Here is a 72,089-nt window from a genome sequence, read left to right as displayed (position 1 = left end):
ATCCATATATCCTTATTTCTGTGTGGCTCTGGTACAGATACCAGTCTCCCACTTTATTGTTCTTTGCCAACTATAAAACTATTTTGATCTCTTGACTGATTCTGGGCTGAGGGCTACTAGTTAGCATATTCATAACTGGATGGGAAAATGAATCAATGAAGTCCTTGTAAGTGAATACAATGGAGTACTTTTAGATCAAGTGTGTCTAATATATGACTGATCTTGGATTGCCTTTGGTGTCCAATTTCTAAATGCTAATAGGAAATTTGGTTGACTGATAATATAAAAACACGTGGAACAATACATATGAGTACTTGAAGACTCTCTCAGTAGGTAGTCTGATGAATTGCTCATGCATTATGTTTGCTATGAACTGAGCATAGTTATACATTGTAGCAGGAGGCTTGCCCAGGAAAAATATGGAAAGGAATGTTGGCATTATGGCACAGGTTTGGCGTTATGACACAGGTGTTTTCCTTGATGGCAACTCTCTCTAGTGACAGATCTTAGTTCAGGCTCTTAGAATGAAGGAAATGTATATATACGCAGGTTCACCATGATGAAGACGTGTATACATGCGGGTTAGTCGTTCAAAAGTCGCATATAGTATACATGCACTTTCATGCAAGGAAAAGCGCGTACATGTGGGAGAACTTATTTTTGGTCCGTGGTATTTAGTCCCCGGTAATTGAACCTATGGTTTTGGGCCATGGTATCTCATCAGAAGTGTTGATCCCAGGTATTGGGTCCATGGCATTGTTTTGTTATGGTTTTGGACCGTGGTATTGTGAAAGGCCTAAGACTATAAAATAGGAAGGAGATCATTTGGCAAGGAATCATCTGAATTATTAAATATCTGATAAAGTGCTAGATCTGGTATACTGGTGATTGGGTTATGGTGCAGATTTGGATCTGATTGAAGGAGGAACCTGAGCGCAAGGAGAAGGATAAGTTCTATTGATGGGTCATAATCTTAAGGCTTGAAAATAGCATCTTTGTATGATTTTGATCTGTTATATGTGGCGCATGCTTGATCTATAAATCTGGTAATCCGGGTTAACTAATGTCTGAATATTTGAAAGAGTGAATTATCCTTTATAGATCTGTACGCAGGTTCAGTGAATCGAAGGCGCGTATACACGCTTGTTTTTTGAGTAAAAACAACATATACCCAGGTTAGTCCAAACACAGAAGTGTATGCATGCAGGTTTCTGGTTATTGAAGTAGCGTACGTCTCTTGAATTGTGTTCTAGCTGCTTCTGTTTATTGCTGCAGTATTCTAGGTTCAGAATTTGGTGTGTGGTTACTATTACTACAGCTGTCAGAGAAGTGTCTATGTGATTCAATTTTAATTGGTGAAAAGGAGATTGTTTGATGATTGATTGATGTTCAAGGATCCAGTTTGAAAATTGATGAAACGTGGTCCTTGGAAGCAAAAGAGAAGGTTGTATCCTTCTGCAGGTAGTAGCGTACGTACTAGTATCCCAGCTAGTACAAGAGCTAAGGGGGTTGTAGCTCCCTTCCAGGAGAAGCTGGAGAACAAGAGACGGTTGTAGCTCTCTGCAGGTAGCAGCCCGCGTGCTGGTAAAGGACTGCACCAGTACAGAAACATTGTAAAAAGAAGTTTCTAATAAAAAGAAGACAGAGACGAATTGTAGCAGGTGGTTTTCACCCACATTGGGTTTCCACCTTATATCTTGTGTTCTTGTGTGTGTGATTGTCTTATTCTCTGTTTCACTGTTTCTGGTTATTGTTTATTTACACAAATTAATGATCAACATCTGTAAGATAAATTAAATTATAAGTCTGCATGGTATATGCTTGTTTCCTTATCTGTAGTTGCGTATATACGCGGCTTTCTCTAACTGAAGTAGCATATATGATCTGGGTGTGAAAAAGAAAATAATTGACTTGATAATACTGATTCAGCCCCCCTCTCAGTATTATTTCCAACAAGGAAGGGAAGAACAAACTCATCCACATGTTCATCAGAGGTGTAGCCTAAAATGCAGGAGAGCTGGTTATGATTTGTCTGCCTCTCTCAGAAAAAATGGTGGCAACATATGGAGGACTTTCTGTAGGAGTATGACACTCCTCTATGATGAAAGTTTGGAAAATATGGGCTATCCTGGGAAGGTCTAACTTGGTGTAGAGGTCCAGCAAGCCTTCAATAGAAAGTGGGGTCTCATTTGGGCTTGGTTGGACTTGCAGTGTTTGGTTAATGGATTCTGCAGCGATGGCGAACAAGACTTGTTGGTCAAGGGTGAAAATTTTTCTTTGATTGGGAATGTAGCAAGCTTGGTAGAAGTGAATGATTTCTGGGAATGGGTGTACTTCTAGGAACAAATACTTAAGTTAGACTCCCAAAGGTGAATATCATCATTTTGGTTTAAAAATTTGTCCTTACTCCAGCAGTGGAGATTTAGAAGGTAGGCAGGGGAAGCAGTGTCCTTAATTTGAAAGTCTCGATCTACTAAGGTAAGGTGGTCAATGTCCAGGTGAGGGGTTTGCTAGGTCTCATGTCTAGAGAGGTTTGAGAAGCCATGATTGGGTTTAAAGATTTCAATGAGGCTTTTAGTGGTTTCAAGCGTGAGGTTTAGAAGTTCTGGTATAGTGGGAGGGTAATTATAGTTTGTAAAAGGGTTTGGGGTGTAGAAATAAGCTTCTCTTCAATTTCACGAAGGTTTCTTTAATTAATTCAATTAATTAACCATTCAATTACACTGTGCATTTTCAAATTCAAGGGTCGTTCTTGTTTCTTCCAAGAATACTTGGAAATTGGCGATTTGGCATGAAAACTAGGTTCTGTGGTAATTGCATAAGGTATTGAGGCTTCAACTGTCAACTAGTTGCTTCAATTGGGTATCTGGAGCATCTTTAGGTGGTAGAAGGTGGTCAAATCGGTCGCAGAGGCTTAGGATGTTGCAAATGGCTAAGCAACAATTTGTAATGAAAAATGAGCGAAAAGAGAAATTTGGGGCTTTTTTGGCCTTTTAATGGGTAATGATCACATTTTGCCACGGAAATTATAAATGAACAGTGGGAAGTTTTCAGTTTAGGTGAGGAGGTGGTTTTCTAGGCCATCACACTGCTTTTGGAAGGCGGGCGATATTTTTCGTGAGCACGTCATCTAACTTGGTGATCATGTAGTAGAATAGTGCCTAGGCAAAACTGCGAATTTTGCATGCTCTCGGGTTGTTATCAGTCGGACGATGAATCCACGTGATATGGATGTACACCGTCAGATTTGGGGGCAGGAGATCAGAGGGATATCACGCAGTTGAGTCGCACGGATGGAATTGGGAAAGTGATTTGGCTGGGCTCGGGATTTAATTACATCAAATTGTAATTAATTAACCAATAACGTTGGGTTTTTTAATATAAGTAATGGGCTAATAAGGTTGGACCATGGGTTATGTTAGTGTCAGTCTTTCCAGCCTTCCTCCAGTGATCAAACATGCTCTTACAAATTTATTTTGAAGTGTCAAGGTCAAATTTTGTCATTTCAGTGAGTCTTCAAGCAAAATTTGGTCACTAGGCATTAGGTCTAGGGTTTGCCCAAATGTCAGTCCATGTCATCATTCAGCTGAGCCTATCATCATTCAGAGGGTTGTCATTATCATGTCAGTGTCGAATGAGTCATTTTACACCTTATTGATGCTTCAGTTGTGCCTTATCCTTAAAATACCTTATTAAACACTTCCCATCCCTTAGATCCGCCAAATTCCTCATTTTTGCACAAACCCTAGTTTCTAGCTACAACCTCGCAATTTTCTAGGTTGGGCCTGTGTTTTGCCCTTTTGGACCCCTTCCCCTCACTCAATCTCTGAGATTCCACTTTCTCCTACTTCCCAACATCTCTCCCTACTCCCAAAAATCTCCTCAAGAATTTAGAAGCCCCCTATCCCCTTCATTGCTCCATTTCGACAGAATTCCTTGTTTCACACATCGGGACAAGTTTCACTCAAATGATGTTTCAGAGCAATAAAAGATGAATTTTGGAAAACTGAGAGAATTTTTGTCCAGAACATGCCAAAGAAGAAAAACCTCCTTCACTTTTTGCACAGGTGTCATTTTTTGAGAGAAATGTCAAGAATACCGTTGCCTCAGGAGAATCAAAGACACCTCTGCAGTGACCTTGGGAAAATCAAGTTTTCTCCTAGCTTGGTTTTCCAAATGATTTTTTTGATGGGTAAAATGATAACTAGACACAAAGAGATTTCCAATGAGCTATCATGAGCTCAATTTGGGGTTGAGGAAGGCATTCAAAAGTTGACTGCAACAGCACTCTTCCTTGAGGCAGCCTCATTTTGCACTTTTTGACCAGTCTTGGAGGATTTGATTTTTGGCAGTTCAAATGAACTCTAAATTGAAAAATTCCAATTGGGTTGGAAAGCAGACTCAAAGACCTTTCCAACACGCTATCGTGCACCCGATTCTGACACCAGGAAGGCCTCCAAAAGCCTCCTGCAAAACGCGACCCGTTGAGCCAGGTGCGCGACCCGTTGGGTGGTGCGCGACCCGTTGAGAGCTCTTCTGCAGTTCAAAAAATCAACGTGCGCGACCCGTTGGGAGGGGCGCGACCCGTTGGGCGTGGTGCGTGACCCGTTGAGCTGTCTCCCTGCAAACTTATTTCAAATTTTCTCAAACACCCTCCAAATCATCAAATCGCTTGAGGTAGGGTCTCCCAACTTGGAAATGGTTGCTGGTCATGTTTATAAGACATCATGAATTTGTTTTGAAGATCAAATTGTGCAAGAAAAGAGACTCCGTATGGCTGCAATGTTTGATTGTTAGAATGTGCTAGGGTTATTGCTGTTTCATATTTTTCCCTTGTAATTATTTCCCTATTTCCCCTTTTCACTTCCCTTGTATTTTCATGCATTTTCCCCTGCTAAATTGTAAAATAAATATAAACCCTACCCCTCTCCCTAAGCACTAAAAACTCAAACCCTAATCCGACTTCTCCATATGCCCATGTAAACACATGAATTTGATAATGTATATACAGTAATTTTTGCAAATGTTTTCCCTATATTCCCTGTTATATACATGTATTCCCATTCTCCTTGTAAAAATGTCCCTTCCCTAACATTCCCTTCATGTTCCCTTGTCCCCTTGAAACAGCAAAGAAATCAACATTTAAAGGCAGAAACAACAATACATTTTGTCCAGTCAGCTCTTTAAAACAATGTCAGAAACCAAAACATATGAGCAGAGTGATGACCAAGCATCAGTTTCCGAGATTGAGGTACAAAGGAGGCTACATAAGGGTGGCAAAGGTGGTCATCACAGCAGTATAGGAGCCTTTACCATTATGGTTTGATTCAGCTTATAGTATTGCATCAGTTGACTCAGCAGGGCATCTCATGGGAGGAGTTCATCTCCCGTGAGTTTTTCACAGTGCCACCTCAGCCACATCAGGAGGTCATTCATGAGGAGGGAGGACCATCTCAGCAGCTTGATGCTCTTGTCACTCGACATGTCAGCTCCACTCCTTTGGTCACTTATCAGAAAGGCCCAAGGGCCTTATTTGCAGCAGCTAGGCGAGTACTATCTCCACAGCAGGTGGAAGGGGTCTCGCCTTCATCTTCAGCTCAGCGAGTGTTATCTCCACATCAGGTGGAAGGGGCCTCGCTTTCTTCACCAGCACAGGTACTACAGAGGGGCAAAGAGTCCATGATTCATGAGGATCCGGTGATTGATCTTGAGGCTAGCTCTCCTAGCCAAGAGGCGAAGGAGACCATTCAGCATCTCAGGGCTTAAAATGATGTTTTACAGAGGAGACTTGAGGGTGCCCAATGGACTATTACTTACCTGGAGTAGCGGAACAAACAGTTAGAGGAGGAGAAGGCACTTGATGAGCTATGGAGGATTCGTAGCGACCGAGTCTTGAACCGTAGAAGACCCGGTGATCCATTGCCTGCTGACCGAGAGTCAATGCTCATTCAGGAGAATGCCCACTTGGAGAGGCTGTTGGCTAAGGCCAACCAAGAGAAAAAGCTGTTGAGAAACATGAAGAATCACTATTGGGCAAGGATGCATGTTTGCAAAGCCAAAATGAAAATGTTCCAAAGGAGGTTGTCCGAGGCTCTTAAGCGGAGGAAGAAGACCAATCCACTCCGTATCTTGGCTGAGGCATCCCTAAAATATCATGGCACTCACTAGCATCAACTACAACACAAATCCCAAAAAATTTTGAGAATTTTGGGTAATTTTGGAATTTTTTGGAAATTTACAGGTTTAGGCTTCTAAACAGGTCTCACCCCCGATGAGACCCTTTGTCATCGTAGCTCCGTTTTGAAAAAACTCAGCATTTCTAGATTTTTCATGCAAAGTTACATATGCCTATGGATGGACTTGAGTTTTTATGGGGTTTTGGGCCTCCAGAAGGTCAAAATACATGCAAAATATGACTTTCTACCCCTTTTTTGAGTTGCAGAAGCAGTCTTGGGAGAATTGACTTTTGACTAGGAAAATGACCTCCAAATCAAAAATATCTAGTTGTGTTAGAAAGTATACTCAGAGACCTTTCCAACGAGCTATCCTGCACCCCATTTTGATACCGGGAAGGCCTCCAAACAGAGCTCCAAAGTGCGCGACCCGTTGAGGAAATTGTGCCAGATTTGACCAGTTCAGCCCAGAAAACGCAGTTTGGCTCCAGTTTGACTTTTTGACGTTGATGGTGGTCCTCTTGGATGTAATTGTGACACTTTTTGGATACTTTTACTCTTGTTTAACTCTTCTAGAAGTTTCTTTCATGTAAAGGGTAAAAATTGAATGTATGAACTGGTTTCCAAGTTTATAGAGGCAAGTTGTTTTGACTGCCTAGATTTTAGTGCTCAGTTTAGAATTAGTTGAAACAGCTCCTAGAAGGATGAGCTCTACCCCTAGAGGCAAGGGAAGAGGTTGGCTTGCCTATATTATGTATTTTCTTAATCATTTTCAGGGGTTGGAAGGTTGGACTCTTGAGGGAGAAGCTATCATTGTATTATTTCACTGTATCTCTGCAATTTTTGGCTAAGGAAGACCAGAGTTTTGCAGTCCTCTTTGGGATTCTTGTGGACTCATGTGTTGATGGTGTGTTTTCTCAATGTTCTTGTAAGCTTTGTTATGTGATTCATTTCCTTTCTTTACTGCTGCACTTTAAACAAATGAAGTGTTAAAGTATGAATTCATGCTAGCCATGCTCTGCTTTTAAATTTGTTTAATTTCAATGTTTTCTACTGTCTAAAGGGAATTCAAAGTCATTGTTTGCTCTCTTTAGCTCCTCATCCTTCATTCCTGATCATCCATCTCAATCTAAGGTATCAATATGGTCTCCTACCTCGCCCCAAGGAACCCCCTGCAGAAACTGTGTCCAATCCCTGCACCCAAAATTGCAATTCCTCAAATTGCCACCAAAAACCCAAAAAACCCCAAATCAACCTTTTTGATTAGTTTACTAGCCTAATATCAGTGTTACCTTGTTGGTCATCTCATCCCATTGAAGATATGCTGAGATTGACCGGAGAGAACCTTCTCCTGCCCCGTAGTGCTAGCTACGAGGCTGAATGGTTTGATGTAGCCTTGAGGTTTACCTTTCTCAGCCTGAGGTGAAATTTCAAAGCGCTAACATACTGGCGACTCCACTTGGGAGAACAAATTGTTTGTGGATTGATGTGTTTGTTTCATAAGTCTTAGACGGAGCCTGAAGTTACGCCAGGTATCCTTCGAAAACGCTCTTGCTTTGCATCAGCGCAAGTAGATAAACGCTGCTTCAGTCAATCTCCATGAGCTTGTGAATACAACACTTCATTTGTATTTTACCCCAGTACATGTATCAAGTTCAGATCTGATTGTTGATGGTGAACAACGATCAGACACTTGAAAGGCTGAAATCATTCACTTGGTGACTCTAAATCAGTTTTGAGATCAGATCCAAAGACTCCACTGGAGGATGATCCCAACCAGCAAAAACATGAAAGGAGAATATGGACAGATCAGGTACTCAAGTTGGAATTTCATCCAAGATATTTTGTTCGTTGTTCTAAATTATTTCTCCTCTTTTCCTGAGAATGTAAAAAGGGCTTTGCAAAGTATACTGTATTTGAGAAGAGATCCTCGACCTACAGTTAATTATTTTCCTTCGAAGATTGTGAATACCAAAGATTTGCATGCCTTTGAGCTTGATCAAGATCCTTTTTCCGAATTTTGTGATGACCATCTTCAAATTGATGAGCCTCAAGAGACCAAGACTGATCCTATACCTTCTGTACATACCCCTACACCTTGTAAAATTCCAAATCGATATAAACCTCTTGTTTTACCTTCTTTTCTTCATCCTTTCCCCAAAAACTATGATCTATACTTGCCGATGTTTGATGGTGAAAGTAAGAATGTCAACGCTGAGCAACATGTCCATAATTTTGAGAATTTTCTATATCTTTTTGAATTTGATGAAGAAGATGTCAGTATTAGGCTTTTTGCTCTTTCTTTGCAAGCCAAAGTGAAGAGTTGGTTCAAAGCCTTGCCTGATGCAAGCATCTTAGATTTCCAGCAGTTCGTCAAAGTTTTTCTCGACAGGTGGATGATCGGGCAGAACCTTTTCTTGATTGTAGAAGAGTATAACCAGCTGAAAAGATTGCCAGGGGAGACAGTACAACAGTTTTCAGCCAGATTTAATCAAGTTTATTATTCAATGCCAATCGATATAAGGCCCACAGCTAGATCAGCTCTCTTGCACTATTCAGGTGCCTTTGATCCGGAGATGGAGTTTCAGCTGAGAGAAAGGGATATTGCAACACTTCACGAGATGCAAAACAGTGCAGTAAATGTAGAAGCTCATCTGCTGATCCGAAGGCAAGGTTGAAAGAAGAAGAGATGAAAAACATAGATCCGGAAAAATCAACATCTCTAGAGGTAAAGCTTGACGTTTTGGTAAGTGCAGTGGAAAGGATGATGGACAAGATCAATGCAAGAAATGCTTATGATGTTCAAGCTCATGGCTCGCTGATTGAAGAAGAACAAGTTGCTGATCCAAAACATTTTGTTTCTTATCCTAGTTGTCATAGATATGATAATGATTGTTTTGTAGATCACCTTGGCGAAGAAAGAACTGTTGATATGACATGTATGCTTGATGATATGTTTTATACTGATGATTTGCCTAAGTATGATCAGTATGATGATGATTATGTTCTCCAAAAAGAAGCTAATCTTGTAGACAAATCAGCAGCTAGTTTGTGGGAGGAAGAAGTTCATTTTCAGCAGTTTGAAAACAATGTTCAGCCATCACATATCAGCTATGACATTGACGAGGAAAGTGCAGCAAATTTTGAAGTAAGTGAAGGATCTTTGCCTTTTTGCTTTGATTCGTTTCAGTTCATCAGAGATAACTACCATGCAGTCAGAAATCAAATGTCAACAAGTCTTGATTTGAATCATCTTTAGAGCAATGGAAATTTTGTTCAAGACTTCTCATATTCAGATTTGCAACCCTCGAAAGCCATTGATTGTAATATTGCAGCTGAAGACTTGGAAGTGGACACACATGATTTAATGATTCAAGGTGACTCTGTACCATTTTGTTTTGAATCAATTCAGTTTTTGAAGGGTAGATTGCATAGTAAATCATTTAATGTTGAGGATGAGACAGATAACAAAATTCTTGAGCAGCCTATAGCATCAGATTTGCAGCCACCAAATGAACTTGAAGGGCAGATTACAGATGAAGGTATGGCAGCCGACATACATGATTTGATGATGCCGGAAGATTCTATACCCTTTTGTTTCGAAGCATTTCAGTTTATAAGGCAGAATCTTCGTAAAATCTCTCAAGAAAAAGATGAACAGCTAGAAGGATGTCATACATTTTCAATGGATACATTGCAGCAGTCTTTTCAATTTTTTCATGATCCAATAGCTGATGTTTTGGATGAGGTTTGCAGTCAAAGTTTTTCTCCATTGACCACATGTGAGCTTGAAACATGTGCTGATATGAATTTGATCCGGCAGCCAGTTTCTTTGTCATTTTCAGCAGAGGTCTCATCACAAGGCTCAGATCAAAGTTTGCATTCATGGTATGAGGCAAAGAGAAGTAATCCATTGGATGAGCTAAGTTCCAGTGTGCTTGAATTTCAAGATCCTTATGCAGTGTTTTTGGAGGTGGATAGAGAATTCATATCATTCAACGGATCTGTTCCCAAGTTGTCACGGGAGTTGCCTTTCAGTTGTTCTCTCTTGTTGTTCATAAGTGAGCATTTGCGGAGAGTTCAACCAGCAGATGGAATACTTACTTGGTTACATTGGTTGTTTCATTTCACTTGATCAGGTGATGAATGAAACTGTTAGAGTAGGTTGTGATGAATAAGCTCCCCTTTGAGCATCATTTTCAGTTTGTCAGTTGTGTTTAAGTGTTGAGTCAGTTTTTAGTTGAGTGAGAGTCAATTTTTGTTATCAAGTCATTATTTTTCAGTCATGCATTTCAGCTTGAGTTTTTGACTCCATTGCCCAATGTTAATGAAGGCACTGGTCAGCTCTTACAGAGATCTGTGGTTCTTGGCACCTCCAAGGAGCTACCATCCCCATTGGAGCCAATGTTAGTGTCAGTCTTTCCAGCCTTCCTCCAGTGATCAAACATGCTCTTACAAAGTTATTTTGAAGTGTCAAGGTCAAATTTTGTTATTTCAGTGAGTCTTCAAGCAAAATTTGGTCACTAGGCATTAGGTCTAGGGTTTGCCCAAATGTCAGTCCATGTCATCATTCAGCTGAGCCTATCATCATTTAGAGGGTTTTCATTATCATGTCAGTGTCGAATGAGTCATTTTACACCTTATTCATGCTTCAGTTGTGCCTAAGTAAGGTCATTTCCCTCTCCTAGGGTTTTGAAGGCAATTTCTCTTGGATGGTCAAATCACCGGCAAAACTTGTTTCCTGATGTTCATACACCTTCCCCTATCCTTAAAATACCTTATTAAACACTTCCCATCCCTTAGATCCGCCAAATTCCTCATTTTTGCACAAACCCTAGTTTCTAGCTACAACCTGGCAATTTTCTAGGTTGGGCCTGTGTTTTGCCCTTTTGGACCCCTTCCCCTCACTCAATCTTTGAGATTCCACTTTCCCCTACTTCCCAACATCTCTCCCTACTCCCAAAAATTTCCTCAAGAATTTAGAAGCCCCCTATCCCCTTCATTTCGCTCCATTTCGACAGAATTCTTTGTTTCACACATCGGGACAAGTTTCACTCAAATGATGTTTCAGAGAAATCAAAGATGAATTTTGGAAAACTGAGAGAGTTTTTTGTCCAGAACATGCCAAAGAAGAAAAACCTCCTTCACTTTTTGCACAGGTGTCATTTTTGAGAGAAATGTCAAGAATACCGTTGCCTCAGGAGAATCAAAGACACCTCTGAAGTCACCTTGGAAAAATCAAGTTTTCTCCTAGCTTGGTTGGCCAAATGATTTTTTTGATGGGAAAAATGATAACTAGACACAAATAGCTTTCCAATGAGCTATCATGAGCTCAATTTGGGGTTGAGGAAGGCATTCCAAAGTTGACTGCAACAGCACTCTTCCTTGAGGCAGCCTCATTTGGCACTTTTTGATTAGTCTTGGGAGATTTGATTTTTGATAGGACAAATGAACTCCAAATTGAAAAATTCCACTTGGGTGGGAAATTAGACTCAAAGACCTTTCCAACGCGCTATCGTGCACCCTATTCCGACACCGGGAAGGCCTCCAAAAGCCTCATGCAAAACGTGACCCGTTGAGCCAGGTGCGCGACCCGTTGGGTGGTGCGCAACCCGTTGAGAGCTCTTCTGCAGTTCAAAAAATCAACGTGCGCGACCCGTTGGGAGGGGCGTCACCCGTTGGGCATGGTGCGCGACCCGTTGAGCTATCTCCCTGCAAACTTATTTCAAATTTTCTCAAACACCCTCCAAATCATCAAATCGCTTGAGGTAGGGTCTCCCAACTTGGAAATGGTTGTTGGTCATGTTTATAAGACATCATGAATTTGTTTTGAAGATCAAATTGTGCAAGAAAAGAGACTCCGTATGGCTGAAATGTTTAATTTTTAGAATGTGCTAGGGTTATTGCTATTTCAGATTTTTCCCTTGTAATTATTTCCCTATTTCCCCTTTTCACTTCCCTTGTATTTTCATGCATTTTCCCCTGCTAAATTGTAAAATAAATATAAACCCTGCCCCTCTCCCTAAGCACTAAAAACTCAAACCCTAATCCAACTTCTCCATATGCCCATGTAAACACATGAATTTGATAATGTATATACAGTAATTTTTGCAAATGTTTTCCCTATATTCCATATTATATACATGTATTCCCATTCTCCTTGTAAAAATGTCCCTCCCCTAACATTCCCTTCATGTTCCCTTGTCCCCTTGAAACAACAAAGAAATCAACATTTAAAGGCAGAAACAGCAGTACATTTTGTCCACTCAGCTCTTTAAAACAATGTCAAAAACCGAAACATATGAGAAGAGTGATGACCAAGCATCAGTTTCCGAGATTGAGGTACAGAGGAGGCTACATAAGGGTGGCAAAGGTGGCCATCACAGCAGTATAGGAGCCTTTACCATTATGGTTTGATTCATCTTATAGTATTGCATCAGTTGACTCAGCAGGGCATCTCATGGGAGGAGTTCATCTCCCGTGAGTTTTTCACAGTGCCACCTCAGCCACATCAGGAGGTCATTCATGAGGAGGGAGGACCATCTCAGCAGCTTGATGCTCCTGTCACCCGACATGTCAACTCCACTCCTTTGGTCACTTATCAGAAAGGCCCAAGGGCCTTATTTGCAGCAGCTAGGTGAGTACTATCTCCATAGCAGGTAGAACGGGTCTCGCCTTCATCTTTAGCTCAGGGAGTGTTATCTCCACATCAGGTGGAAGGGGCCTCGCTTTCTTCACTAGCACAGGTACTACAGAGGGGCAAAGAGCCCATGATTCATGAGGATCCGGTGATTGATCTTGAGGCCAGCTCTCCTAGCCAAGAGGTGAAGGAGACCATTCAGCATCTCAGGGCTGAAAATGATGTTTTACAGAGGAGACTTGAGGGTGCCCAATGGACTATTACTTACCTGGAGCAGCGGAACAAACAGTTAGAGGAGGAGAAGGCACTTGATGAGCTATGGAGGATTCGTAGCGACCGAGTCTTGAACCGTAGAAGACCCGGTGATCCATTGCCTGCTGACCGAGAGTCAATGCTCATTCAGGAGAATGCCCACTTGGAGAGGCTGTTGGCTAAGGCCAACCAAGAGAAAAAGTTGCTGAGAAACATGAAGAATCACTATTGGGCAAGGATGCATGTTTGCAAAGCCAAAATGAAAATGTTCCAAAGGAGGTTGTCCGAGGCTCTTAAGCGGAGGAAGAAGACCAATCCACTCCGTATCTTGGCTGAGGCATCCCTGAAAGATCATGGCACTCACTAGCATCAACTACAGCACAAATCCCAAATTTTTTTGAGAATTTTGGGTAATTTTGGAATTTTTTGGAAATTTACAGGTTTGGCTTCTCAACGGGTCTCACCCCCGGTGAGACCCTTTGTCATCGTAGCTCCGTTTTGCAAAAACTCAGCATTTCTAGATTTTTCATGCAAAGTTACATATGCCTATGGATGTACTTGAGTTTTTATGTGGTTTTGGGCCTCCAGAAGGTCAAAATACATGCAAAATTTGACTTTCTGCCCCCTTTTTGAGTTGCAGAAGCAGTCTTGGTAGAATTGACTTTTGACTCAGCAAATAACATCCAAATCCACAAATTCCAGTTGGGTTGGAAATTAGACTTAGATACCTTTCCAAAGAGCTATCCTGCACCCAATTTTGATACCGGGAAGGCCTCCAAACAGAGCTCCAAAGTGCGCGACCCGTTGAGAAAATGTGCGCGACCCGTTGAGGAAATTGTGCCAGATTTGACCAGTTCAGCCCAGAAAACGTAGTTTGGCTCCAGTTTGACTTTTTGAGGTTGATGGTGGTCCTCTTGGATGTAATTGTGACAGTTTTTGGATACTTTTACTCTTGTTTAACTCTTCTAGAAGTTTCTTTCATGTAAAGGGTAAAAATTGAATGTATGAACTGGTTTCCAAGTTTATAGAGGCAAGTTGTTTTGACTGCCTAGATTTTAGTGCTCAGTTTAGAATTAGTTGAAACAGCTCCTAGAAGGATGAGATCGACCCCTAGAGGCAAGGGAAGAGGTTGGCTTGCCTATATTATGTATTTTCTTAATCATTTTCAGGGGTTGGAAGGTTGGACTCTTGAGGGAGAAGCTATCATTTTATTATTTCACTGTATCTCTGCAATTTTTGGCTAAGGAAGACCAGGGTTTTGCAGTCCTCTTTGGGATTCTTGTGGACTCATGTGTTGATGGTGTGTTTTCTCAATGTTATTGTAAGCTTTTTTATGTGATTCATTTCCTTTCTTTACTGCTGCACATTAAACAAATGAAGTGTTAAAGTATGAATTCATGCTAGCCATGCTCTGCTTTTAAATTTGTTTAATTTCAATGTTTTCTACTGTCTAAAGGGAATTCAAAGTCATTGTTTGCTCTCTTTAGCTCCTCATACTTCATTCCTGATCATCCATCTCAATCTAAGGTATCAATACGGTCTCCTACCTCGCCCCAAGGAACCCCCTGTAGAAACTGTGTCCAATCCCGACACCCAAAATTGCAATTCCTCAAATTGCCACCAAAAACCCAAAAAACCCCAAATCAACCTTTTTGATCAGTTTACTAGCCTAATATCAGTGTTACCTTGTTGGTCATCTCATCCCATTGAAGATCTACTGAGATTGAACGGAGAGAGCCTTCTCCTGCCCCGTAGGGCTAGCTACGAGGCTGAATGGTTTGATGTAGCCTTGAGGTTTACCTTTCTCAGCCTGAGGTGAAATTTCAAAGCGCTAACATACTGGCGACTCCACTTGGGAGAGCAAATTGTTTGTGGATTGATGTGTTTGTTTCATAAGTCTTAGACGGAGCCTGAAGTTACGCCAGGTAGCCTTCGAAAACGCTCTTGCTTTGCATCAACGCAAGTAGATAAACGCTGCTTCAGTTAATCTCCATGAGCTTGTGGATACAACACTTCATTTGTATTTTACCCCAGTACATGTATCAAGTTCAGATCTGATTGTTGATGGTGAACAATGATCAGACACTTGAAAGGCTGAAATCATTCACTTGGTGACTCTAAATCAGTTTTGAGATCAGATCCAAAGACTCCACTGGAGGATGATCCCGACCAGCAAAAACATGAAAGGAGAATATGGACAGATCAGGTACTCAAGTTGGAATTTCATCCAAGATATTTTGTTCGTTGTTCTAAATTATTTCTCCTCTTTTCCTGAGAATGTAAAAAGGGCTTTGCAAAGTATACTGTATTTGAGAAGAGATCCTCGACCTACAGTTAATTCTTTTCCTTCGAAGATTGTGAATACCAAAGATTTGCATGCCTTTGAGCTTGATCAAGATCCTTTTTCCGAATTTTGTGATGACCATCTTCAAATTGATGAGCCTCAAGAGACCAAGACTGATCCTATACCTTCTGTACATACCCCTACACCTTGTAAAATTCCAGATCGGTATAAACCTCTTGTTTTACCTTCTTTTCTTCATCCTTTCCCCAAAAACTATGATCTATACTTGCCGATGTTTGATGGTGAAAGTAAGAATGTCAACGCTGAGCAAAATGTCCAGAATTTTGAGAATTTTCTAGATCTTTTTGAAGTTGATGAAGAAGATGTCAGTATTAGGCTTTTTTCTCTTTCTTTGCAAGCCAAAGTGAAGAGTTGGTTCAAAGCCTTGCCTGATGCAAGCATCTTAGATTTCCAGCAGTTCGTCAAAGTTTCTCTCGACAGGTGGATGATCGGGCAGAACCTTTTCTTGATTGTAGAAGAGTATAACCAGCTGAAAAGATTGCCAGGGGAGACAGTACAACAGTTTTCAGCCAGATTTAATCAAGTTTATTATTCAATGCCAATCGATATAAGGCCCACAGCTAGATCAACTCTCTTGCACTATCCGGGTGCCTTTGATCCAGAGATGGAGTTTCAGCTGAGAGAAAGGGATATTGCAACACTTCACGAGATGCAAAACAGTGCAGTAAATGTAGAAGCTCATCTGCTGATCCGAAGGCAAGGTTGAAAGAAGAAGAGATGAAAAAAATAGATCCGGAAAAATCAACATCTCTAGAGGTAAAGCTTGACGTTTTGGTAAGTGCAGTGGAAAGGATGATGGACAAGATCAATGCAAGAAATGCTTATGATGTTCAAGCTCATGGCTCGCTGATTGAAGAAGAATAAGTTGCTGATCCAAAACATTTTGTTTCTTATCCTAGTTGTCATAGATTTGATAATGATTGTTTTGTAGATCACCTTGGCGAAGAAAGAACTGTTGATATGACATGTATGATTGATGATATGTTTTATATCGATGATTTGCCTAAGTATGATCAGTATGATGATGATTATGTTCTCCAAAAAGAAGCTAATCTTGTAGACAAATCAGCAGCTAGTTTGTGGGAGGAAGAAGTTCATTTTCAGCAGTTTGAAAACAATGTTCAGCCATCACATATCAGCTATGACATTGACGAGTAAAGTGCAGCAAATTTTGAAGTAAGTGAAGGATCTTTGCCTTTTTTCTTTGATTCGTTTCAGTTCATCAGAGATAACTACCATGCAGTCAGAAATCAAATGTCAACAAGTCTTGATTTGAATCATCTTGAGAGCAATGGAAATTTTGTTCAAAACTTCTCATATTCAGATTTGCAACCCCCGAAAGCCATTGATTGTCAAATTGCAACTGAAGACTTGGAAGCGGACACACATGATTTAATGATTCAAGGTGACTCTGTACCATTTTTTTTTTAATCAATTCAGTTTTTGAAGGGTAGATTGCATAGTAAATCATTTAATGTTGAGGATGAGACAGATAACAAGATTCTTAAGCAGCCTATAGCATCAGATTTGCAGCCACCAAATGAACTTGAAGGGCAGATTACAAATGAAGGTATGTCAGCCGACATACATGATTTGATGATGCCGGAAGATTCTATACCCTTTTGTTTCGAAGCATTTCAGTTTATAAGGCAGAATCTTCGTAAAATCTCTCAAGAAAAAGATGAACAGCTAGAAGGATGTCATACATTTTCAATGGATACATTGCAGCAGTCTTTTCAATTTTTTCATGATCCAATAGCTGATGTTTTGGATGAGGTTTGCAGTCAAAGTTTTTCTCCATTGACCACATGTGAGCTTGAAACATGTGCTGATATGAATTTGATCCGACAGCCAGTTTCTTTGTCATTTTCAGCAGAGGTCTCATCACAAGGCTCAGATCAAAGTTTGCATTCATGGTATGAGGCAAAGAGAAGTAATCCATTGGATGAGCTAAGTTCCAGTGTGCTTGAATTTCAAGATCCTTATGCAGTGTTTTTGGAGGTGGATAGAGAATTCATATCATTCAACGGATCTGTTCCCAAGTTGTCACGGGAGTTGCCTTTCAGTTGTTCTCTCTTGTTGTTCATAAGTGAGCATTTGCGGAGAGTTCAACCAGCAGATGGAATACTTACTTGGTTACATTGGTTGTTTCATTTCACTTGATCAGGTGATGAATGAAACTGTTAGAGTAGGTTGTGATGAATAAGCTCCCCTTTGAGCATCGTTTTCAGTTTGTCGGTTGTGTTTAAGTGTTGAGTCAGTTTTTAGTTGAGTGAGAGTCAATTTGTGTTATCAAGTCATCATTTTTCAGCCATGCATTTCAGCTTGAGTTTTTGACTCCATTGCCCAATGTTAATGAAGGCACTGGTCAGCTCTTACAGAGATCTGTGGTTCTTGGCACCTCCAAGGAGCTACCATCCCCATTGGAGCCAATGTTAGTGTTAGTCTTTCCAGCCTTCCTCCAGTGATCAAACATGCTCTTACAAAGTTATTTTGAAGTGTCAAGGTCAAATTTTGTCATTTCAGTGAGTCTTCAAGCAAAATTTGGTCACTAGGCATTAGGTCTAGGGTTTGCCCAAATTTCAGTCCATGTCATCATTCAGTTGAGCCTATCATCATTCAGAGGGTTTTCATTATCATGTCAGTGTCGAATGAGTCATTTTACACCTTATTCATGCTTCAGTTGTGCTTAAGTAAGGTCATTTCCCTCTCCTAGGGTTTTGAAGGCAATTTCTCTTGGATGGTCAAATCACCGGCAAAACTTGTTTCCTGATGTTCATACACCTTCCCCTATCCTTAAAATACCTTATTAAACACTTCCCATCCCTTAGATCCGCCAAATTCCTCATTTTTGCACAAACCCTAGTTTCTAGCTACAACCTCGCAATTTTCTAGGTTGGGCCTGTGTTTTTCCCTTTTGGACCCCTTCCCCTCACTCAATCTCTGAGATTCCACTTTCCCCTACTTCCCAACATCTCTCCCTACTCCCAAAAATTTCCTCAAGAATTTAGAAGCCCCCTATCCCCTTCATTTCGCTCCATTTCGACAGAATTCCTTGTTTCACACATCGGGACAAGTTTCACTCAAATGATGTTTCAGAGCAATCAAAGATGAATTTTGGAAAACTGAGAGAGTTTTTTGTCCAGAACATGCCAAAGAAGAAAAACCTCCTTCACGTTTTTCACAGGTGTCATTTTTTGAGAGAAATGTCAAGAATACCGTTGCCTCAGGAGAATCAAAGACACCTCTAAAGTGACCTTGGGAAAATCAAGTTTTCTCCTAGCTTGGTTGGACAAATGATTTTTTGATGGGAAAAATGATAACTATACACAAAGAGCTTTCCAATGAGCTATCATGAGCTCAATTTGGGGTTGAGGAAGGCATTCAAAGTTGACTGCAACAACACTCTTCCTTGAGGCAGCCTCATTTGGCACTTTTTGATCAGTCTTGGGAGATTTGATTTTTTATAGGTCAAATGAACTCCAAATTGAAAATTTCCACTTGTGTTGGAAAGTAGACTAAAAGACCTTTCCAACGAGCTATCGTGAACCTGATTCCGACACTAGGAAGGCCTCCAAAAGCCTCCTGCAAAATGCAACCCGTTGAGCCAGGTGCGCGACCCGTTGAGAGCTCTTCTGCAGTTCAAAAAATCAACGTGCGCGACCCGTTGGGAGGGGCGCGACCCGTTGGGCGTGGTGTGCTACCCGTTGAGCTGTCTCCTTGCAAACTTATTTCAAATTTTCTCAAACACCCTCCAAATCATCAAATCGCTTGAGGTAGGGTCTCCCAACTTGGAAATAGTTGCTGGTCATGTTTATAAGACATCATGAATTTGTTTTGAAGATCAAATTGTGCAAGAAAAGAGACTCCGTATGGCTGCAATGTTTAATTGTTAGAATGTGCTAGGGTTATTGCTGTTTCATATTTTTCCTTGTAATTATTTCCCTATTTCCCCTTTTCACTTCCCTTGTATTTTCATGCATTTTCCCCTGCTAAATTGTAAAATAAATATAAACCCTGCCCCTCTCCCTAAGCACTAAAAACTCAAACCCTAATCCAACTTCTCCATATTCCCATGTAAACACATGAATTTGATAATGTATATACAGTAACTTTTGCAAATGTTTTCCCTATATTCCCTGTTATATACATGTATTCCCATTCTCCTTGTAAAAATGTCCCTCCCGTAACATTCCCTTCATGTTCCCTTGTCCCCTTGAAACAACAAAGAAATCAGCATTTAAAGGCAGAAACAGCAGTACATTTTGTCCACTCAGCTCTTTAAAACAATGTCAGAAACCGAAACATATGAGCAGAGTGATGACCAAGCATCAGTTTCCGAGATTGAGGTACAGAGGAGGCTACATAAGGGTGGCAAAGGTGGCCATCACAGCAGTATAGGAGCCTTTACCATTATGGTTTGATTCAGCTTATAGTATTGCATCAGTTGACTCAGCAGGGCATCTCATGGGAGGAGTTCATCTCCCGTGAGTTTTTCACAGTGCCACCTCAGCCACATCAGGAGGTCATTCATGAGGAGGGAGGACCATCTCAGCAGCTTGATGCTCCCGTCACCCGACATGTCAGCTCCACTCCTTTGGTCACTTATCAGAAAGGCCCAAGGGCCTTATTTGCAGCAGCTAGGCGAGTACTATCTCCACAGCAGGTGGAAGGGGTCTCGCCTTCATCTTCAGCTCAGCGAGTGTTATCTCCACATCAGGTGGAAGGGGCCTCGCTTTCTTCACCAGCACAGGTACTACAGAGGGGCAAAGAGCCCATGATTCATGAGGATCCGATGATTGATCTTGAGGCCAGCTCTCCTAGCCAAGAGGCGAAGGAGACCATTCAGCATCTCAGGGCTGAAAATGATGTTTTACAGAGGAGACTTGAGGGTGCCCAATGGACTATTACTTACCTGGAGCAGCGGAACAAACAGTTAGAGGAGGAGAAGGCACTTGATGAGCTATGGAGGATTCGTAGCGACCGAGTCTTGAACCGTAGAAGACCCCCGGTGATCCATTGCCTACTGACCGAGAGTCAATGCTCATTCAGGAGAATGCCCACTTGGAGAGGTTGTTGGCTAAGGCCAACCAAGAGAAAAATCTGCTAAGAAACATGAAGAATCACTATTGGGCAAGGATGCATGTTTGCAAAGCCAAAATGAAAATGTTCCAAAGGAGGTTGTCTGAGGCTCTTAAGCGGAGGAAGAAGACCAATCCACTCCGTATCTTGGCTGAGGCATCCTTGAAAGATCATGGCACTCACTAGCATCAACTACAGCACAAATCCCAATTTTTTTTGAGAATTTTGGGTAATTTTGAAATTTTTTGGAAATTTACAGGTTTTGGCTTCTCAACGGGTCTCACCCCCGGTGAGACCCTTTGTCATCGTAGCTCCGCTTTGCAAAAACTCAGCATTTCTAGATTTTTCATGCAAATTTACATATGCCTAGGGATGGACTTGAGTTTTTATGGGGTTTTGTGCCTCCAGAAGGTCAAAATACATGAAAAATTTGACTTTCTGCCCCTTTTTTGAGTTGCAGAAGTAGTTTTGGGAGAATTGAATTTTGACTAGGAAAATGACCTTCAAATCCAAAAATTATAGGTGGGTTGGAAAGTAGACTCAGAGACCTTTCCAACGAGCTATCCTGCACCCATTTCTGATACCGGGAAGGCCTCCAAACAGAGCTCCAAGTCAAAGTCATTGTTTGCTCTCTTTAGCTCCTCATCCTTCATTCCTGATCATCCATCTCAATCTAAGGTATCAATACGGTCTCCTACCTCGCCCCAAGGAACCCCCTGCAGAAACTGTGTCCAATCCCCGCACCCAAAATTGCAATTCCTCAAATTGCCACCAAAAACCCAAAAAACCCCAAATCAACCTTTTTGATCAGTTTACTAGCCTAATATCAGTGTTACCTTGTTGGTCATCTCATCCCATTGAAGATCTGCTGAGATTGACCGGAGAGAGCCTTCTCCTGCCCCGTAGGGCTAGCTACGAGGCTGAATGGTTTGATGTAGCCTTGAGGTTTACCTTTCTCAGCCTGAGGTGAAATTTCAAGCGCTAATAGGTTATATGATGGGGCTTCCTTTAACTGCACCAAGGGTTCACGAGTTAAAAAGGTTTTGTCGGGAAATATAAAGTGGGTTCGTTAATTACATAATGGGGGGGAATAGTAAATAAAAACTTAGGATAAGGGTTTTTGTGGGTTTTTAAGGGGGAAATGGGGGAAATTAACTAGGGGGAATGGGTTTCACACTAGGGAAAGGGGTTTTTGGGAAGGGAGGATGATTTTTGAAGTGTAATTTCTAGGAAACGTGTGAAACCAAGGGGTAAAAGGTCAAAATGAGGGGGGAAGGGTATTTGTAAGTAATGAAGGGATAATGGGGGAAATTAACAAATAAGTATGTGGGGGTGTAGTGAAATGAGGGGAAATTAGTAAACAAACTTGGTGAATATCCTTTCTTTCTCACAATTCCTCTTGCACATGAAACATAAGATTAAGAATGATAAATGTGCTTTTGACTTAGTAGCCTTGTACATTTGCAAAACTTCTTCTACCTACCCTTTATTTACCCTAACATTTTATCTTCATTTCAATGGGTGCATTTAAGCTTGTTGACCCTTTATTTCTTTTTCTTTTGATAAGAAAACTATCTAATTCTAACCTTATAACTTCCAATGACTCAGATTACAATGATGAGCTCATTTTTATTCTCTACCTAACTACTGATCTACCAAGGTTTAATAGTTTGGCTAGATATTTATTCTCGATCTATTAACATGAAATTTAAATCATGAATGAGTCAAGATTAAGCTATTTGACCATCATGGATTGTGGCATTTCTGACAAGCTACACACAATCTTATTTTGCATAGATAAGTAAAAAGTAGTGGCATTTGAATTTGCACACTTTCATGATCTATTTTATTTCTTTTTTTGGGGTTCATATTTTTCACTTTTTTTTATCTTTTTTCTATGTTTCTTTTTGTCCTTTGATTATTATTTTAGGACATAACCTCTTTATATTTTTTAATTTTTTAATATTGAAAACATTTTGCAAAAAGAAAAAGTATGTACAATATTACAAGACTAACCATAGCCAATTCAAAATTATGAATCCTATTATTATAGGACCCTAACAGTGGCTCCACATGGGGATGACATTTCCTGGTGAAATGTCGAGAAATTTAAGATCAGTAGCCTTTGAAATTTTGCCTTTGTTTTCCTTGTCATTACTCCTCTGTAATCTGCTTTATTCATACTTATGATGGTAAACCTTTTAAAGCTTAGGGTCTTCTCTCCGAGCTTCAAATTTTAAAATATTACCATCCAATCCAATCTAAACTCTACAATGTTATATAGAATGAGCAAAGTAAAATGAACTACTATTAATCTGTGGATAAGTAGTGCTTTAACATTCTACCATTGACAGGTCCTCCTGGTAGATCTGTTCCATCTTTATTGTGTCAAGAAAAATGCATTGTTACCTCTGTAACCATAAATGATATAAGGGCCTTGCCATAGGAAATCGAGTTTTCCATGTTTACCCTTCTCTTCTCTTCTAGAATCCCATTTGAGATCTTTATCACCTATGTAAAAATCATTAGCTTTAGTTTTCTTGTCAAAAATCTTTTTGATTTTATCCTGGATGACTTTTGATTTGACATAGACTTCTTCTCTGGTTTGCTGCAAGTATATTGTCTGCTTTATCCTCCTTTGGATATCATTTGGTTCTACCTGCAACTCTTTAATGATCTCATCACTGGTACTCCTAAAGAGGATGGAAAAATAATATCCATCCCATATACTAGCTGATAAGGAGAGGTACCAATGGACTTTTTAGTAGTTAGTCTGTCTGCCCATAAGGCATTTACCAACTTTTTATTCCATGTCTTCTTGTTGTCTTCCAGTAGTTTCTTTATGATATTGGCAAGGCTTTTGTTTGAGGATTCTGCAAGTCCATTAACTTGAGGGTAATAGGCAGTGGAATGGCCAAGGGTAATGTGATATTTGTTACCAAAGTCTACCATTTTCTTGGATTTAAAAGAAGTTGCATTATCAGTAATGAGCTTTTGGGGGCATCCAAATCTTGAAAGGATAATGTTTTCAAGGAATGAGATAATTACAGTGTCTGTGGCTTGTCTAGAAGGGATGGATTCTATCCATTTAGTAAAGTAACCAATGGCTGTCAGAATCCATTTATGCTGGGCTGAAGAGGCTAGGGAATTTCTCTAATGAAGTCCAAACCCTGTTGTTGAAATGGCACTTCTGTGGATATGAGTCTAAGAGGTAAAGGTAAAAACTTCCTTTTACCCTCAAATATCTGGCACTTATGACAGGAAATCACATGTTTCTTGACATCTGCAAAAAGGGTGGGCCAGTAAAAACCTACCTTCAAAATTTTGTCAGCATTTGTTTTCCAATATAGGCATCCTCGAAAATCTCCTGCATGAAATTCTTGCGTAACTTTGTCAGCTTCATCTTTAAATAAGAAATTTAATAGAATGCCACCATTATCTTTCCAAAATAAAGAATTATCTATGATACAATATTTCGTTGATTTCATTTTCAAGAATCTAGCTTTAGTTTTAGATAAGCTAGGAGGAGCTTATAAATTTAGCAAAACAAATATGATATTTGCATACCAAGGTGAATTTGTAAAAGGTTCGCTGATCTATGGAGTCATCAATGCGTCATCTCTTCTTGATCATCTAGGGCACCAATGAAATTTATATCTATGGCCTGATAGTTTCATTCAACCATGAGTTTAGCTAAACCTTGGCCTTTAATAAGTTTTGTAGGCTTTATTTCTATATCATATTCCAAAATAGTGGCAATCCATTTGCCTCTCTTTCCTTCAAACCCATTCTGTGTCAGAATCTCCTTTACTACTAAATTTGGAACATAAGAAATGATGTGTGAATACAAAATGTATACTCTGAAATATTTAATAGCTTTCACTAAAGAAAGTGCCTATTTTTCCATTACGTTGTACTTTAGTGTAGCATCTATCGAATATTTGATGAAAAATGGTTGCTCATGTCCTTGATCATTCTTTTGCAACAAGACTGCTACAATAGTATGTTCCAAAGCAAAAGAAAAAATTATAAAATCTTTTTGAAAATCAGGACTTATGAGGATTGGTGTTTTGGTAAGGGCTTGTTTGATGGCCTCAAAAGGCCTTTTAGCCTCTACTATCCACTTAAGTGCCGAATTTTTCCTTAACATGTTATTTAGTTCTCTAATTAATTCTGCTAAGTTTGAAATGAATCTCCTAAGGAAATTTATTTTGCCTAAAAATGACCGTAATTCTTTGATGTTTCTAGGATGAGTGATGGTCAGGATTGCCTTTATTCTAGCTGGATATATTCTAATTCCATATTTTGATATTATGTGTCCCAAGATTTTACCTTCTTCTAAACCAAAGAGTGCCTTTTGGGATTTAAGGAAATACCAAATTTTCTGCATTTAATGAAAACTCTTCTTAGGTGATCTAGATGTTCGTTATCTGATTTAGAAAAGACTGTGATGTCATCTTGGTAAACAACTAAAAAGTAATGGATTTCTTTGGCAAAGGCTATGTCCATATCTCTTTGGAATGTTGCTCCTACATTCATTAATCCAAAAGGCATCTTCAAATACATGAAAGTGACCCAAGGAGTAGTAAATGCAGTCTTTGCTTGGTCCTCTGGTTGAACTAAGATTTGGTTTTATCCAAAAAATCCATAAAGGAATGAAATTTTTTATGAGCTTACTACCCTTTGAAGAATGTGGTCCATTTTTGGGAGAGGATAGTTGTCTTTTAATGAGACTTTCTTCAAGTTTTTGAAATCAACACAGAGTTTGATTTCTCCTGCTTTCTTCCTAGTAGTGACCAAATTAGAGACCCAATCTGAATATCTGATGGGTGCTATGATTTGGGCATCATACATCATTTTTACTTCCTTTTCAATGAGTGGCATAAGAACTGGATTAATTCTCCTAAGATTTTTTTTAAAGGGTTTATGATCTTCTTTGATAGGTACCTTATCTTGAATTATGCTAGTATCATAAGATTTAAGGTCTTCATAACTCCAGGAAAAGACATCTTGAAACTCTTTGAACATATTTATATATTTCAATTTTTCATGTGAAGGTAATGCTTTGGATATTTTGATAAGCTTGGGTTTTTCTTCAGTTCGTATGTTACATTCTTCTATATCTACTCTTAAAGGCTCCATTTTTGGTTTCCTAGCAACATCGTTTGAATCAAACTAATCTTCTAATGGGACTAACCCCTTAGGCAAAAAGTTATTTTTCAGGTTTCAAATTTCAGGATCATCATTCATTATTTCTTCTATTTCTACATTTTCTAAGTTATCAATTTCTACTTTAGCGAAATTAATGGGTTTACCTATATCTAAAGCATTTATATCTATCTCATTATCTATGTTATTATCTACTGTACAATCTGTATCTATATTACAGTTTTGAAACTCTCCTACAGCTTTCATGAAATCTTAAATTTCAGAATCTAGTGAGAAAATCTACCAATATTTCAAATTGTTAGGTATTACAAGCCTATGTCTTACTTCTTCAGTGTACTTGTGGTTGGGCTAAAAAGGAAATTTGTAGGTACTAGCAAAAGTGGCCAGACTGTGAGCTTGCATATTTTATTTTCTAGGAATGACAGCAAAATTAGTTTCCATAAGGTCCTTAATCAAATCTTGGAAAGTTTCTCTATATTGGCTAAGTCTGGGACTATTGACAAAGTATTCACCTTTGATTTGTTTAATAATAAATTATGAGTCTCCCATGATAGAAACTCTCTTGGCTCCAAGTTTTCTAACCATTTGTAGTCCCAATATTAGAGCTTCATATTCTACCATGTTGTTTGTGCATTCAAAGTTTAATCTAAATGCACGAACTTCAAAATGATTATTTTCCATGTTGTGAATCCAAACTCCTGCACTTGCTCCTAATCTATTCACAGAGCCATCAAAATCTAAATGCCATAGAAACTCATGAAAAATGTTTTCACTATGAGGCATTTTCTACTTTTCTTCTACAATTGTGATTTCATTTTTTTCATGTTTTGAATTGTACAAGATAAAATAGTCTATATCAGAATGCATGGAGTATATAGGGAAATTCTGTGGTTTTTCTGCACTACTCACCATTTATTTCATCACGGTCTCTCTGTAAAGTTTCCTTTGTTGACCAAAAACAGAGATGGTGGCATATGACATATCTAACTGTAAAGATCCTTGCAATTTTTCTCCCCATGAGTGAGATAACAACATTCCATACTTGGGTGGGATATCATCAACTACTATGTCCATGAAAATACTCTTTTCTAGGCACTGGACTAGAGTCACACAAATCCTTAATCAGGCTAAGGCACTTGACTTGGCTAGAATCAAAGGAAAACAAGTCCTTGCATGGTCTGTTGATATCTAAATTTGTATCTCCATGATTGCTTTTGGCATTAAGTTATGGGATGCCCCTGAGTCTAGCATAGAATTATGTAAAATTTTATCATGAACATTCAAGCTAATGTAGAAAGGAGGAATACCCCCTTGCTAATGTGTGCCATTTACTCCAGGACCAAATAATAACTCAAGTTGATCATCGTTCAAGTTTACAACATCCTCTCCTTCACCTATATTTAATGTTTCAGTGATTTGTGCTCTATATGATTCATTTTTCACTAGCTCGGTCAAAGGAACTGATATTTTCAACTTGGCTATCTCATTCTTAATGTTAAATGGCATTTGAGTTTTTCTTGATTGGATGAGATCTTCCTTAGTAAATGTAGTTTGTGTATTCTGATCTTCTTTTTCGGTATTTGGTAGTTCAGTTTTTGTCTCTATAGTTTTGTTTTGAATTCTCTTATTTGGAATGATTTGATAGTTTCAATTTGAGTTTTAGATGAAGTTATATCTACAATTTTTGGGTTGGAAGTCTCTTGAGTTCCCCTAGGGAGAATTTGTAGAACTTTGGTCACAGGATCTTCTGTTATCTTTTTAGTTTCGGTTTGTATTGATATTTTAGTGGGAATTTCATTATTCTTTTCACTTCTAAGGTTTTACTATTTGTGAACCTCATATATAGTAGATTCATAGCCTTGTTTAAAGTCGAAGGACTCTCTAGATTCTAATTGTAATTGCTGCAGCATATACAATTCCTGCTCTTCCTGAGTAAGAAAAACAACATCTTCATTTTTAATCCATAATAGCTTTATCTAGGTGGCATGCTCTCCTTCATGGTTTTGTGAACCTTCAGCATAGTTTTCCTGGAAAGGTGGTCTAATTTGCTGATCTGGTATTGCATTGTTTCCAGTGTTAGGATTCTTCCTAAAGTCGGGATTTCCTATTGGGGTGGATGTTGATTCTCCTACTGAGTTTTTCTTTCCATGTTTTCTAATCTATCCATTATTCTTTCTACACTCTTTGCTAAACTATCTATTTTACCATTAGAAGTGGAAGTTTCCTCTTTAATGACAACTCTTTTCTCATTTCTCATCCTAGCTTTTTTAGCTAATAGATTGGCTTCTACACTAACAACATTACTTTGCATTTTTTCCAATGTTTAGGGTTTCTTTCCCTTAATTGTTATGGCATATCAGTGTCAAAACCATCAGGGAATTAGATGAGTGTTAGGTCTAGTGGAGGTTTAATATTAGTAGGGATTGCATTGTAGATACTGTTGAACCAAGTACAATAATCCTGAACTGATTCATTAGGAGCTCTTCTAATGTTATTATATTCAGATAATATTTACAGACGGTTTTTCTTTCTTTCCCATCTATCAATAAACAATCTATGAAAAGTAGCTAAGTTTTCAATACGATTATTTGGTAAACCATTAAACCATTTCTTTACATCTCCTATCAATATTTAGGAAAATAACCTCATTCGGACATCAAACTCATCAATCTCATGCAATTCAAAATAGTTAGTTATTTTGTTCACATGTTGTTGGGTAGTATAATGACCAGGAGCATCAAATAACAAGATTTTTCTTTGGTAATCTTGGGGCATGCCATGTGGTTGGGCTCGTAAAACTAAAGGTGCATATCTATCTGCCATGGTTGAAGTTTTGGTTTGACTAGGTGGCAAAATAGTGGCGCTAGGAGAAGGACTTAAAATGGGTGTAGATGAACTAGATGAACTTGAGATGTTCGGTTGGACAGGAAGCTGAGTTATCAATGGTTTAGGGGAATGAACTGTGGTGGATATTATGTGTGAGGTGGTAGTAAATGAAGGTGTATTTACAGTATTTGAAGATTCTACAAAAAGTTCAGAGGCAGCAGCAGTGAGGGCAGCTAATTCAATTGATTTTTGAAGATAGGCATCATCTATATGGCTTATCAAGGTTGAGGTCAAATCTTCTAGTTTATCAAAAGTATTCAAGACAAGTTGATCTAAATCTAGATGTATAGGTACCTTTTTTGACTCAATGAATTCAATAAAATCAGGGTCTAATACAATTTCATGAATTGAATTTTCTAATTTGTCTCTAAACAATGAAAGCTCAAATGACAAATCAAACTGAATATCCTCTAAACTTGATAATTCCTTGGGGAGTGAATTTGCCTTAACTAACTAGCTACTACTTGCTTGAGTTTCTACCTTTTTTGGTTTTCTTAAAATTCTTTCAGGGTCATCAACTATTGTAGTAGGGTTTGGATCCGGATTTTCCCTCGTATAGTGAGTCTTTTTGGGAGCCATAATTTTAATTTTTTAATTGTTTTTTGTGAAATTTTTAAACAACTAAAAAATGGCCTTCAGGGGAAAAAGATGAGATTTGAGATTTCATTAAAGTTTTATTACACTGAGATCTAGTCCCTAGTATGGTTGCCAATATGTTATCACTCCAAAATTTCTTTTGAGTTGTTAGAGAAAGAAATGATAGAGGTAACCACAAACCTATGTTGGAGATTAGGATATAGCCTTCCTAATTCTCAAGGAGGGCTCTCTCTTTATGATTTAACTTTGTTTAGTTAATTGATTTTACGCTAGTTATATTTTTACTTGGGTTTTGGTTTTGATTTGGTGGTGGGATCACTTACTTAGATGGATGGAGGGATGTCTTTTACCATTGGGCTATGGGGTCAAATGTCAAGAAAACAAGACTGGATCAAGTTCTAAAAATAGTGTCTACAGGGAAATTCACTGAGTTATTTCAGATCTTAAGGTTGGATGGGGAAGTGGTTTTCAATTAGATGAAAGGAGAAATTAATGGTTCCTTAGATTGGATTATGAAAGAAATGAAAGAGGTCAACCGGATGGGAGAGAAATTAAGGATTCTTAGATCCGAATATCATAAGGAAACATAGAAATGATTAACTTTTCAAGACAGAGTGTACTTAAACAAATTCTGAAATAAATTTCCAGTTAATTCATTCACTTTAGATAACATGTAAGTTTGTGAGATACATAAGAAAATAAAAATTTTGACAAAGAAAAGACTTTACCGTAATAGCTCAACACATGAATCCTGTAATGCAATCTCTTTATTACTCAGTCCAGTCTGCTGACTTGAAAAAATTGGGACAATGACCCTTAGGTTTCTAATCATTACAACTTTACAAATGTATAGCAATCCACACTCAATACTTCAAATTATGAAGTATTTATACAAAAATATTTAAAAAAATATCCCAAACTGTGTTGGGAAATATTTTAAGAGAAAGAAATATCTTCATGCAATAAGATAGAGACAGATATTCAACTACTGTATGTTGTCCTTATTTATTTGGTTATGTTGTCTTTATGCCCTGATATTTTTTTGTTTATTCTCTACATTTTTGTTGGTCTTCACGCTAGATCTTCTTTGTACTTTGACCTTTCAACTGATACACTTTCACCTGATACTCTTTCATCTGGCTGACCTGACATTTTCCTTTTACTATGTTGCTTTCACCTTTACTATGCATTTTTACATTTGGACTGTACATTTTACAACAAGTAATTTAACTTCTCCCATGTGTCTGCATCTGGTAATTGAATATTTATCATCTTCCTATATATTTCATCTGCTTCAATGTATTTGGAAAAAGTGGGTTTATTTACAAAAAGGTGTTTTACAGGTTCTCAAAGTTATGATACAATACATTTCTAGTAGGCATTCCCTTCATAGAAGAATTATTTACCTGATCTCTGGCCACATCTTTGATTCTTCTGTTGTAGTCTTCCTATGGCATCAATTTATCATTTATCACCAAGGGATTTGGCAAACCTTTCTGCCTTAGAGCATCAAACTTAACCATGAACCTGTCTATAGCTAGTTGCATGGTTTGGAATTTGTCTTCCAGGTTCATCCTCAGATTCCTCTTGGTAAGCACCCTTTTTACTTCTAGTATGGTGCATGTCCTGTTAGGTATGTCCAATTCCTGTAATTCATATTTGCTTTTGGAGTTCAGGAAATGGATTAGTCTAGTGGCCTCCTCTGGCATGTCTCCCAGTTCTATCTTAACTCTCTGAATGGCTTCTATAGGTTCTTTTACTAAGTCATTATGTTCAAAGATGACTTGAATGGATGGCCAAATATCATTGACAAAGTCAATGATACTGGCCCATAATTATTCCTTAGCTTGGCAAAGTGGCTCCTTTAATGTTAGCTCTTTCTCTAAGCTCTTTATCCTCTCATTCATCTTGGTTGAATTTTGTACTTCCTCTTTGTGCATAATCTGTGCAAGCTTATTATCATTTTCTGGACTTGTTATTTTTTCCTTAAGCTTGTTTATTGATGTGGTCTGAATGGACATGTCTTCCATTACTTTGACCAATTTACTTGCCTCATCACCTGGCTGAGCTACTGTTGTTGTCAAACATGTTGTTGATGTAGATGTTGTGGTAGTTGGTAGTGTTGTAGCCAGTGCAACTATAGGAGCCAATGAAGTTGCCAAGGTGGATGGTACTGCTATGGTGATTGTTGGAATGACAGTGGCTGGTGTAGTCTCAAGGCTGGCCTGTTTTAGCTGTATCAAGTTGTCCAACTCCTTCTCCATATCTTTTAATTGGTCATTCAGTTATAAAACAAGGTCCATCATTTCCTCCTGATGTGTTTGGCTTTCCAATACCTCTTTTGTCTGTGGGTGCTCTGAATGGGGTAATTTGAGTTGTTTTCTGAGAGAAACAATGTCCTCATTCTTTTTCTTTATCAACTTCATAGCAACCTTGATACCATTGGGATCATGTCCCGCCTCAATCACCAAGTCTTCTAGTGACTTGATTCTATTATCTTTGGCTTGTGAGGAGGCCTTTTCCATTTTTTATTGTGTAGTGATATTATCTAATGAACTTTGTAGTTTGTGTGTAGTCATAACTTTACTTGTAAAGGTGGAATAGATCATCTCACCAGTCTGCTTGTGAAACTCAATTTGGTCAATGGGATGAACATCCCTGGAAAAAACCTCAAAATCTGTTTTTAGATAGTCTATTGATGTTTTTGGCTGTTGGATTGTAGGTTACATGAATGAAATTTGTGTTTTTCTTGTTTTGAAGTCAAACGCTAACATCGACCTGTTTTGATTTGCAAGTGTCTGCTTGAAGTATTGTGCACAAGTCTCAACCTTCAACTTCTCATTCCTCAACTCAATTTCCTTGTATCTATCTTTGATATCCTTCTCTTTATCCATAGGCTTGGTGAATGAAGAAACCTCAACACTCAGCAGTCTCTCAATAAGTTGAGTGTTTGATGTTGAGGGCTAGTGTGTTTCTCCTAAAGCTGTTGTGCCTTTGCTCCTTTCCACCATTGTATCAGTGTCAGTGATTTCCATTGAGTCAATGGTGTCTTCCTGCTCAGTTATAGGATTAAGCTTGGGCCTCTTTCTGTAACTGACCTTAAACTGTTCACCTATGGTTTCCATAGCTGAACTAGAACCTTCTTCCCTGGTTCTCTTTGCATTTATATCTTCATTGACTAGAGTTTTTAAAATAGGAGGAATATTCATTGGTTCTCCTAGTTCTGGAACCTGCAGGAAGGAACTTGTATCAATCTGTTTTTATACATCAATTAATGTATTCTCTACATCAACTACAATACTGTCCATGCCTATCAAAGTGTTTTCCAACCATTCTGATTGGTTGGAAAATCTCTCTATGTTTGACCTGGGATGATGAATGAAAGGGCCCAATTTGACCTTGTGCCTTAGCTTATTTATGACTCCATGAGGGTCATATTGCCACATGAAACTGTACTTGAATTTCATCTCTTGTAGAATATTATTGGCCTCTCATCCAGTTTCCTTATTATTACAAATAAAGGGGCACAATTGGTTTTTCATTTTGAACTTGGTCGTCTTCCTAGCTGATAGGAAATTTACTTCATCAAAGTTTATTATTTGCCTAAATTATTCTAGTGCAAATATCCTCATGGGGAGGTATTTGAACAATTTTTAGGGGGAAAGTTGGAATCCATATATCCTTATTTCTGTGTGGTTCTAGTACAGATAACAGTCTCCCACTTTAATGTTCTTTGCCAACTGTAAAACTCTTTTGATCTCTTGATTGATTCTGGCTTGAGGGATACTGGTTAGCATATTCATAACGTGATGGACAAATGAATCAATGAAGTCCTTGTAAGTAAATATAGTGGAGTACTTTTGGATCAAGGGTGTCCAATATATCACTGATCTTGGATTTCCTTTGGTGTCCAATTTTGAATGTTGACAGGATATTTGTTTGACTAATAATATAAAAACATGTGGAACAATACAAATGAGTACTTGAAGACTCTCTCAGTAGGTAGTTTGATTAATTTCTCATGCATTCTGTCTGCTATGAACTAAGCATAGTTATACATTGTAGTAGGAGGCTTGCCTAGGAAAAAGATGGAAAGGAAGGCAAGAACAACCTCATCCACATGTTCATAAGAGGTGTAGCCTAAAATGTAGGAGAGCATGGTTATTATTTGTCTGCCTCTCTCAGAAAAAATGGTGGAAACGTATGGAGAACTTTCTATATGAATATGACACTCCTTATGATGAAAGTTTGGAAAATTTGGGCTATCATGGGAAGGTCTAACTTGGTATAGAGGTCCAACAAGCCTTCAATAGAAAGTGTTGTCTAATTTGGGCTTGGTTGGACTTGCAGCATTTGGTGATAGGATTCTGCAGTGATGATGAACAAGACTTGTTGGTCAGGCGTGACAATTTCTCTTTGACTGGGAATGTAGCAAGCTTGGCAAAAGTGAATGATTTCTAGGAATGTGTGTACTTCTGGGAACAAATACTTGGGCAAGTTGGACTCCCAAAGGTGAATATCATCATTCTAGTTTAAAACTTTGTCCTTACTCTAGCAGCAAAGCTTTAGAAGGTAGGCAGGGGAAGAAGTGTCCTTAATTTGAAATTCTCAATCTGCTAAGGCAAGGTGGTCAATGTCCAGGTGAGGGGTTTGCAGAGGTCTCAAATCTAGAGAGGTTTGGGAAGCCATGATTGGGTTTACAGATTTGAATTAGGCTTCCAGTGGTTTCAAGAGTGAGGTTCATAAGTTCTGGTACTGTGGGAGGGTAATTACAGTTTGCAAAAGGGTTTGGGACATAGAAATAAGCTTCTCTTCAATTTCAAGAATGTTTACTTAATTAATTCAATTACTTAACCATTCAATTATACTATGCGTTTTCAAATCAAGGGTCATTGTCGTTTCTTCTAAGAATACCTGGAAATTGAAATTTGGCATGCAAATTGGGTTCTGTGGTAATTGCAGAAGGTATTGAGGCTTGAACTGTCAACTGGTTTCTTCAATTGGGTATCCGGAGCATCTTCACGTGACAAAAGGTGGTCAAATCAGTTGCAGAGTTTCACAGTGTCGCAAATGGCTAAGCAGTAGTTTGCAGTGAAAAACGAGCGAAAAGAGCAATTTGGGGATTTTTCGGCCTTTTAATTAGGATTGCACAGTTTTGGAAGCATGAATTCCCTTTAAATATAGGCTATTCATCTTAGGAATTGCAGAAGGAAATAGGGGCTTAGCAGGCAGTGAAAATTTTCTAAGTGTTGGCTAAGAGCGGGCTTGTGACGCAGAGAGTTGAGCATACTTGTGCGAAATTGTTCAAGTGAGAACAAGCTTTGTATATTCACTCATATTGATGATTACTACAATACAGATAGGTGGGGTTTTGAGCAGTGGATTTCCCAAGAAAAACTTATTGTGTTATGTGCCATTGATTTTTTGTCTTGTTCATATTGTTTTCATCGATCTATTGGCCTCTGCTGGTTGAAAGTAGAAGTAGATTCATGTCTCTTGATTTAGTATATTACATGAGCTTATGAATCTACAAGAAAATATACACCAATGATAAGAACAATAAAGTTACAAGGCTTTATCTCTCACTCTAGGGTGCATAGATGTATGAAAAAATGATCCATATCCAACATCATGACTCATCTCTATGCACGACTGAAATAAGATAGAAACCATCAAATCCACTAACCCATGCATGACTATCACAAGTACTCCTTTCACCGATGCATACCGAATATATTGATATATGCAAGTACATGGAATCTATGAGTAGAAATATGTACTCTACATAGCAATGACATACTAACATACATATCATATTATAACTCATGTCAACCTCTCCAAACATCAACCATAGACTAAGATCTTAGCAGTAATAAACAATACATGGCAATGCTCAGTAGCCTAATAGTGGCATATATTAGCAATATAATGAAGGCTCTTTGCAACATGAAAACTATCATATCAACAGTAGAAATAATAAAAAAACATAATACACCAATCAACACTAGATATGAACCCTCCGTAGAAACAAAATCGTAGTAGAACAACCACCAAATGAATCATAAACCTATGGAAACTAATATGAACTAGTACAAATAACATAGACACAACGATGTAGTAGTAGCAACATTACATATCACTTCAACAATCCTCCTTCTCAAAAATAGGAAATATACATCAATTGGACTAAAAAACGTGGACCCATACTCTTGCAATGCAAGCTCTGTCTCTAGGAAAAAAATAAGGAAGCAACAAAAACAGCTCTACCAGGAAATAATTTAATACATTAACATCTTCAATCAACAAGATCAACACAGAAGCCCTCAGTAGATCTTAGTCACCAATAGCATTGGTTAGTGGCCAAGAAAATAATGTGTCAAATGAGCAGCAAGAAAACACCCTAATCTGTACAGCAAAAACAACATAAAATATATCCATCATGATCAAATCCTAATTATTATACATACTATATACAAATATTTATCACTGGAACAATGCAAGAAGTTGCAACCATACACAATAAGTTCCATGCAACGCCATAATTTTGTTCTTCATATAATAATCTCACACTCACTAGCAGCATATACAACTCATTCATATAATAATGGGAATTGGATATGACATATCATGAGCCCAAATAACCATCAATATAAATAAAAAATTACTTCTAGTGTGGTGCATGTCCTCTAGGACTGGATCAAGTTCTAAAAATAGTGTCTATAGGGCAATTAGCTGAGTTATTTCAGATCTTAAGGTTGGATGGTGAAGTGGTTTTCAATCGGATGAAAGGAGAAATTAATGGTTTCTTAGATTGGATTATGAAAGAAATGAAAGATGTCAAACGGATGGGAGAGATTAAGGATTCTTAGATCCGAATATTAGAAGAAAACATAGAAACGATTAACTATTCAAGACAGAGTGTACTTGAACAAATTCTGAAATAAATTTCCAGTTAATTCATTCACTTTAGATAACATGTAAGTTTGTGAGATACATAAGAAAATAATGAATTTGACAAAGAAAATACTTCACCATAATAGCTCAACACATGAATCCTGTAATGAAATCTCTTTATTACTCAGTCCAGTCTACTGACTTGAAAAAATTGGGACAATGACCCTTAGGTTTCTGATCAATAAAACTCTACAAATGTATAGCAATCCACACTCAATACTTCGAATTATGAAGTATTTATACAAAAATATTTTACAAAATATCCCAAACTGTCTTGGGAATTATTTTACGAGAAAGAAATATCTTCATGCAAGAAGATAGAGACAAATATTCAACTACTGTATGTTGTCCCTGTTTATTTGGTTATGTTGTCTTTATGCTCTGATATTTTTTTGTTTATTCTCTGCCTTTTTGCTGGTCTTAACACTGGCTCTTCTTTGTACTTTGACCTTTCAACTGATACACTTTCACCTAACACTCTTTCATCTGGCTGACTTGTCATTTTCCTTTTATTGTGTTGTTTTCACCTTTACTATGCATTTTTACATTTGGACTGTACATTTCACAACAATTCATTTAACTTCTCCCATGTGTCTGCATCGGGTAATTGAATATTTACCATCTTCTTGTAGATTTCATCTTCTTTAGTGTATTTGGCAAAAGTGGGTTTATTTACAAAAAAGTGTTTTATCTCATGCTAGAGGTAAAAAAGGTTCTCAAAGTTCTAATACAATACCTTTGCAGTAGGCATTCCCTTCATAGAAGAATTATTTACCTGATCTCTGGCCACCTCTCTAATTCTTCTGTTGTAGTCTTCTTGTGGCATCAATTTATCATTTATCACCAAGGGATTTGGAAAAACTTTCTACCATAGAGCATCAAACTTAACCATGAACCTATCTATAGCCAACTACATGGTTTGGAATTTGTCTTCCAGGTTCATCCTCAGATTCCTCTTGGTGAGCACCTTTTTTACTTCTAGTATGGTGTATGTCCTGTCAGGTATGTCCAATTCCTGCAATTCATATTTTTTTTGGAGTTCATGAAATGGATTAGTCTAGTGGCCTCCTCTGGCATGTCTCTCAGTTCTGTCTTAACTCTCTGAATGGCTTCTATAGCTTCTTTTACTAAGTCATTATGTTCAAAGATGACTTGAATGGATGGTCAAATATCTTTGACAGAGTCAATGATACTAGCCCATAATTGTTCCTTATCTTGTCCAAGTGGCTCCTTTAATGTTAGCTCTTTCTCTAAGATCTTTATACTTTCATTCATTGTGGTTGAATTTTTACTTCCTCTTTATGCATAATCTGTGCAAGCTTATTATCATTTTCTAGACTTGTTATTTTTTCCTTAAGCTTGTTTATTTTTGTGGTCTGAATGGACATGTCTTCCATTGCCTTGACCAATTTACTTGCCTCATCACCTGGCTGAGCTGCTGCTGTTGTCGAACATGTTGTTGATGCAGATGTTGCGGTAGCTGGTAGTGTTGTATCCAATGGAGCTATAGGAGCCAATGAAGCTACCAAGGTGGATGGTACTGTTGTGGTGACTGTTGGAATGATAGTGGCTAGGGTAGTCTCAAGGCTGGCTTGTTTAAGCTGTATCAATTTATCCAACTCCTCCTCCATCTCTTTTAATTGGTTATTCAGTTATAAAACAAGGTCCATCATTTCCTCCTGATGTGTTTGGCTTTCCAAGACCTATTTTGTCTGTGGGTGCTCTGAATGAGGCAATTTGACTTTTTTTTTGAGAGCAACAATGTCCTCATTCTTTTTCTTTATCAACTTCTTAACAGCTTTGACATCATTGGGATCATGTCTCGGCTCAATCACCAAGTCTTCTAGTGACTTGATTTTGTTATCTTTGGCTTGTGAGGAGGCCTTTTCCAGTTTTTACCGTGCAATGATATTATCTAATGAACTTTGCAGTTTGTGTGCAGACATAACTTTACCTGTCAAGGTGGAATAGATCATCTCACCAGTCTGCTTGTGAAACTCAATTTGGTCAATGGGATGAACATCCCTGGCCAAAACCTCAAAATCTATTTTCAAATAGTCTACTGATGTTTTTGGCTATTGGATTGTAGGTTGCATGAATGACACATGCATTTTTCCTATTTTGATGTCAAAGTCTAACATCAACCTGTTTTGATTTGGAAGTGTCTCCTTGAAGTATTGTGCACAAGTCTCAGCCTTCAACCTCTTATTCCTCAATTTAATTTCCTTGTATCTATCTTTGATATCCTTCTCTTTATCCATAGGCTTGTTGAATGAAGAAACCTCAACACTGAGCTATCTCTCAGTAAGTTGAGTGTTTTATGTTGAGGGCTGGTGTGTTTCTCCTGAAGTTGTTGTGCCTTTGCTCCTTTCCACCATTGTATCAGTGTCAGTGATTTCCATTGAGGTAATGGTGTCTTCCTGTTTAGTTACAGGATTAAGCTTGGGACTCTTCCTGTAACTGATCTTAAATTATTCACCTGTGGTTTCCATAGCTGAACTAGAACCTTCTTCCCTGGTTCTCTTTGCATTTCTATCTTCATTGGCTAGAGTTTTTAAAATAGGAGGAATATTCATTGGTTCTCTTAGTTCTGGAACCTGTAGGAAGGAACTTGTATCAATCTGTATTTCTACATCAATTAATGTATTCTCTACATCAACTATAGTATTGTCCATGTCTATCAAAGTGTTTTCCAACCATTCTATTTGGTTGGAAAATCTCTCTATGTCTAGCCTGGGATGATGAATGAAAGGGCCAAATTTGACCTTGAGCCTTAGCTTATTTATGACTCCATGAGGGTCATATTGCCACATGAAACTGTACTTGAATTTCATCTCTTATATAATCTTATCTGCCTCTGGTCCAGTTTCCCTATTATTACAAACAAAGGGGCCCAATTGGTTTTTCATTTTGAACTGGGTCTTCTTCCTAGCTAATAGGAAATTTGCTTCATCAGAGTTTATTATCTGCCTAAATTATTCTAGTGCAAATATCCTCATGGGGAGGTATTTGGGCAGTTTTTAGGGGGCAAGTTGGCATCCATATATCCTTATTTTTGTGTGTTTCTGGTACAGATACCAGTCTCCCACTTTACTGTTCTTTGCCAACTATAAAACTCTTTTGATCTCTTGACTGATTTTGGGTTGAGGGTTACTGGTTAGCATATTCATAACTAGATGGAAAAATGAATCAATGAAGTCCTTGTAAGTAAATAAAATGGAGTGCTTTTGGATCAAGGGTGTCCAATATATGACTGATCTTGGATTGCCTTTGATGTCCAATTTCTGAATGCTAACAGGAGATTTGTCTGGCTGATAATATAACAACATGTGGAACAATACAAATGAGTACTTGAAGATCTCTCAGTATTTAGTCTGATGAATTTCTCATGCATTCTGTCTACTATGAACTGAGCATAGTTATACATTATATCAGGAGGCTTGCCTAGGCGAAATATGGAAAGGAAGGCAAGAACAACCTCATCCACATGTTCATCAGAGGTGTAGCCTAAAATGTAGGAGAGCATGATTATTATTTGTCTGACTCTCTCAGAAAAAATGGTGGCAGCATATGGAGAACTTTCTATAGGAGTATGACACTCCTATATGATGAACGTTTTGAAAATTTGGGCTATCATGGGAAGGCCTAACTTGGTATAGAGGTCCGAAAAGCCTTAAATAGAAAGTTTTGTATAATTTGGGCTTGGTTGGACTTGTAGCATTTGGTTAATGGATTCTGCAGTGATGGTGAACAAGACTTGTTGGTCAGGCATGACAATTGCTCTTTAACTGGGAATGTAGAAAGCTTGGCAGAAGTGAATGATTTCTGGGAATGGGTGTACTTTTGGGAACAAATACTTGGGCAAGTTGGAGTCCCAAAGGTGAATATCATCGTTCCGATTTGAAAATTGGTCCTTACTCCAACAATGGAGCTTTAGAAGGTAGGCAGGGGAAGCAGTGTCCATAATTTGAAAGTCTCGGTTTACTAAGGCAAGGTGGTTAATGTCCAGGTGAGGCGTTTGCAGAGGTCTCACGTCTAGAGAGGTTTGGGAGGCCATGATTGGGTTTACAGATATGAATTAGGCTTTCACTGGTTTTAGGAGTGAGGTTCAGAAGTTCTGGTACAATGGGAGGTAATTACAGTTTGTACAAGGGTCTGGGATGTAGAAATAAGCTTCTCTTCAATTTTAGGAAGGTTTATTTAATTAATTCAATTACTTAACCATTCAATTATACTGTGTGTTTTCAAATTCAAGGGCCATTCTGGTTTCTTCCAAGAATACCTGGAAATTGGCAATTTGGCGTGAAAATTGGGTTCTATGGTAATTACAGAAGGTATTGAGGCTTCAACTATCAACCGGTTGCTTCAATTGGTTATCCGGAGTGTCTTCAAGTGACAAAAGGTGGTCAAATTGGTAACAGAGGTTCAGGGTGTCGCAAATGGCTAAGCAGCAGTTTGCAGTGAAAAACAAGCGAAAAGAGGAATTTGGGCATTTTTCGGCCTTTTAATTAGGATTGCGCAGTTTTGGAAGCATGAATTCCCTTTAAATATAGGGTATTCATCTTAGGAATTGCAGAAGGAAATAGGGGCTTAGCAGGCAGTGGAAATTTTCTAAGTGTTGGCTAAGAGCGGGCTTGTGAGGCAGAGAATTAGAATACTTGTGCGGAATTGTTCAAGTGAGAACAAGCTTTGTATATTCACTCATATTGATGATTATTGCAATACAGATAGGTGGGGTTTTGAGTAGTGGCTTTCCCAAGAAAAACTTATTGTGCTATGTGCCACTGATTTTTCGCCTTGTTCATATTGTTTTCATCGATCTATTGTCTTCTGCTGATTGAAAGTAGAAGTAGATTCATGTCTCTTGTTTTAGTGTATTGCATGAGCTTGTGAATCTACAAGAAAATATACACCAATGATAAGAACAATAAAGTTACAAGGCTTTATCTTTCACTCTAGGGTGCATAGATGTATGAAAAAATTGATCCATATCGAACATCATGACTCATCTCTATGCATGACTGAAATAAGACAAAAACTATCAAATCCACTAACTCGTGCATGACTATCAAAAGTACTCCTATCACCGATGCATACCGAATATAATTATATATGAAAGTACATGGAATCTATGAGTAGAAATATGTAATCTACATAGCAATGACATACTAACATACATATCATATGATAACTCTTGTCAACCTCTCCAAACATCAACCATATACTAAGATCTCAGCAGTAATAAACAATACATGGTGATGCTCAGTAGCCTAGTAGCATAGATTAGCAACATAATTAAGGCTCTTTGCAACATGAAAACTATCATATCAACAGTAGCAATAATAAAAAACATAATACACCAATCAACACTAGATATCAACCCTCCGTAGAAAAAACATCGTAGTAGAACAACCACCAAATGAAGCATAAAACTATGCAAACTAATATGAACTAGTAGAAATAACATAAACGCAACAGTGTAGTAGTAGCAACATTACATATCACTTCAACAATCCTCCTTGTCAAAAATAGGAAATATACATCAATTGGACTAAAAAAAACGGACCCATACTCTTGCAATGCAAGCTCTGTCTATAGGAAAAAAATAAGGAAGCAACAAAAACATCTCTACCAACAAATAAGCCAATACTCTAACATCTTCAATCAACAAGATCAACACAGAAGCCCTCAATAGATCTCAGTCACCAATAACATTGGTTAGTGGCCAAGAAAATAATGTGTCAAATGAGCAACAAGAAAACACCCTAATCTGTAAAACAACAACAACAACATAAAACATATCCATCATGATCAAATCCTAATTATTCTGTATACTATCTAAAAATATTTATCACTGGAACAATGCAAGAAGTTGCAACCATACACAATAAGTTCCATGCAACACCAGAATTTTGTTCTTCATATAATAATCTCACACTCACTAGCAGCATTTACAACTCATTCATATAATAATGGGAATTGGATATGACATATCATGAGCCCAAATAACCATCAATATAAATAAAAAATTATGCCTCAAGCTAATACATAACAATTGCATATTAACTCATACAAAACTATTGTTAATTTTGGAAGAGAAGGAGAAATTCCCTAGCCCATATTATTATGATCAAAGAAAATTATATCTAAGTATTATGGGTTGATTTCAATTTAATGAGGGAAAAACACAATTTCAAATTTTAGATTTTTTTATTATGTCGGCCTCAATTTGATCCAGATGTCTTTTCAAAGAGTCATGTCCTTTCAGACCCTCAAACAAGTATAAATAACCCATACGCTTGATCTGAAAATGGAATTCGGATAGCATAGTTTTTTACTAAGGCATTTTGATGGGTCTAACATTTATTTAGGTATATCTCTCCCTCAAATGTATGGCTACAAGAGACTCTCGCACCTATGCTATAGGTTTCTTGCACTAATTCTACTACACTCACACACATTGTATTGACCCACTCTTTATTAATTGGCATCACACAGTTCTTATTGGAATCACACTCACTATATTAGGATTTCTCTCTATCTATTGATATCACACATATCTCATGGGAATCACACAATTATTATTGGCATTGCACAATTCTCATTGGCATCACACAGTTCTTATTGTCATCGCATAGTTTGTGGCCATCACATAGATCTCATAGGCATCACCTACTTTGTATGGACATCACATGGATTAAATGGGAATCATAATTCTACATGGGATTCATTATAATTTATATGGGGTTCACTTTATCTCTGTAATGGATTGGAATCACTCAAATTATATGGGCATCACTGAAATCGTTTGGGAATTATATTATTTTTTTGAGCTGCACTATAGTTTCATCACTAGATTGAATAGTTATAGGGTTTCGATGGGATAGTATCCGATTTCATATGGATCAATATGATATGATGGTAAAATCCCATGATATCGTATCTCTATCTCATTGGAATGGCTTATGGTTTATTATGATTGTATGCATGTTATCTATGGCATCACAATGGTATGTATGGCATCATTGGCATCGCTGATGTATATACATAATATCAACATCAAAATTCAGTTCACACACACACACACACATGATTTTAGTAGCATCACAGTTCAATTGAATATGGCTTCAAGGCTTCATTGACATAACAATACAGTTACATGCATGTCATCTTTTTCATCATAGTTCCTCACAATTGTATCCCATAGAAATGGTAGTATTTATATGTTGTAACCCTAATATCTATATGACAAGGTATTAATGAAATTGTAGTATTTTTGGCAAAAATTATTGATAAATGAAGTTGTGAACAAGTCATGTATAGGCCTTAGGTAGCCTGATGAAATTTTTACTTTGTGTCTCAACTAAAAAATTGATGAAATATAATAGAAGAAGAAGAATTGAAATCTAGGTTTTTCCCCTTATGGAGTTTTTCCCTAGCCTCTTACCAAATCTTGGCGTCTCTATGTGTACTTGCTTTTCTTCTATTGTTCCTTTACGTTACATTACATTTTTGTTGATATTGTTATTTCTACATAATTGAATTAGATGTAATAATGTTTATAATTTTGTGTGGTCAATTCAATGTGTAAATGATGTAATGCAATTATCAAAGCAAAGAAAAATATTTCCCTACCTGAAATTTAACAAATATGAGGTAGCACATAAGCCATGTAAAACCAAAGCACATACTCCTGCAACAAACCAATGTCAGATAAACATATAGCATGAGGAACATAACAAGCTCCTCCAAACAATGCATTTTTCCTCTTCTACTAGCAAGGAACCATGATGCCACCAATAAACCACTAAATCACTAGAATCATATGAGATGCTCCCCCTAGACATGCACTATCTCTAAATAATCCCTATACTTTGTAAAAATTCCTCTTGGAGAGATTTGTGCTCATACTTGCATCACAAATCTTATATCAAATTCCTGATCACATTAGCCTCAATATATACAACATTAGTAGCATAAACATAGCATCATTAAATCATCATGAAAATGATAAGCATCTCAAACCCTAGCTGCATACATAAAAAATACTCCTCATGGCTTAACTAATATATATCAATGTTGAAGACAAAGATAAACTAGTAGCATAACCTTGCACAAATCCCCTTGAGCTCATGCACCTCCTCAACAAGAAAATCTATTCGCATGCACTACTCTTTCTATGACAACACTTGCAAGGATCTAACATGTAATATCATGATACACGATGTGCTCCCCTGAGGCCATGCGAACCTCAGTATCTCCTTGTAGATTCTTGCTACTCCTTCCTCCAAACTTTGATGGGTTTATCTCTAACATGTAGATCTCTCTTTTTATTCTTGGCTAGCCCACTTTGCTTGATCTTTTCAATTTGACTAGAGGCCCTTAGGAACTTTAGTATCTTACAATATTTATCCATATGGCCAAGATTGTCACACACGTAGCACTTGATGTGACCAAGGAATGAAGGAAAGGAAACAAATCTCCTAATCTTCAAATTATTTATCTTTTCATTGGACTTTCATCAACAAACTTATTGCCAAAATCTTTGCATGAGTAACAATACCATAAAAAGGATTCTTATACCTGATTGTTGTTGAACTTCATGAAGGAGTAAATCCTCCTTGGTTGTTTGCTTGATAGGACCTTTTGTCCAACTTCTTCTTCCACTGCATGCTTCTGCAATTTATAACAATATGTCCAAGCTTTTGACAACTGAAGCATCTCACATCTCCCAAGGGTGAGAATTATCTTCTAGGTGCTTTCATTGGCATCACCTTTGGATTTTCTTCCCTAAGCTCCTTCTTTAACTACTATTTTTGTTGATGCATTTATTTCTTGAAAATTTTGTTATTGCTATCATATATTATGCTTGCTTCTACAACTAAGCTAGTTCCTACTTTGTGCATGATATGATATGAACTGACAGATATGGAATTTTGGTTTCTCTTCAACTAAGTGGTTTTATTCTCTAAATAATTCCTTAATGAAACCACTTAATCATCTAAGCTCTCACACTATTCCTCCTTTTCTCTACACTACTTTGACATTCCCTCTTCAACTCACCTTCCTTCTTCTAGATGAGGTTTAAGTCTAATGATTTCTTCTTTGAAGCCACATTCCTTCTCATAAAAAATTTGCAGCAATTTTTGTTGATAGTTGTTTTAGTTGTGAGCTTTTTGATCTCAAGTTCAAGTACGACTATTTTTATTTTCTTTCCACCTTCAAAACTTCCTGATCTTGATTTCTCCATTTGATGATCAATTGTCTTTACACTTGGAGGATAAACTTCAAATAACATATTATCATCTTCTAGCTCAATATTATTAACTATGCCATCATCATTGTCAATATAAGGAAATGGGCATCATAATCACCATAACAATTACAATTAATGCAAAATGCATCACTTGAATTTACTTTTTTATTGTTATCTACATCCTTAACCAACAAAAAGATGGGTTCTTATAGATCTGAAGTGTTTCTAGTCTCTTTGTTTCCCTTCCTTTTTTGAGACTTGTTCTTCTTGTTTTTTGCCATAATTCCACAATCTACTCTCAAGTGATTAAGCTCCACTAGACAGAATTGGATCTGATACCACTATTTAGAAATGTATAACACTACTAATAGGGGGGGGAGTGAATCAGTAGTGATAATCCTTATATAATTTTAATTTACTTTTTTTGGTTCATTGAATAAAAACACACATCAATAACATCAATAGTTTTGAATAGAAAATAAACATAAAATCAACACATGTAAACCACGAAAAACACCAATACAAACATGCACAAAGAAACACAAGTAATTTTGGTGGAAATCCTCAAGGGGGGGGAACCACTCCTTTGTTATTGCGCTACTCTAAATCTTCTATTAATCAAATATCTTCTCATACAAATTTTAGATAGCCACCATCAACAAGAAGTCACTACGCCTGAAACAATTTAGCTAGCGACCACTAGCAAGGAAACACCACCCTTGAAACAATTTAGCTCGCTGCCACTAGCAAGGATCCACCATCCCTAAAACAATTTAGCTAGCCACCACTAGCAAGGAGCCACTACCCCTGAAATAGTCTAGGGGAACTTTTCAAAATATTTGAAACTAAGACCCAAATCATCAAAGAAACTATCTATGCAGGATAATCGTGAATAAATCAACAACAACAAAACTCCATAGCAAGTCTTCTCTCTTGATCACACAATCATTTGCAACTTCTCCTCCACTGTGATTATTGCTACCTTCATACAACAATGTCCAAGACTTTCACAATAAACTATAATTAACTTCAGATATTCAATATGCTCCTATAACCACACTTATTCTCTCTTAATTCCCTCGAAATGGGTTGCTCTCTCAATCCATAAAACCAACCAAAACTCCTCAAGGTCTTCTCCTATATATAATAGTTTGGAATGGTTGAACTAGTAAATTCAATCAAGTGATGGATCTCTTTGCACCGAGGGGCACTCTACAACACATTATAGAGTAGATGTGTAGGTATAATGTAAGTATGTAAACAATTCTAAATGTTGGCTTAGATAAAGAATAAAATAAAAATAAAAAAAAGGTTAAAAGTAATCGGGGATGAGTGCAAACATTTAAATGTTGGCTCAATTAATAATAAAAATTTAAATTAATAAAAATGATAAAATTCAATTTGTTATATTTTGATTTTGTTATTAACTTTTGAATAGGATTTGTTACAATACCATGAGCCAATACCATGGCCAAAACCATGGCTTATCAATACCACATGCCCAAAAACCATAACTTATTTCACAATCAAAATATTTTATAACAATACGACAAGATTCTTATGTTGGAAATAATACTGAGAGGGGGGTGAATCAGTATTATCAGATCAATAATTTTATTTCCAAAATAGATTTTTATATGCTACTTCAGTGAAGTCAACTAGCATGTACATGCGATTGTGCTTAAAGACACGAGCATATATGCAGAGAACTTGTGATTTAAACAGTTTATCATGTGTTGAGCTTAAACTAGTATATCGGAGATTTATTAGATAGTGCAGTAAAGCATAATAAAACATCACACATAAGCAACACACATGAACACCAAGATTTAAGGTGGAAACCCAATGTGGGTAAAAGCCACCTGCTGTTGTTGTCTCTGTCTTATTTTAATAATAAGAAAATATGTTTACAATATTTGTACTGGTGCAGACTCATACCAATACGCAGGCTTCTACCTGCAAAAGGTTACAACCTTCTCTCGTTTACTAGCTTCTACTGGAAGGGAGTTACAACCCCCTAGCTCTTGTACTAGCCAATATGTTTACTAGTACGTAGGTGCCACCCTACAGAAAACTCCACTCTTCCACCAGGGACCACATTTCATGAATTTTCAGACTGGATACTCCTGGATCATAGCACCACAAGCTGAAGGCCACGTTTCATCAAATTTTCACACTAGACCCATCAAAGCAGTTTAAACTTAAACTGCATCAACCAATATTCAGTTAATCTAAACAATCAGATCATTGACAACAGAACACTGTGCTGAACCCAAAACCCTGCATCATCATCCAGAATAAACTATAACCTCAAAAATCATGCATTAGAGTGTATATGCTACTTGGTTGAACCTAACTTGCATGTATACGCTACTTCCTTTAACCCAACCTGCATATATCTCTAAAGATACTGAATCATACACTTTTGAACCACAAACTGTACCAAACAATGACATTCTGAAGATCTACTGTCATATTACAGAGTTCAAAACAAATAGTAGCAAGGATCACCCTTCCTTCTTAATCAATCAATCAATCAGACTCAATTTCCTTATACAACAGTTCTATGTTCAAATCTAAGAGGACTTCATTGACAGACAACAGTAAAACAACAGAATTTGATCAGATAGATCAGTCAGATCTGAACAAAAGCTTTTCTTTTTGTATACACTACTTGGAAGAGTCGAACCTGCATGTACACACGCTTTGGCCAAGACGAACCTGCGTACAGATCTGCAAATTTTGACTCAGAACTTTGCTGCAATTCCAGACTTTAGATAAACCCAGATCATGATAGATAACAAATAGAATAGATGCAAAACATCAGATTTGGTCACAACCAATATCATATCATTCAAGAGTAAGTCATTTCAAGTCTCATGATTCCTAATCCAATGTTGAACTCAAGGTGCACATGAATATTTTAGATCCAGTCCCAAGCATAACCCTGCAACATAATATATACTTCAGATAGAAGTATTCCTTAGAATCTCATTGCTTTCACACCATTTTGCCTAATGATCTTCTCCTCCTTATATACTCTCAAGCCTTTCTCAATACCTTGGACCAAAACCATTTAGGACCAATACCTAGGGTCAATACCTTGGACCAAATTCCTCGAACCAATTACCTTGGACCAAAATACCTTGGATCAAATACCATGGGCCAAAAACTTGGTTTTCCAACAAGTACGCGCTTTTCCTCCTGTGAAAGTGTGTGTATATGTTATATGCTACTTTTTTTCTATTAAACCACGTGTATATGCACCTTGGACAAAGTGAACTAGTGTATACCTCTATTTCTTCATTCTTTGGAGTCTGGCATGTAATCCTTTGTTGTTGACTTACTGAACTGTGAACTTTCATCTGAGTGATTTTCCATCATGGACAATACATGTATCATAATGCCAACAATCTCCCCCTTTGGGCTTGATGGCAACAACAACACCAAGACACTCTCCCCCTTTGACATCAAGGGAAAAGGGTGGACCAAGATATTCTCTCCCCTATGTTGTTCATGCTCCTCCTGAGTACATGTTGAATTCTTTGATTGAGCTCCCCTGGTACATTCTGAGATGAACTGAAACCTTCCATGCTCCCCCTGAGCATAAGAAAAGTCTGCAAAAATATTCTTCAAAAGAATAACATGACTCTATAACTCAACTATGTGAGTATGACCTTCCTATCATCAATGATGCATACATACATTCATCTCCCAACCAAGTGGGGATATACCAAATTTGACTCATCCACGCAACCAAGTGGGGATATACCAATTGTTTATACATGACAGAAATATAATTACATCATCCATCCCATGAAAAGTGGGGATACAAATTACATCATTTGTCCAATAGGACTCATTCGAATGTATGAGAAGACATATCACGCCCTAGACTATTACATGACTTAAGCAACAAAAAGTATAAATATCTGAATCCATAGCTGAACTCAGCAACCATAATGCCAACAATGTAGAATGCGGGTGAAGGCTAATGCTCCCCCTAAACCTGTGCTACCTGTGCATTGTTTAACAAGTCAATTTTCAAGGAATCTTTGTCATTTAGATAAAAATTAGTGAATAGAGCATATCAATAGACTGTAATCATCAACATCAGACAAAGAACCCATATCAGAGCCTGCCCCACTATTTTTCTTGTCTTAAAAACATATACGATTCTTGACACACAGAAGCCCACATGTCTACGCGACTATACTTCATGAAACTCACATATAATAACCTTCCTCTGAAAAATTAGATTTAACAGCAGGATGATGCAGCAAATATTCCCATCTTTTATATGAGATATTCAAATGTTTCTTTGGGCAGTGGTTTAGTGAATATATCAACAATTTGTTCTTTGGAGGGAACATACTCCAATTTGACCTTTTGTTCAAGCACTTGTTCACATAGAAAATGGTATTTGATGGGTATGTGCTTGGTCTTGGAGTGCATGACTGGATTCTTTGAAATACTGATGGCACTTGTATTATCACATAGAATGGAGATGGGTGGAGTATATGTGATCTAAATATCTTGTAAGGTTTATATCATCCAAAGTAGTTGTGTGTAGCAAGATGCAGCAGCCACATATTCTGCTTCAGCTGTGGATAAAGCAATTGAACTTTGTTTCTTGCTGAACCAAGACACTAACCTAGAACCCATATAGAATGCACCACCACTAGTGTTTTTTCTGTCATCAACACTTCCTGCCCAATCTGCATTTGTATATGCATGAAGAGTAAGATCTGCATCTCTAGGATACCATAAACCAAAGTCCTGAGTTCCTTGAATATATTTGAAAATTCTTTTGACTACCTGAAGGTGTGATTCCTTTGGATTTGCTTGGAATCTTCCAACTATTCCTACTACATGCATGATGTCAGGTCGGGTACCTGTTAGATAAAGCAGACTGCCAATCATGGATATGTAAGTTGGTTGATGTACTGTTGTTGATTCATCATTTGAGCTGAGACTACATCCTGTTACCATTGGGGTACATATAGGTTTAGAATCTTCCATTCCGTACCTTTTCAAGATCTGTTTGAGATATTTGGTTTGTGAAAGAAAAATACCATCTTTATTTTGTTGAACTTGTAGACCAAGAAAATAGGTAAGTTCACCAAGCAAGGACATTTCAAATTCTTGCTGCATTACTGAAGAAAAATTCTAACTCATGGATTCTTCATTGCTACCAAAAATGATATCATCAACATAAACAATAATAATTAGCAATTTATCAGTTTCAATCTTTGTATATAGATTGCTATCTGTTGAACCTTTTGTAAAACCTTATTGGTGTAGATATTTTTCAAGGTGGTAATACCAGGCCCTTGGAGCCTGTTTCAGACCATAGAGGGCCTTTTTGAGTCTGCATATAAGTTTTGCATCATTTCCAAGAATGAATCCTTCTAGTTGTTCAATATTAAATTCTTCTTCTAAATCTCCATTTAGGAAGGCTGATTTTACATCCATTTGGTATACTTTGAATTTATGAAAGCTAGAAAGAGCAAGAAACATCCTTATGGCTTCAAGTCTGGCAACAGGTGCAAAAGTTTCTTCAAAATCTATACCTTCTTGTTGAGCATACCCTTTACAAACAAGTCTGGCCTTGTTTCTAATGACTTCTCCATTTTCATTCAGCTTGTTTTTGAATATCCATTTAGTTCCTATAATATTTTTATCATGAGGTCTAGAAAAATAATTCCCAAGTATCATTTTTTTCAATTTGTTCAAGTTCTTCATCCATGGCCTTGATCCAACATTCATCTTTGCATGCTTCTTTTACATTTTGAGGTTCAGTGGAGGATAGTGATGCTAGATAGCTTGAGGTCCCTGTAATAGTTCTTCTTGTCTATACACCTGCCTCTTTTTCCCCTAAAATTTGAGTTTCTAGATGATTTTTTTAACATACCTGGACGGAGTATTTTCTTCTACCATTATCTCTTCTTTTGGTGCTTCATTGGTTTCTTCTTCAATATGATTTTGATTTGATGTGGGAAAATAATCCCCATCTTCTTCATTGTCATAATCTTCTGTTGATTTTATCTGTTTTGGATTTTTGCATGCTTCAACAACTACAACATCAATGCTTTCAACAATTTTTCCAAGTCTTTTATTATAACATTTATATCCTTTACTTCTGGAAGAATAACCAAGAAGAATACCTTCATCTGCTCTGGGTTAAAACTTACCAAGTTTTTCATCAGTCATTTTGATATAACATTTGCTTCTAAAAACTTTAAAGTATTTTACAGTAGGAGTCTTACCATACCAAAGTTCATGTGGAGTTTGAGTGTTGTTTACCCGAACATTTGCTTGGATGAGAATAGTTATGGAAACGAATGCAGCTTCACCTCAGAAGGTTGTAGGAGTTCCAGATTCATCTAGCATAGCTCGAGCCATTTGTTGAACTGTTCTGTTCATTCTTTCTACCACACCATTTTGTTGAGGAGACCTTGCGGTGGAGAATTTCCTTTTTATTCCATGATGTTCACAAAAGTCAAAGAATTCATCCGAGGGAAATTCCCCTCCTTGATCAGATCTGAGGCATTTGATTTTTCGATTTGATTCATTTTCAACCAAAGCTTTGAAGGCTTGGAACTTTTCAAAAGCTTCATCTTTATGCTTTAGAAGACCTATCCAACACATTCTGGAAAAGTCATCAATGAACAAAATAAAGTATTCTTCTCCATAAGGTGACTTTTTCCTTGATGGTCCACATAAATCAATATGGACAAGTTCAAGAGGCTTACTAGCTGACCCTTTTTTTTCCCATGAAGTGAACTCTGGTTTGCTTGTCGATTTGACATGGTTTGCATATTCTATTTTCTGGGATGTTGGTATCTAGAAGATCATGAACAACCTTGAATCTGCATGATTTTCTTATTTGAGAAAAGCATAGATGTCCCAATCTTCTATGCCATAACCAGTTTTCATCATTTTTTCTTAGATAACATTGTTGTTGTCCTCCCTTGAGTATGTATACATTGTTTGGAGTTCTTGTACCTTTGATCATGGTCTCTCTTGTATCAAGCTCACGAACAACAAATCAATTTGATCGAAACACCACTTCATTTCCTTGATCACACAGTTGACTGACACTCAACAAGTTATGCTTTAAACCGTCTACATACATACTATTTCCAGCTTTAACCTTTTCTTTCAAGAAAATAGATCCTTTATCTTTTATGATAGCATGAGTGTCATTTCCAAATGAGACATTATTTTCCTTCTTTGAGGCATTATATGAGTGAAGTTTTTCTTTGTCACCTGTCATGTGTTTTGAGCATCCACTGTCGATGTACCACTGATTTTCTTGTCCTTCTACATACAAGGCTATACCACATCTTTATGTTTGAGATTCTTTCCTTCTTCATATCTTGGGATTTAATGGAGTTTTCTCCTTTTGAGATGTTTGCTGAAATTTTCTCCTACATTCAGATTCTTCATGACCAAAGTTGTTACATATTGAGCATTCTATTTCATTTTCAAGAAGAGAAAAGTTATTATAGGAACTTTTCTTGATCCCTGTTACATTCCTTTGATTTCGTGCTTCTCTAGTCATGATGGTTTTGTAAGCAACACATTGAGCAGCTTTGTGTCCAAAATTATGACATGAAAAACATTGCCCATTAAAGAAGTTCCTGCGACTATCGAATCCATTGACTTGGTGATTGTAGTTTCCATTGATATTCATATTTGGAGCAAATTAAGTGTGATTTACCCGAGGTTGGTTGTGTCTTCTATTCATCCTTGGAGTAAATTGAGTCTGATTTAGCTAGTGATCTGCTTTATACCTTTGCTAACGATTTTCATACTGTTCACTAGTCTTTGCTACATCAAGATAGCTTTTGGTGGAGGTTGACGGCTTCTGTGATTGAGATGCTTCTTCAGTATATCCAAGACTTGTCTTTATCAAAGGAGAACGTTGAACTTTGATAATTTCATTTAAAGTTTCTGATCCTTTAGCAAATCTAAGATTAAGAGATTTTGTTTTCTCAAGATCCTTTCTTAGACCCACAATTTCAAATTCAAGTTTTCATTGTGTTTTTCTTTTTCAGCAAGTTGGTATGTCAAGGTATCTATAATCATATTCTTTTCTTCTAAACAAATTTTGAGTTTAGATATTTCTTCATGAAGGTCTTCCTCTTCTAAAGCATCCTAAAAATTATCATCATCATAAGCCATGATAAGTCTGTAATCTTGTCCAGTTTGATCTTCATCACTATTAGATAAACCATCGCTATCTTCATGAGTATAACTCCTTTTATTCACAAATTGTTTTCTATTCCTTTCTGCATATTCCTTTCCTTTTTCAAATTTATCTTTATGAGGACATTTGGTAGCATAATTATCGACTCTACCACAAGAAAAGCATTTGCATGGTAACTTACCTCTAAACCTTCCAAAACCTCATTGAAGCTTTTTGACAAATTTTACCTCATCTTCTTCTTCTGAAAGATGTCCTGATTCATTGTATTGTTCCTTTCCTTTTTCTAAAGCTTTGTATGCAGCTTCTCTCATATCTTATGGTCCTCCTTTTCTCATCTCAAAGGCAGTTAAAATTCCATGAAGTTTCGTCATAGTGATATTCTGCATATCCTCCTTTTTCTTCTATGGCAGACACTTTGGATTCAAATTTAGCAGACAAGGATCTCAAAACCTTCTCAACTAAGGTAACTTCGTTAATTTATTCACCCAGATTCTTCATACAATTGAAAACATCATAAATACATAGGAAGTAACTAGCTATGCTTTCATCACTATGCATCTTAATAGTTTCATACTGAATTCTGAGAGTTTGAAGCTTAGCACTTTTTACCTAAGAGTCTCCTTTGTAGCTCAAAATGATTTTGTCCAGTATTTCTTTGGTTGATTTGAGCTGCATGACTTTGACAAACTCTGATTGTGACAGACTTCCCAATAAAGTATTGACAGCTTTGGCATTGGTTTCATATTGCTTTTTACCTGTCGTATCTATAGGAACTGTTGTTGGAAATGTATATCCTCCTTCCACAATTTCCTAGACATCCATTCCAAGTGATTGTAGATAGGCTGTGGTTCTTATTTTCCAATAAACAAAGTTTCTTCCATCAAATATTGGCGGTTTGATGGATCCCATGCTTTCTTGATTATTCATGTTGATGGATCTCCCTTCAAGCGATCAAGATTCTTTTGAAGGACCTGCTCTGATATCAATTGTTGGAAATAATACTGAGAGGGGGGTGAATCAGTATTATCGGATCAATAATTTTATATCCAAAATAGACTTGTATATGCTACTTCAGTGAAGTGAACTAGCATGTACATGTGATTATGTTTAAATAAACCATTGTATATGCAGAGAATTTGTGATTTATACAGTTTATCATGCGTTGAGCTCAAACCAATATATCAAATATTTATTAGACAGTGCAGTAAAAGAAGAATAAAAAATCACATATAAGCAACACACATGAACACCGAGATTTAAAGAGGAAACCCAATGTGGGTAAAAAGCACTTGCTGCTGTCATCTCTGTCTACTTTTAATAATAAGAAAATTTGTTTACAATCTTGTATTGGTGCAGACTCATACTAGTACGCAGGCTTCTACCTGCAGAAGGTTACAACCTTATCTCATTTTCTAGCTTCTACTGGAAGGGAGTTGCAACCCCCTAGCTCTTGTACTAGCCAATATGTTTATGATCCAGATTTAAAGAGGAACGCAACAAATTACAGAGATAACCATAAACACAGATATGTAGTGGAAATAATACTTCATTTCATTAATATAAAATACTGAAATATGATTACAGACAATAATGGAAATAAACCAGCTAGGGCGATGGTAGCTTATCTCTGAGAAGAGATGTGGTGGCTACATGCCTCTGAACTGTGTTACAATGAGGCTCGAAGGCCTATTTATTATTGAGAAACAATGGAAAACCCTTCACATCCCAAAACCTAACCTTGGAAGATGAAACACCAAATTGTGGGCCCCGTTTTGGGGTGAGTTGGACAGCCAAATTCCCGGGGTCGCGAATTGGTCGTATTATCTCTGTTTGACGCGCATGATAGCCCGTTGGAAAGATCTCTCCGAGGACTATGACGGAAAAGACGATTTTTATTAGAAAAATCATTGGCGGTAGATTTCCCAAAAAACGTCGTTTAGGGCCTCAAAACGGCTCCGGAAGTTTAGGACCCAAAAAACTGTTAAAAATAGTAAACTGCGCTATAATTAAGGAAACTGAAAATGCTGAGAGGAACAATGGTAGGGGTCTAGGTGGACTTGGCAGGTGGCCACCAATATCCACCTGGATCATTCCTCCCCCCTTAGGAAGTAATGGTCCCCATTGCGTTGAGTTCCTCCATGAGATGGGGAAACTTTTGCTGAACTTGGTCTCTGGTGAGCCACTTGCCATTGTGAAGGAGTTGGCCTGCTTTGAAAACTCGATACAGTTGAATATTCTATTGGCGAGTATTCTTGATCTGTGTGTCCATGATTTGATCACTTGCAGCTTGTTCCATGCAATCTGGATTTAATTCTGTGGGTGTGAGCTGTTCTGCAATGTTGGATGTGTCTAGTAATGGTGGAAAGTATGGCCGAAGGCGGTCCACATTGAACACTGGGTGCAGGCCAAGGAATGGGGGAATGCTGAGCTCAAATGCATTGTCTCCCACAGCCTTAGTAATGGTGTAGGGACCATATCAGAGTGGTTTCAGTTTCCGATAGGCTCCAGTAAGGCGTTCCTTTTGCAAATGCAACCAGACTTTGTCACCCACCTGGAACTTGTGTGGCACTCTATGTTGATCATGTCGCTGCTTGAACTTGGCATTTGATTTCTCCAGAATGTCATGGACCTATTGGCGAATATGTTGGATGTGCTCAATGAAGTTGGTCGCCTTGTTTGTTTCAGATTGGACATGAGCTGAATCTGTGTGAGTAGCTGCAAATGGCATGGCCACATCAATGGGGCATCATGGCTGGAATCCCAAGCCCACCTAAAAAGGGTTGTGGCCAGTGGAGCTGTGAAGAGCTCGGTTGTAACTGTGCTGAACATAGGGGAGGCTCTCATCCCATGTGCGTGGATGCTTTGAGTTGTACATGCACAGAATGTGTACAATCATCCTATTGACAACCTCTGTCTGGCCATCAGTTTGAGGATGGAAGGCTGTGGACTTAGCAAGTTTGATGTACAGCATTGACCAGAGACTGGACCAAAATGTACTGAGGAACCGACTATCCCGATCTGAGATGATAGACTGTGGGATCCCAAAGTGCACCCACACTCGTTCAAAGAAGAGTTTAGTAGTGGCTTTTGCCTTGATGTTCTTCTTCCAGGCCGCCATGATGGCCATCTTCGAGAACCTGTCGACGACCACAAAAACACAGTCATTTCCATGCTTAGTGGAAGGAAGGCTAGACATGTAATCCATGGAGATGGATTCCCAAGTTTGGCTAGGGCTGGGCAGTGGGGTATAGAGGCCTTGCTTCTTGATGGTCGGTTTGGCAATGACAGAGGCAGTACATGATCTGATGTACTTCCCAACATCCTATTGAAGATTCGGCCAATAGAAATACTTTTGCAGCACTGCCACCATTTTCTCGACACCAAAATGACCAGCAGCTCGACTATAGTGTGCTTCCCAAATCATCTTGGCACGCTCGCTTGAAGGAACACAAAGGTGACCCAGATGGCATAGCAAGGCATCCTGGAGGTGAAAATCTAGAACATGCTGACCCTCCAAGAGTGTCTGGTATGTGTGGCCGAATTCTGGGTCACTTTTGTAGAGATGTGACCAATCAGAAGTCTCATGCCCACAAGAGTTGAGCACAGTGGTTAATGCCATGATCGGTGGTCGACTGAGGCAATCTGCAACATTATTGGTGTTGCCCTTCTTATACTTGATATTCAAATGGAACTGTTGTCGGTATGTAGACCACTTCTGATGGTGATCATTCTGCAATTTCCCTTGGGTCTGTATGAACTGCAGGCGTCGATGGTCTGTGTGGATGACCGTTTCCTTCCCCAAAATGTAATGCTTCCATTGTCAACAGGCCTGCACAATGGAATACATCTCTTTATCATAAGTGGGATACTTCCGGACTGTGTCTGAAAGTGTTTCAATGTGATATGCCACTGGATGCCCGTGTTGAGTAAGGACTACCCCAATAGCATAGTCAGAGGCATCTATCTCGACCTCAAAAGGTTGTTGTAAATCTGGTAACGCGAGCACGGGTGATGTGCAGAGTCAATCTTTCAACTCTATGAATGCCTTCTGTTGAGATTCGGACCAAAAAAATTTCGCTTTCGCTCCTCCCTTAGTGACTTGACTCAAGGGCCAAGTGATATGAGAAAACTCCAACACAAACCTGCGGTTAAAGTTGGCAAGACCTAGAAAGCTGCGGAGCTCTGTCAAAGTGGTTGGAGATGGCCAATCGCAAATGACTTGGATCTTGGTTGGATCCACATGCACCCCCTGTTCATCAATAATGTATCCCAGATATTGAACCTGGGTCATGCCAAAAGTGCATTTCTCCAAATTGGCACATAGCTTTTGTTGCCGCAGTGTTTGGAGTACCTGTCGGATGTGGTGGAGGTGCTCTTCCCAACTCTGGCTGAAGATCAGAATGTCATCCAAGTATACCACTACAAATGAGTTGGTGAATGGACGCAAGATGTCATCCTTTAGCCTCATGAAGGTTGCAGGAGCATTCGTCAATCCAAAAGGCATCAGTAACCATTCAAAAAGGCCCTCCTTGGCTTTGAAGGCAGTCTTCCACACATCAAAGGGTTTGATTGGCACTTGGTGATATCCTGACTTCAGATTGATCTTGCTGAAATATTTTTCCCCCTTTAGTTGGTCCAGGAGGTCATCAATCCGCGGGATCGGGTACCTATTACGGACAATGATCTTGTTCAGTGCTCGTTAGTCAATATAGAGTCTCCAAGTCCCATCCTTCTTCTGTACCACCACGATTGGGCTCCCACAAGGCGACGAACTCAAATGGATGTGAACTTTCTACAACGGCTCCTGAATCTGCCTCTTGATTTCATCATTCTCCAAAACGGAGCGCCGATAAATTGGTCCATTGGGTAGCGGTGCACCTGAGGTCAGATCGATGGAGTGCTTGACCTGACAGTGCAGAGGAACCCCTGCAGGAGAGGTGAAGATGTCCTCGTACTCTGCCACGACCTTGTCCATCTGTAACTGTCATGTAGAGGGGCCCTGTCTGGAGGTTGTGGCCACCATCTTCTTCTTTCCTTGAGGGCGTATCATCAGGAAAACAAATTTCTTAGTTTTGGAAATGAGCTTACTGCATTGTTTTGCAGTGATCAAAGAGATGGCAGTAGGCGGTGCTACCTCTGGTATCCTGTACAACTTATTTCCCAATGTAATGATAACAACACGGGGCCTTGATTCATACACAGCATGTCGCTTCCACAAGTATGGTTTTCCTAATAATACATCACAAACTTCAAGGGGAGCAATGTCACACAATACCTCATCAGTGAAGGGCTTGATGTTGTATGGAAGGCGACACTGCTGGCTCATGCGAAGATCCCGTCCTTGGTGAAGCCACCCGATGGTGTATGGTTGTGGATGTGCTGTGGTTGGTAAGCCCAACCGCTTCACAACCTCTACCGAAATGAGGTTCTTTTGGCTCCCGCTATCGATAATGAACTCTAGCGGGGAGCCTTTTACCCACATCTAGGAGTGGAAGAGACGCTCCTCCTCCTCTGGATATTCAGGTTCATTTTTCTGGATCTTGGTAGTAGCAACAGTCGCATTGGGATTAGCATCAATGATCTACTTCCCTTTGTCATTCCCTTTGTCGGGTTCTAACTCAGAGTCAGAACATGCATCTAATTCTAAAACCTTTAGCTCAGCCACCAGTGGCTGCTTGGCCCGACACTCACTTGTGTTGTGAGTGGAGCTCTTATGGAACTCACACCATTTTCCCATGTCCTTTTTTGTCTTTGCGGTGCTGTTCTTTGCTTGCAGCTTTGGCGGGTTATCTTGGGTTGTCCCGCCTTAGCTTTTTCCTTTGTTCTATGGTTTAGGGGCACCTTTCCCTTGCTTCAGATTCGCAGATCCAAAGTCGCGCTTCTTTTGTTTAAACTTTTGCTCGACCTTGACAGCATATCGGTATGATGTGCCAAGCGAGGAGATGTTCAGGAATTCTATTTCTTCTTGGATGTACTTGTGCACGTAGCTGCAATATTTGGGTATCAAATGCTGCTCCATGTCCTTGATACCCAACTTTGTGCGAAGGGTATGGAAAAGATTGGTGAACTCTGACACATCTTGGTCCCTTCCCTGCCGCAGCGTGGTCCACTTTATGTAAACATCCTCATAGGTTCCGACAGGGTAGTACTGCTCCTTGATGGCATCCTGGAATGAATTCCAAGTGGGTGCAGCTGAAAATAGTGAGTCAGTATTTTCATCCTTCTGCTCGCAGTAGGTTTCCCACCAGTCCTTGACGTGGGGGGCTGCTTTGAGAAGAGCGAAAACAATCTTTTCCGGACTCGAAAATTCATGAACAGAAAAATAACCCTCTAGCAGATTTAACCATTTATCTACTGCACCGGTGTCTATCTGAACCTCGAATATGGGGATTTCAAAATTAATTTGTACCTTAAAGGGCATAGCATTTTCAGAGTAGCTGCTGGAAGCCGATGCGTCGCTTCTGGGTAGCCACTGAATGATCTGGGAAAAGTTGTCCATCATCGCGTTCCGTTGTCTTTCAAGGGCTTCTTCGAGCAAGATTTTGATAGTATCTCCTGCACCCTCATCTTTCTTCTCATCCGCCATGGGAGGCCGTCGGGATTTGCGAAGCTGGTCTTGCAAAGGTTCGACCAGTTCAAGCCCCAACTCCTTATATTCCGACCTCGTTGGGGACATGCAAAGAAAAACAGAGAAGAAAAGCAGACCGCTCTGATACCACTGATCCGGATTTAAATAGGAACGCAACAAATTACAGAGATAACCATAAACATAGATATGCAGTGGAAATAATACTTCATTTGATTAATATAAAATACTGAAATATGCTTACAGGCAATAATGGAAATAAACTAGAAGAGATGTAGTGGCTACATGCCTCTGAAATGTTCTGAACTGTGTTACAATGAGGCTTGAAGGCCTATTTATTATTGGGAAATAATAGAAAACCCTTCACATCCCAAAACCTAACCCTAGAAGATGAAACGCCAAATTGTGGGCCCCGTTTTGGGGTGAGTTGGACAGCCAACTTCCGGGGGTCGCGAATTGGGTGTATTATCTCCGCTTGACGCGCATGATAGCCCGTTGGAAAGATATCTTCGAGAACTACGACAAAAAAGACGATTTTTATCTAAAACATTGCTGGTGGTATATTTCCCAAAAAACGTCGTTTAGGGCCTCAAAATGGCTCCGGAAGTTTAGGACTCGAAAAACTGCTAAAAATAGTAAATTGTGCTATAATTAAGGAAATTGAAAATGCTGAGAGAAACAACGGTGGCGGTCCAGGTGGACTTGGCAAGTGGCCACAAATATCCACCTAGATCATTCCTCCCCCCTTAGGAAGCAATGGTCCCCATTGCGTTGAGTTCCTCCATGAGATAGGGAAACTTTTGCTAGACTTGGCCCCTGGTGAGCCACTTGCCATTGTGAAGGAGTTGGCCTGCTTTGACAACTCGATACAGTTGAATATTCTATTGGCGAGTATTATTGATCTGTGTGTCCATGATTCGATCACTTGTAGCTTATTCCATGCAATCTGGATTTCATTCTATGGGTGTGAGCTGTTATGCAATGTCGGACGTGTCTAGTAATGGTGGAAAGTATGGCCAAAGGTGGTCCACATTGAACACTGGGTGCAGGCCAAGGAATGGGGGAATGCTGAGTTCAAATGCATTGTCTCCCACAACCTTAGTAATGGTGTAGGGACCATATCAGAGTGGTCTCAGTTTCTGATAGGCTCCAGTAAGGCATTCCTTTTGCAAATGCAACCAGACTTTGTCACCCACCTGGAACTTGTGTGGCACTCGATGTTGATCATGTCGTTGCTTGAACTTGGCATTTGATTTCTCCAGAATGTCATCGACTTGTTGGCGAATATGTTGGATGTGCTCAATGAAGCTGGTTGCCTTGTTTGTTTCGGACTGGACATGAGCCAAATCTTTGTGAGTAGCTGCAAATGGCATGGCCACATCAATGGGGCATAATGGCTGGAATCCCAAGCCCACCTGAAAAGGGCTGTGGCAAGTGGAGCTTTGAAGAGCTCAGTTGTAATTGTGCTGAACATAGGGGAGGCTCTCGTCCCATGTGCGTGGATGCTTTGAGTTGTACATGCACAGAATGTGTACAATCATCCTATTGACAACCTCTGTCTGGCCATCAGTTTGAGGATGGAAGGCTGTGGACTTAGTGAGTTTGGTGTCCAGCATTGACCAGAGACTGGACCAAAATTTACTGAGGAACCGACTGTCCCGATCTGAGATGATAGACTGTGGGATCCCAAAGTGCACCCACACTCGTTCAAAGAAGAGTTTAGTAGTGGCCTCTGCTGTGATGTTCTTCTTGCAGGCCACCATGATGGACATCTTCGAGAACCTATCGACGACCACAAAAACACAGTCATTTCCATGCTTAGTGGAAGGAAGGCCGGACATGTAATCCATGGAGATGGATTCCCAAGTTTGGCTAGGGGTAGGCAGTGGGGTATAGAGGCCCTTCTTCTTGATGGTCGGTTTGGCAATGGCAGAGGTAGTACATGATTTGATGTACTTCCCAACATCCTGTCGAAGATTCGGCCAATAGAAATACTTTTGCAGCACTACCACCATTTTCTTGACACCGAAATGACAAGTAGCTCGACTATAGTGTGCTTCCCAAATCATCTTGGCACGCTCGCTTGAAGGAACACAAAGGTGACCCAGATGGCATAGCAAGGCATCCTAGAGGTGAAAGTCTAGACCATGCCGACCCTCCAAGAGTTTCTGGTATGTGTGACCGAATTCTGGGTCACTTTTGTAGAAATGTGACCAATCAAAAATCTCATGCCCACAAGAGTTGAGCACAGTGGTTAATGCCATGATCGGTGGTTGACTAAGGCAATCTGCAACATTATTGGTGTTGCCCTTCTTATACTTGATATTCAAATGGAACTGTTGCAGGTATGTAGACCACTTTTGATGGCAATCATTCTGCAATTTCCCTTGGGTCTATATGAACTGCAGGGGTTGGTGGTCTGTGTGGATGACCGTTTCCTTCCCCAAAATGTAATGCTTCCATTGTCGACAAGCCTGCACAATGGAATACATCTCTTTATCATAAGTGGGATACTTCTGGACTATGTCTGAAAGTGTTTCACTATGATATGCCATTGGATGCCCGTGTTGAGTAAGGACTACCCCAATAGCATAGTCAGAGGCATCTGTCTTGACCTCAAATGGTTGTTGTAAATCTGGTAACGCGAGCACGGGTGCTGTGCAGAGTCGATCTTTCAACTCTATGAATGCCTTCTGTTGAGATTCAGACCAAAAAAATTTCGCTTTCGCTCCTCCCTTGGTGACTTGACTCAAGGGCCAAGTGATATGAGAAAACCCCAACACGAACCTGCGATAAAAGTTGGTAAGACCTAGAAAGCTACGGAGCCCTGTCAAAGTGGTTGGAGATGGCCAATCCTGAATGACTTGGATCTTGGTTGGATCCACATGGACCCCCTGTTCATCAATAATGTATCCCAGATATTGAACCTAGGTCATGCCAAAAGTGCATTTCTCCAAATTGGCACATAGCTTGTGTTGCCGCAATGTTTTGAGTACCTGTCGGATGTGGTGGAGGTGCTCTTCCCAACTCTGGCTGAAGATCAGAATGTCATCCAAGTATACCACTACAAATGTGTTGGTGAATTGACGCAAGATGTCATCCATTAGCCTCATGAAGGTTGCAGGAGCATTCGTGAATCCAAAAGGCATCACTAACCATTCGAAAAGGCCCTCCTTGGCTTTGAAGGTAGTCTTCCACACATCAAAGGGTTTGATTAGCACTTGGTGATATCCTGACTTCAGATCGATCTTGCTGAAATATTTTTCCCCCTTTAGTTGGTCCAGGAGGTCATCAATCCATAGGATTGGGTACCTATTATGGACAATGATCTTGTTCAACGCCCGATAGTCAATACAGAGTCTCCAAGTCCCATCCTTCTTCTGTATTAACACGATTGGGCTCCCACAAGGTGATGAACTCGGATGGATGTGGCCTTTCTGCAATAGCTCCTGAATCTGCCTCTTGATTTCATCATTCTCCAGAACGGAGAGCCGATAAATTAGTCCATTGGGTAGCGGTGCACCTGGGGTCAAATCGATGGAGTGCTTGACCTGACAGTGCAGAGGAACCCCTGCAGGGGAGGTCAAGATGTCCTCGTACTCTGCCACGACCTTGTCCATCTGTAGCTGTCGTGTAGAGGGGCCCTGTCTGGAGGTCGTGGCCACCGTCTTCTTCTTTCCTTGAAGGTGTACAATCAGGAAAACAAATGTCCCGGTTTTGGAAATGAGCTTACTGCATTGTTTTGCAATGATCAAAGAGATGGCGGTAAGCGGTGCTACCTCTGGTATCCTGTACAACTTATTTCCCAATGTAATGATAACAGCACGGGACCTTGATTCATACACAACATGTCGCTTCCACAAGTATGGTTGTCCTAATAATACATCACAAACTTCAAGGGGAGCAATGTCACACAATACCTCATCCATGAAGGGCTTGATGTTGTATGGAAGGTGACACTGCTGGCTCACGTGAAGATCCCATCCTTGGTGAAGCCACCCGATGGTGTATGGTTTTGGATGTGATGTGGTCGGTAAGCCCAACTGCTTCACAACCTCTACCGAGATGAGGTTCTTTTGGCTCCCGCTATCGACAATGAACTATAGCGGGGAGCCTTTTACCCACATCTGGGAGTGGAAGATACGCTCCTCCTCCTTTGGATCTTTAGGTTCATTTTTCTGGATCTTGGCAGTAGCAACAATCGCATTGGGATCCGCATCAATGATCTGCTTCCCTTTGTCATTCCCTTTGTTTGGTTTTGACTTAGAGTCGGAACATGCATCTGATTCTGAAACCTTTAGCTCAGCCACCAGTGACTGCTTGGCCCGACACTCACTTGTGTTGTGAGTGGAGCTCTTATAGAACTCACACCATTTTCCCGTGTCCTTTTTTGGCTTTGCTGCGCTGTTCTTTGCTTGGAGCTTTGGCGAGTTGTCATGGGCTGTCCCACCTTGGCTTTGTCCTTTGTTCTGTGGTTTAGGTGCCCCTTTCCCTTGCTTCAGATTTGCAGATCCAAAGTCGCGCTTCTTTTGTTTAAACTTCTGCTCGACCTTGACAGCATATTGATATGCTGTGCCAAGCGAGGAGATGTTCAGGAATTCTATTTCTTCTTGTATGTACTTGTGCAGGCAGCCGCGGTATTTGAGTATCAAATGCTGCTTCGTGTCCTTGATACGCAACTTTGTGCGAAGGGTATGAAAAGATTGGTGAACTCTGACACATCTTGGTCCCTTCCTTGCCACAGCGTGGTCCACTTTATGTATTCATCCTCATAGGTTCCGACAAGGTAGTACTGCTCCTTGATGGCATCCTGGAATGAATTCCAAGTGGGTGCAGCTGAAAACAGTGAGTCATTATTTTCATCCTTCTACTCGCAGTAGGTTTCCAACCAGTCCTTGACGTGGGGGGCTGCCTTGAGAAGAGCGAAAACAATCTTTTCCCGACTTGAAAATTCATGAACATAAAAATAACCCTCTAGCAGATTTAACCATTTATCTACGGCATCGACATCTATCTGACCCTCGAATATGGGGATTTCAAAATTAACTTGTACCTTAAAGGGCGTGGCATTTCCAGAGTAGCTGCTGGAAGCTGATGCGTCGCTTCTGTGTAGCCGTTGAAGGATCTGGGAAAAGTTGTCCATCATCGCGTTCCGTTGTCGTTTGAGGGCTTCTTCGAGCAAGATTTTGATAGGATCTCCTGCCCCCTCATCTTTCTTCTCATCCGCCATGGGAGGCCGTCGGGATTTGCGAGGCTGGTCTTGCAAAGGTTCGACCAGTTCAAGCCCTAACTCCTTATATTTCGACCTCATTGGGGACATGCAAAGAAAAATAGAGAAAAAAAGTAGACCGCTCTGATACCACTGATCCGGATTTAAATAGGAATGCAAAAAATTACAGAGATAACCATAAAGAAAGATATGCAGTGGAAATAATACTTCATTTCAATAATATAAAATACTGAAATATGCTTACAGACAATAATGGAAATAAACCAGCTAGGGCGATGGTAGCTTATCTCTTAGAAGAGATGTGGTGGCTACATGCCTCTGAACTGTTCTGAACTGTGTTACAATGAGGCTTGAATGCCTATTTATTATTGAGAAACAATGGAAAACCCTTCACATCCCAAAACCTAACCCTAGAAGATGAAATGCCAAATTGTTGGCCCCGTTTTGGGGTGAGTTGGACAGCCAACTTCCCGGGGTCGCGAATTGGTCGTATTATCTCCGTTTGACGCGCATGATATCCCGTTGGAAAGATCTCTTCGAGGAAAACGACGGAAAAGATGGTTTTTATCAGATAAATCGTTGGCAGTAGATTTCCCAAAAAATGTCGTTTAGGGCCTCAAAACGGCTCTGGAAGTTTAGGACCCGAAAAACTGCTAAAAATAGTAAACTGCGCTATAATTAAAAAAACTGAAAATGCTGAGAGGAACAATGGTGGGGGTCCAGGTGGACTTGGCAGGTGGCCACCAATATCCACCTGGATCAGTTTACTAGTACGTAGGTGCCAACCTACTAGAAACTCCACTCTTCCACCAGGGACCACGTTTCATGAATTTTTAGACAGGATACTCCTAGATCACAACACCACAAGCTGAAGGCCACGTTTCATCAAATTTTCACGCTGGGCCCATCAAATCCTTTTAAACTTAAACTCCGTCAACCAATATTCAGTTAATCTGAACAATCAAATCATTGACACCAGAACACTGTGCTGAAATCGAGATTGAACGTTGAAACAACTAAATAACGATGTCAAGAATGTATAGCATAAGTAAACTATTTTTTTTTGTTTTTTTTGGTTATGACTACTATGTAAAAATGACTATAACAAGAAGCAAAGCTACAAGTAATATTTTAAAATAAAACATTAATGTAAACAATAATACAAAAATAAAGCAAAACTTGACAGCACGCAGGGGTCCCTCCTAGAGTACCAGGTTGATCTAACAATCATCGATTCTTCACACACGCATTTAAAAGGTAACAAGAAATTATATTAAGAGAATAGAGTATCAATTTGTCCAAAAAAGGATTATCAACTTAATAAAAATAATCACCACTACTACTGTGTTTTTGTCTCACTTACTGTTATTTATACAAATGATAAAAAAAACTCGGAATAGTTTTAAGATGATAATCTGTAAGCAAATGTGACGCCTATGAGATCGATATCTAAGATTCCAATCTCTTTATGACTTGCTATTGAAAAATCAAGTCATAGGAGATTTCATGTTTTAACAACTAAGTTCCTTGCTCGCTTGATTATCTGCTTCCCATTTTTAATTCCAATACGTAGTTTCCAAGTTTGACTCAGCCTTTGACTTCAAATATTTGATTTCACTTAGTTTTCCAAGAAATGTCAGTAGGCATTTATCCATCTGGGAGCCAAATTTCATCTTTTGACAGCCTTCTTTCTTCTTCTAGAATGTTGCAACCTATTTAACAGTGGATTCTACTGTGGAAACAGATATTTGTTGCAGAATATGCAAATTTCGGTAATTGCAAGATACTTTTGTCATAATCTCACTAAAAGTAAAGAATTTAAATATGGATGATTATTACCTTGTAGGTGTTGATCTTGACCTTAATATGCTATGGATTTTGTAGGAAAATAACCAAAAGGTGAAATGTAATGGAAAAAAGGATGGTCAAAAAGAGGCATTTGTAGACTTCAACATTCCCCCACACCAAAGGTTTTGCATGTCCTCATGCACCAAAATTCCAAAAACTAGTTCTTCCTTCCTCTTTAAATGAATAATCTCTGAGGCCTATGCAAGTACATGAAAAGTAGTATTCTCTTTCTTCTTTTTAATGAAAAACATGGTCCTTGGCTTCTTCATTAAAATTTTTCTTTGCAATCCTCTAACCTTGTTTTTAAGAAACTTACTTTGAACTTTAAGTTTCTTATTATTTTTGTACCAACAACAAAGGTGTAGAAGTATGTTGCCATTCTCAGCTCTGAGTATCTCATTCTCAACCTTAGCTACTTATCTTTCCTGAATTGGATGTTTATTAAGAACCTCCAATTCATAAATATCCTGCCTCAGATTTTCTTCAATGTTGAGTCCATGTTTTGTTCTTGATTTTGTTACTGAGGTCTCACCCATTTCAAATTGAGATGAATTTGCTTTTTGCTCTGCATTTTTATCTAGAGATTATACATAATCGTAGATCTCTTGTTGAAATGGATTTATTTATGGGGCCCTTGTTGTACTTCGTATTGGACTAATTGTTGGACTGATTATACAAAGAGGTGTGTGAAATTCTTCATCTTCAAGATTTATTGTTTCCAGTGATTGAGTGTTTGCCAATTTTGAAATTCTTTTACTCCTTCTTAAAATCCTTCTTGAGCTTCCAATGTTCTCCTTTTCTACTCTGTTGACCTTTGTTTTCTTCTTTTGTTTAGGTGTTGGCTAGCTTGTGCTAGATTTCTTCCTTCTAAGGTCTTGCTTATCACTTTTTTGTTTACACTTTCCAAGGTATTAGGATAGTGGAGTATTGTCCTAAAATGGGTCCTTTGGAATTTCAATCATATTTGGCTCCTAAATTTCTTCTTCTACTCTTGCCTTTTCCAGGTTAGGGTTTCTTGTACCTCATTTGACCCTACAATTTGGTTTTTTTTCTGGAACTTCAATAAATTATTTCTCACCAAGAAATCCTACCAATTATCCCCTTTTGCCTGTAAATGTGCTTCTATCAAAATTTTAATAATTCCATGATGGTACAAAGAATTATATATGGACCTCTATTCTCTTAAGATATTAAATTCCATTTTCTTTAAACTTTGAAGTAGAAAGTAAGGTAGATTGGTTTCAAACCCATCAACAAAACCCATCATAATTTTAGCATGATAGAAAAATATTTTCTCGAACCTCCCTTCACACGTTATTAATTTTTGAATTACAAGCAAGAGATTTCTCCATTTTCCTTTTAATTTTGTCACTAGGATACCTTTCTTGAAAAGAGCCAAGTCCATACCTAGTTCCCTTAAGAAGTGAACCCACTCATTTTATTTATTCTTCTATTTTTGAACCAACTCTCTCCATTCCTTAGTAAACTTGTTGCTTCAACTACAATTGAATTTGTAAATATGAGTTTAACATCTTCTATTTTAGCTTCTACTCCATTAAATGCTCAGAAGGAGGATTTAGTAATATCGGTTTCATGCCCATCAATTTTTTTGAAGAACTGAAGCCAACCCACCAGTTGTAGTTGCTAATTAACCCTTGGATAATCCTGGAGGAATTTTACACCATTTGGTTCATAACACACAACTGTACCCATAGAGTGGAGACGTTTTTGGCCTAGAATGCTATTTTCGATTGAGAAATGGAAGCCAATGAGGAGAATGAAAGGCTTTGGAATGAGTACAATGAATATGTAGTAGGTTTGAAATGATGATAGGGTAAAATACTGATGGAGGAATTCATGTTGCGTCTGACTTGTACTTGCACAACTTCTCAAATCTGATTTCAAAGGGCTAGTGTTATGTGCTTGATATTATTAATCAGATCTTGATGTGACAAGAGGTGCACTAATGATGGGTTAAGGTCATAACGGTTAAAACATCTATAATATTCTCAATCTTTTGATATTTCATCCATAATTTGAAATCTAAGTTCTTAAATGAAAATATAACTCAAGTATTCTTACATACCTTAATGTTTATTTTCATAACATTCTTGATGTTGAATTTGATTGTGATTGCAGAACTGTGAATTGGTTGCAAAATGATAATAATTTTGTCTCTGGTCTTTATTCTCAAAATTCCTTTATTGATTAGAAGAAGGCTTCCTTATTTCTTCTGCTGCTGCTGATGATGACCAATAAAAATACCAATCATGTAGTTTTGTCACCTAAAAAGAAAAAGAAGGAAAAAAGAAATAGTGACAAGAAAGAGGGCTTTTGAAAATCTAAGATGCCAAGAAATCTTGGTCTGAGGTTAAGATTTTCTGCTTAAATATGCCAACATAGTTGGTTTTCATATATATATATATATATATATATATATATATATATGCAAAAATTACAATGAAATTGGAGGGTGATGAGGAGAATCCTCTTCCTTAACCAACTTGAATTTAGAATTTTCTTGAAAATATTTGACAAATTCTTCCCTTGTTAGTGGTTTATGATAAAATCTTAATCTATGACCATTAACAAGAAAAGTAATCTGTTCATCATCAAAAGATTTGATCTTGATTTCTCCATTATAAAAAATAGTGGCAATTTCATAAGGACCAAGCCAATGAGTTTGAAATTTTTCCTTGAAAATATTTGAACTTGGAATCAAAGAGAAGACCCCAATCACCTTGCTTGGACTTTTTATCTTCGATAAACTTGTTATGCCACTTAGATATTTGTTGTTGAACTATGCAGGTTCTTTGAATAACATCTTGTCGGATCTCATCTAGCTCACTCAATTGTACCAACCTTTGTTTCTGATCTTCTAAGTGATCAAGGCCCAATTTGATTGTTTTTCTCAAGGTATCCATTTGGAATTAAATTGGAAGCAATAGTTTCTTCCCATAGAAAATCATAAGGAGTATGTCCAGTTGTGTTCCTCCATGTGGTTCAGTATGCCCATAATGCTTTTGGAAGCTTTTCTGCCCAATCCTTTCTATGCAAATGCAAAGTTTTTGTAAGAATTTCTTCAAGAACTTTTTTAGTAGATTTCACTTGCCCATTGGCTTGTGGATGATATGCAATATACTTTCGATGCTTGATTTTGTATTGCTCCATGATCTTTTGCACCAATTTTGATGTGAATTGAGTACCTTGATCTGTTACAATTTCTCTTGGAACAACAAAACAAGTAAATATATCCTAAAAAATAAATGTAACTACAACATTTTTAGTTGCAAATAAAATAGGTTTAGCTTCTACCCATTTTGTAACATAATATGTGCAAACAAGTATATACCTTTTTTGTTTAGATGAAGGATTTATTGGTCCAACGAAATATAGAGCCCATTCTTCAAAGGGTTCTACAAGTACCTGAGGTTGTCGAGGAATCTCATCCGATGGAATGGGTTTCCCCATTCTTTGACAACTATCACATATTTTAACATATTCTTTGGAATCCGTAAAAATAGATGTCCAATAATATCCCAAAAGAAGGATTTTGCAAGAATTTCTTTTACCGGAAAAATGTCCTCCATGTGATTCATCATGACAAGATTTCACAATTTCAGGTACTTCATCTTGTCGAACACATCTTCAGATAATTAAATCAGGTCCAATTTTGTATAACTCCCCATCTATCCAGGAATAAGGTGCACTGGTTTTGATCACTTTTTGTTTTTCTCTGGCTGATAGTTGTGGAGGTAATTTTTCTATAGCCAAATAATTAACAATATATCTTCAAACGAAGGTGTTTTAGTAGATACTACAAAAATATATGCATCAGGAAATTTATCTTTTACAGGAAAATCCTCATTATTATTCTACCATCTAAAAACAAAATCAGCAACTGTATTTGAATTCATGTAGTAATAACAACCATCTTGTAACTCTACCATTAGTAATTGGTTTGTTCATTATATATCTAATGGGTGAATGATCTATATGAATAAAAGTTTCATAACCAGTAATGTAATGACAAAATTTATTAATGGCATGAACAACTAAAAACTCCTTTTTTCTTATAGTGTAATTTAACTCTGTTGAAGTCAAATTTTTACTTATATAGTAGATGGTATAAGGAGTTAAATCCTTTTTTCCCAAGACAACCCCTGGATTTGTATCTGAAGCATCAGTAGAAATATGGAAAGGAATACCCCAATTAGTTCCTCTTAAAATTGGTTCTTCTGTGACATTTTGTTTCAATGTCTCAAATGCTTTCTAACAGTTAGGATTCCATGAAAATTCACAATCTTTTGTAAGAAGCTTGAAAGGTGGAGAAGCTATTTTTTTGAAATTTTCTATGAATCTCCTATAATATTGAGTAAATACTAGAAAAATTCTTACATCCCTTTGGCAAACAAGAATTGAAATTTTAGAAATTACTTCTACTTTAGATATATCCACCTTAATTCCATTACTTGAAATATGGTGGCCTAAAACAATCCCTTCATGGAACATCATAAAACGTTTCTCATGGCTTAATAAAAGGTTTTCCTCCTTACTGTTATCACTCAGGTTTTCCCTTGGCTCCTAAGGGATACGGCCGAGGTAACCACTAACCAATCTTTTAGATGCAAGTCCTAGCCTACCTGTAGCCAGAGAGGGCTCTCTCTTTATAATTTATCTTTGTTTTGGTGAGATTTTAGGCTAGTTATGATGTATAGAGTTTTGTTTGAGTTTGGTTGGATGATGGATGATGTCTTCAAACAGAGGTGGTATGTAGGCTTCAAAATATCTTAATCCATTGGGCAGTGAGTCAATGATTAGGGCCTCAAAACAGCT

The sequence above is a fragment of the Pinus tabuliformis genome, chromosome 1_2 (assembly GCF_031772625.1).
Source record: "Pinus tabuliformis cultivar Carrire ecotype Pingquan chromosome 1_2, CPIR1, whole genome shotgun sequence".
Classification (NCBI taxonomy): Eukaryota; Viridiplantae; Streptophyta; class Pinopsida; order Pinales; family Pinaceae; genus Pinus; species Pinus tabuliformis.
The sequence above is the reverse complement of the archived record's forward strand: the minus strand, read 5'-3'. Positions refer to the sequence as shown.